This window comes from Sorex fumeus, unplaced genomic scaffold (genome assembly GCF_029834395.1).
Source record: "Sorex fumeus unplaced genomic scaffold, SorFum_2.1 ptg000011l, whole genome shotgun sequence".
In the NCBI taxonomy this organism is placed as follows: Eukaryota; Metazoa; Chordata; class Mammalia; order Eulipotyphla; family Soricidae; genus Sorex; species Sorex fumeus.
The window spans coordinates 7,320,118-7,390,430 of record NW_026606068.1 but is presented as its reverse complement, the minus strand read 5'-3'; the positions used below and the strand labels follow the sequence as shown (position 1 = coordinate 7,390,430).

Here is a 70,313-nt window from a genome sequence, read left to right as displayed (position 1 = left end):
CCCTGGCTGCCTGCACCCTCTCTGTTGTGTCCACGGAGTACTGAACATCACACAGGTCAGCGATGTGTGACGGCCTGAGCTCTCTGCAGGAAAGGCCGCCCACTGAGCCCACGGGATAGCAGTGGGCACATGCGGGGGCTCGGGGGGGACATGGCGAGTCACTCCATTATAACTGATAAGTGAGGATTCAGTGAAATGTTGCTGAGAGGAAACTGGGCACTCGTGTGAAATTTCATTTCGACGTGAAAAAATGAAACCCAAATGCCACCTCAGAGTTAAGTCGGAGATTCCACGGGCAGAGGTGAGGCACCAGGAGCCACTCCACATCAGCTCTGGCGTCGGACCAAGGAGCAGAGTGCCAGGCGCTCTGGGATGGGGGGCACGAAACCCTATTCACCAGCACGCAGAGCTGACAAACAGTGATGTGTCTGGCGGTCACAGCCAAACGTGTTGCTTTACAAAACCAGAGGTGGTCCCAGCCCTCCAGAGCCTGGAATGTGCACCCGGGAACTCTCGGTGACTGGGGAGGGCGTTCTCCTTGGGGGAGATGCTGGAGGGAGGGAATAGCCTGGAATGCCCCCCACAGAGGCACAGTGCTGGTACGCACGTTCAAGAAAAACCCACCATCCTTCCTCAAAAGCAAGAAGAAAAGGAAAAGGAAAGGGCTCTTCGCTCTGGTACAGGCACCAAGAACCATTCAGATAATTATCCACAGTGAGTACTGGAAAAGTGATTCTCCAGCCTTGATTTTTAGACTTTCCAAAGTATACATTCCAGTCTTGCAAACCCACCCCCTCAGCCCCCAAAAGAGGAGATACTAGTAAATATCCCTTGCGTAAATAATTGTCATTAAAATGAGCAACTACACCCTGAGTACAGATTCCAGGAACGCGTGAGGCCCCAGGAAGGAAGACGTAGACCAGGGGACTCAGGAGAAACTCTCCAAAGGCCTTTTTCCCTCTGCCACCTGAGAGGTGGAGTGATCGGGAACCCCCTGAGGAAAAAACATCCCAAACCACCCTCAGCATCCAGAGAAAACAAGACCCAGCTAGTTAAAGCACCCGTGAGCGCGGCGCGAGCCGGAGGCTTTCCTGGTGGCTGGGAATCAAACGCCCGATGCCAAAGCTTCAAAACAAAAATGAGTTGAGTTTCCCGGACTTGGTGCAGTTGAGAAAACACCAGGAAGGTTCTGGAAAGTGCCGTGGATGACTTCACACAGAGCCACTTCCAGGCACAAAGGTGAGGCCTGGGGCGGCCGGGGCGCGGCGGGTCCCACACAGGTGCCCCTCCAGGCTGGGCACCGGCCCTCTGGGAAGGCGGCCTGTCCCGGGGAGGTCCCCCACCCCCACCCCCGCAAACCCCGCTCAGGGGCGCCGCGGAGAAGCCCCGTGCCCTCATCTTTTCATTGTCACTGTCCTGGGCATGGGGACGCGGGCAGAGCCTTTGATGGCAAGTGCCAGGCAGCTGTGTGTGCCCGGCCTGCGGAACAAGCAATAAAAAAGAGCAAAGGCCGGAAGGAGGTTTGCCAACCCCTGGCGACACGGGCCCGGAAGCGTTGGGGCTGAGCTGATGGAGTTTCCGTGTGCAGGTGGCCCCCAGGAGACAAGGGGTGACATGGAACAGCTCTCGTCACCTGCAGCCTCACCACCGCCCCCCAAACCCAGGAGGCAGGAGGGGGACCCCGTCACGGAAGAGACCATCTCTGGGCCCAAAGGCCGCGGGTTCAACCCCTGAACGAAGTCGTCTCACGGCAGAACCCACTTCCAAGAGAGGAAGACAAGGGCAGGCAAGAACAGCTGATTACCCGCAGCTGGGGAGGAAGCAGGGAGCTCCTTGGGGGCTGTGGGTGGGCCCCGAGCTGGTGGGACCCTCGGATTGTTCTCCACCAGAACCCCTACCCGGGGCACCTGATCTTAACTCCTGCCTCTGAGCCTGAGGGAAAGCCCAGATGAAGCCCGGGCATCCCCGGCCTGCGGGTGCAGAAGAGGCTGGACTCTGAGTCTGGCCCAGAAAGAGGCAGCGCCCAGACCTGCCCCCGAGAGCACAGGAGGACTGAGCCAGGCAGGCTGCCAGCGGGGTGGAGAACGCGCTCCTCCGGCTAACGCAGGGGTCTCCCCTCACACAGCTCTCACCCGCCCTGAGCCTGCGCCCAGCCAGGGCACCCAGACCACAGAGGCAAGGCCAGGACAGAAAGGCCAGGGTGGAAAGGCCAGGGCTCACACCAACACCAGGACGGACACTGTTCTCCTGACTTGCCAGTCACTCACATTCACACTCACACCGCGCACACACACCCACTCACACCCACATACACACACACTCACACCTGCACGCACACACACTCATACCCCCATACGCACATTCATATCCACGTACATACACACTCACACCTGTGTACAAACACATACACACACTCATATCCACATATACACACACTCACATCCACACACACACACTCACACCTACGTACACACACTCACACCCGCGTACACACATTCATATCCACGTACACACACTCACACCCATGTACACACACATACACACATCATATCCACATATACACACACTCACATCCATGTACACACACTCCTACCCATGTACACACAGTTACATTCGTGTACACACACATACACATACACATAATCACACCAGTGTACACACATACACACATCTGCGTACACACCCACACACACTCACATCTGCGTACACGCATACGCACACTCATACACACACGCACTCACACATACACTCCCAAAAACAACCACACATGCTCTCACACACCCATACACACAAGCACACAAGCACACATGCCTTACACATGCATACCCACTCCCGAACACACACAACCACACATGCTCTCACACATGCCTACAAACGCAATCACACATGCCTTACACATGCGCACACACACACCCATACACACTCCCAAACACACACAACCGCATATGCTCTCACACATGCATACACACACTCACACATGCACAAAACTACGCATGCCTTCACACACACTCATACACACTCATACACAGACTCACAGACACACTCACTCACATGCAGTCACATTCAAACTCACACACAAACAAGCATACACTTAACACACACACAAACTCAAACACACTCATTCTCTCTCTCTCTCTCGCTCGCTCTCTCTCTCTCTCTCTCTTTCTCTCTCTTGGCTAATCCAGCCCTAGAGAGGGAGAGAAGGAGGAAGGAAGAGAGGAAAGGAGGAAGGGAGGAGGAAAGGATGGAAGGAGGAAAGGAGGGAAGGAAGGGAGGGAGGGAAGGAGGAAGGGAAAGAGGGAAGGAGGGAAGGAGGGAAGGAAGGAAGGAAGGAAGGAGGGAGGGAGGGAGGGAGGGAGGGAGGGAGGGAGGGAGGGAGGGAGGAAAGAGGCCCCCTCCTCAGCAGGCACCAGCCCAGGGCCCACCACTGCCTGCTCTTCCCAGTCCTTGGCAACCATCCCCCAGTCAGGCAAGACAGAAGCAAGTGGGTGATGTCCTGCACAGCCCTATCAGCTTGGTGCCAGGGAGGCCAGCAAGTGCCTGCAGTGCCCCCTACTGGCCACTTTTCTAAGCGGCTCAAGAGCTGCTGAGAGCGTGAGGGCAGGTGGGGGGAGGGGTCCCCACACGCCCTTCTGTGGGCCAGCTCGGGTGAAGGTTGACAGGATGGGAGTCCCCTGGGTGGGCACTCAGCATCGGGAGAACCGTACGATTCGCTACGAATCAGCGATGGCTTTGAGAGAAGTCGTTTCACCAGAAGGACTCTGGGGGTACTGAGTGTGAGGAGATAGGTCTGCAGAGACGGAGGGTCCCATCTCTCCCAGCACTCTCCCGGGAGTGCCTGCCAGAGCCCCACAATAACCGTGGCCAGGGATGAAGATTCGGCTCAAAGGGCTGGAGCGAGCTTCACACGTGGTCAGGGAGAGACGCTGGCAGCTGAGTTATCCCAGTGGGCCCAGAGCTCTGGAGCCTCCTGGGACAGGGGCAGACGGACCCCCGCCCTGCCAAAGGCCCAGTGCACCACACACACTCCCGGGAAACAGCCCAGCTAGGACTGACCTTGGGGAATCACCAGCGGCTGATGGACCCAGTCCACAGCTCCTGGGGCACATGGCCACACACATGACCATGCGACACCTCCAAACCCCCAGAGCTGACAGCCCAGTCGAGCACAGGAAATCAGATGAGAACGTGACGCAGAAATCCACTCCGCTCCGTGAGTGACAACGGTCACCCAGCAGTCTCACCAGCTCCTAGCAGCTCAGTAAATCCTCCAACAACAACTATAGAAAGCGCATTACAAGATATGTGTTGTAACAAGCAACATTAAGTTTATTATTCTGTATCACTTTGTTATATATATATAAATATATATATATATATATAAAGTCTGCAGGGACACCAGTGAGCTGGGACAACGGGGGGAGTGTTTGCCTTGTACGCAGCCAACCTAATTCAACCCCTAGCACCCCACAGGGGGCCCTGAGCCCCCCTAGTAGTGATCCCTGAGCATTGAGCCAGGAAAAAGCCCTGAGCTCAGCCGGGCATAACCCCAGAACCAACCATCAAAACAAAGAAAAAGATCTATAGCTCCCGAGAGACAGTACTCTGGGTAAAGCTTTTGCCTGGCACTCGGCCCAACAAGATTTGATCCCCAGCGTCCCATAGGCTGCCCCGCGCCCCGCCAGGAGGAATCTCTGAACAGAGCCAGAACTAAACCCTGAGCACCGCCAAGTGTAACCCCAAAATAAAGCAAAACAAAATCACTAAGATACACTAACAGTAGTACAGCAGGGAGGACACTTGCCACACACACAGCTGACCCAGGTTCAATCTCCAGCATCCCATCTGTTCCTCTGAGCACTGCCTGAGTGCAGAACTAAGCCTTGAGCACTGACAGTTGTAATTTTTTTTAATTCAATTAAACACTTTGTAGCACTGCACTGTAGAACTATCCTCCCGGGTTGTTCGTCAATTTGCTCCAGCGTGCACCAGTAACGTCTCCACTGTGAGACTTCTTGTTACTGTTTTGGGCACACGAATACCCCACGAGGAGCTTGCCAGGCTCTGCCGCGCGGGCAGGATACTCTCGGTAGCTTGTCGGGCTCTCCGAGAGCGACAGAGGAAGCAAACCCGGGTTGGCCCTGTGCAAGGCAAACACCCTACCTGCTGTGCTTTCATAAGCTTGTAGCAACACTGTATAAATTTCCTCCAGAAACATATACAGAGCGATGCATGAGTCAATAATGATTAATGTGTCCTCTCTTCGGACTGGGAAAACCTTTGCTAAACTGTGGCAAAGAAACGAAGGGGGCCTGAGATAGTGCAGTGAGTAAGACGTTCACCTTGCCCATAGCAGATTGTGGGGTTCAATCCCAGCATCCCACCAGCAGTGATTCCTGAAAGCAGAGCCAGACTCAGTTCCTGAGCATCGCCAGGTGCGGCCCTCCCCCAACACCCCCCCCAAAAAAAATAGATATGAAAATGCCAAAAGCTTGAATTCTCCTATTTAACATATTCACAGGCAATCCTGTACCAGAGATAGATCAGTATTCAATCATTTTTTTTGGAACACCAGCACAATTTGAAAGAAAAACAAAATACTGCACACACACCAGTTGCATCCCACTTTTTAAAGGAATTTAGCATAAAGTTAGCGACAGATATGTGGTGACAAACGTAGTGATGGGTGGATTCGACCATCTGGAGCCGTGGCCTTTAGCTGGACCATCTGGAGCTGTGGCCTTCAGCCACTGGCCCATGGGCCAGACCTGTCCACAGATGTGGAAAGTTGCAAACACCGGTTTCCACTTCAGTGGTTGCTGCGGACCCACACAGAACTCTGCCTCGGTCAGGTGCAACTCCCTGGAACCCCAGACTCGGGGGCCCGGGGCCTCAGAGCCAGGCTGTGAAGCTCCAAGGGGTGCCCAGGGTCCCATTCTACTGGGGAAAAGCGAGAAATGCTGGTTGGGACGCAGAGCTACTGTGTCTGCCTCCACGCTGGCCAGCGGCCCCCATGCAGTCCATGCACCCCGGCCACTCCGCTGCCCCCCCCCCGTCAAAGCCAAAGGTCCAGGGTCGCAGAGCTCTGGGCTACTGCAGGGGTGGCCGCCCTGCCCGGCCCGAAGCCCAGGGCTGGGTGAGGGCGCAGAGTGGGACAGCTAGGGGGCAGCACTGCACTGGACTTCTCCAGGCTGCCCGCGTCCCTGGTCTCCCCTCGCTGGGGACGAACAGCACAGAAAACAGAGGGGGGTGGGGATGACAAATCAAGAAGCGAGTCCCTGTGCGTCCTCCCACAGCGGACAGGAGACCAAGGCAGGGACAGCCACTGGGCAGCTCTCAGCGCTTCCTCCCGAGAACACCACGGCGAGCTAAGCATGGCCCAGGGTCCAGCCTCCCACAGAGCCACGGGGACAAAGCCCAGAAGGTTCCAGGCCTCATCGCTGACACTAACACGGTGACCCGGTGGGAACAGCAGCTAGTCAGCAGGGCCAGGAGACAAACAGCTGCTTGCCCTCAAGGTGACAACGACCTGAGCACCACACAGCAGGGCACTCAGGGATGAACTCTGCCCCAGCCTCGACAGTGTTCCGGGATGAACTATGCCCCAGCACAGCCCAGACGGCCTCAGGGACAGCAGGGGACGGCCTGAAAGACAGGCTGGCAGTCCAAAAGGAGTCCCCGAACTCACTGTGGGACTCTTCCCTGGAATCCAGATTGGCAAACTCTTCCTGGTGGGCTGACGGTGGAGCTTGTGGTCACCCGCACACTCTCGAGGACGGGGGCATCGGTGAGGGGAACGAGAGCGCACCCAGATTCTGCACGCGGAGGACACTGCAACACCCGCGGAGCCGTGCAGTTGGCATGAGCACATAACCCACGGACACTCGGAGACCCAGGCAAGACTCTCCGATGAGGGGCTGGAGCGATAGCACAGCGAGTAGGGCGTTTGCCTTGCACGCAGCCAACATGACCAACACAGGTTCGATTCCCAGCATCCCATATGGTCCCCCGAGCACCGCCAGGAGCAATTCCTGAGTGCATGAGCCAGGAGTAACCCCTGAGCATCGTCGGGTGTGACCCAAAAAGGAAAAAAAAAAAGAGTAAAAAAAAAAAGACTCTCAGATGAGAATTGAAGAATTCCATTCAGATGAATTCAGAAGAATTCTCAATTCAGATGAGAATTGAAGAATTCCATTGTCCAGCTGATATACTTCTTACAGACATCAGATGCAATTAGAATTGCGGGGGGGTGGGGGGGCTGGAGAGACTCAAGTGGGGACAGCAGGGCACCAGCCAGGAGTCCCCTCCGGTCCCCTGAGCCCCTCCAGGAGTGACTCCTGAGTGCAGGATCCAGAGTAGCACTTGAGCATTGCCGGCCCCCAAGAACACACAAACAGAAAGTCGAGGTAAAGTGAGCTCCTCCACTACCTCCATCTGTTTCCAACAAGGACAAAGAGAAGCCATACACTCGAGGTGATGGCATGTCCAACATAGCCAGAGCACAGGGAATGAATGTGAATTGAGAATCTTAGACCCTAGAATTTCCAGCCCAAGTGTTGGGGTTTGGGCAGAAAACCTTCCTTTCTGTTACAGTTGCTTCAGAGGTATCAGTTAACTAAGACAAGACATTCTACAGTGTGCTCAGAGCACAACCCGAGGGCCATCACAAAGGACAGGAGGACGAACCCGTGACAGCCACTTTCACATGATGCCAGCCTGGACCCCGAAGCCTATGGGTGGAAAGGAGGCAGGGGTGCATACGCTGGGCTTCAAGGTGAGCTCCTTCTGCTGCAGCCTGAGCCTGGAAGGTGGAGAGAATGTGTTAGATGTGGGGACACTCCAAGTCTAGCAGAGGCCTGGTCTCACCCAGACACACTGGCACACACTGCCATGCCACACCAGGGTCACTCTCCCTCCCAGGAGCATGCAGCATGTGCCAGGAGTGTGCCAACTGAGAAATGACGCCCAGGGGCCAGGAAGTGGCTGGAAGCAGGGCATGTGCCGGGTATCACAAGCCCTGACCTGGCTCCCCAGCACACAAGCTCCCCAATCCCACGCACCACCAGTGTGACCCTAGTGGGCCCTGAGCTCCTCTAGGTATGGCCCTTATTTAAAAATAACACTGGGGGGGGGGGGGGGTAGAGGAGGACCCTGAGCAATAGCATAGCAGGTAGGGCGTTTGCCTTGCACACAACCGACCCGAGTTCAATCCCTGGCATCCCATATAGTCCCCCAAGCACCGCCAGGAGTAATTTCTGAGTGCAGAGCCAGGAGTAACCCCTGAGCATTGCTGGGAGTGACCCAAAAAGAAAAAAAAATGATGGGGAGGGATACTGGGAACATTGTTGGTGGAGAATGGGCACGGAGGGGTACTGGATCATTGTATGACTGAAACGTGTTCTCGAAAGTTTGTAAGTCTGTAACTGTATCTTAGGGTGATTCATTTTTTTTAAAAAATCAATAAAAATAAATAGATGTTGTAGTGGAGGGGGGCTAAAAGATAATCCTGGGGCACGCAGATATGCCCTTCTTGGATCTGGGGTCTTTGCCGTGTGATTTAGTTCGGGATTTTGAAAAGCAGCGCTTCTCTGGGGTCACCAGAGACTAGGAAGGGGCCCCAGCCCAGAAATGCGGGTGGTGGGCAGCACCTGGCATACCTGGGGCCACGCCTGTCCCCAGAGCTCACAGACCGGTCCCCAGGGACTCCCTCCCAGCCTCTCAGGGCCCTGTGAGCCCTGGTACAAGGGGTCAGGTTTGGAAGCTGTCCCTACCAGGGGAGGCCACATTCAGTCATGTCAGAAGGCAGGTCCAGAATATTCTCCAGATTCTGAAACGAAGAGATAGAACAGCGGGTCTGGCCCTTGCTTTGCACCTGGTCCACTCAGGTGAGACAAAAAAATTTTTAAATTAATTAATTTAATAAATAAATTTAAACATGGGGCCGGAGCGATAGCACAGCAGGGAGGGCATTAGCCTTGCACGCGGCCAACCCAGTTCGATTCCCAGCACCCCATGTGGTCTCCCAAGTTCCGCCAGGAGTAATTCCTGAGTCCAGAGCCAGGAGTAACCCATGATCATCGCCCAGTGTGACCTAAAAAAGCAAAAAATAAATAAATTTAAACATTAAAAAGGCAAAGGTGGCAGAAAACACTCTGGTACAGAGTGGTGTTGGAACATCGTATGCATGGGAGCCCATCATGAACAGTCTAGTAAATCAAGAGTCCTCAGATGAAACCTTAAAATTCAAAAACAAATAACATTAACTGGGAAGTCATTCCGGATCCCGGGATTCTGATGTCCTGATAGCTAGAACAAAGCCATAGAGGTCAGCTCTTAACCAGAGCTGACCAACAGGGGGTGGGGAGGTGGGGGAAAGCTTCTGAAAAAGGGGTGGAGCCGAGGCTGGGACATACTAGGTGAGGGGAAGTTCTGCGCCCCAGCATCTGCAATTTCCCCTGATAAATAGGTGCAAGATGGCTGATTCCCAACTACCAAGCCACATCCCCGGTGGGAAATCAAGGGAGAGTGCACAATGGCAACGCGTGATGGAGCATTTCTCCTGGATGGCAAGTAATCCAACTGGGGAACTCTAGAACGTGAATTTGGGTTCTACTTTTTTTTTTTATTTAAATATAGTCAGTTCAATCACAAGAAGCGTGTGTGCGTGTATAATAAATGTGTGTGTATATATATATAATTTAAAAACAATTCAATTAAAAACAATTTAAATATATAATTTAAAAACAACGGCAGCATTTTCCCGCTAGCTCCAAACTTCCCGGCGACGGCGAGGCGAGCTGGCCCGGTTCGGCCCGGCAGGCCCAGCACAGCTGCTTTGCAGCCCGCAGCGGGGCCAGAAGCCGCTGGGGTCCCGGGCGGAGCAGCAGCGAGGCCCGGGAAATGCAGCACAGCCTACATGCACCCGGCGGCCGCTTTCCGCCAACAGTAGTCGTGGCCGAGTGGTTAAGGCGATGGACTAGAAATCCATTGGGGTCTCCCCGCGCAGGTTCGAATCCTGCCGACTACGGGAAGGCAATCTTTTTTTTCTTTTTTCCCCTGCTCTTGCACTCCACGCCTTTTCCCCTTCTCTGGAAGCCTCTGCGCTCCTGCGCCCGCCGCCTGGGAGCCGGGTGGGGGGCGAGCCCCGGGGACCGACCCCCAGGGGACCCGCGGGCTGCGAGCGTGCAGGGCTGCGGGAACGGGGGTGCGACCGGGATTAAAGTCGGGCCCAGGAGCAGAGGACGCGGGATTCGTCTCGACTCGGGTCGGGGAGGGCGGACGGGCAGCGCGCGCAGCCGCAGCCGGACCGGCCAGTCCCCACCTCGGCCCCCGCGGGCAGCCGGGACTCCCCGGGGACTCGCGCGCGGCCCCGCGGGCTGGGAGCGCTGTGCGCAAGCGCAGGGCGGCCGGGACGGGGCGGGGCGGGGGCGTGGTCTTGGAGAGGGGCGGGGCATATGGGGCGAAGGGCGGGGCGTGTGGGGCGTGGTCTGGGCGAGGGGCGGGGCGTATGGGGAGTGTGGGGCGTGGTCGGAGCGAGGGACGGGTCTGTGGGGCGTGGTCTGGGCGAGGGGCGGGGCGTGTGGGGAGTGTGGGGCGTGGTCGGGGCGAGGGACGGAGCGTGTCGGGCGTGGTCTGGGCGAGGGGCGGGGCGTGTGGGGCGTGGGCGGGGCGAGGGGCGTGGCAGAACGGCGGGAGGGGCGTGGCGTCCCTGGAGGGGGCGGGGACGCGCCTGCGCACGCGCGAGGGCCCGCGCGTTGCCCCGGGTAACCGGGGGCGCCCGCGGGGCGGGGACGTGCCGGTTCGAGATGGCGCAGGACCTGGACGAGCTGCTGGACGAGGTCGAGTCCAAGTTCTGCCGGGCCGAACCGCCGAAATCGGGCTCGGCCGAGCGGCCCACGGGCAGCGGCGCCGACGGCCGGGACCGGAAGCGGGCCGAGACCAAGCCGGAGACCAGGTTCGCGGCGGGTCGGGCGGCCGGGACCCCCCACCCCGCCCCCGACCCCGGCCCCCGGCAGGCCCGGACGCGTCTCCCACTCCCCGGGGTGGGGCGAGGGGTCCGGGGCCCAGAGCTGCCTTTCCGGCCCGCCTTCTGCGTTGCGCTCGTCAGATAACGGGACGGGGGCCTCGACCCCTGCAGCCCCCCAGCGCGCCCCCCAGGGGCCCGGGCTCTGCTGGCCAGGCGGGCGTCTGCAGCGGCCGATTGGGTTGGCTGGGGCGTGGGCGTCGCGATGGGCCCCGAAGCGTCCCGAGGCCTCTGCCCACCCGGCCGGGCCAGACTCACCCCGAATTTCCCGAGGATTGAAAAGATCCGCTCAGGGATAGCACAGCGGGGAGGGCGTTTGCCTTGCACGCGGCCGACCCGGGTTCGATCCCCAGCATCCCATATGGTCCCCTGAGCACCGCCAGGAGTGATTCCTGAGTGCAGAGCCAGGAGTAACCCCTGAGCATCGCCGGGTGTGACCCAAAAAGCAAAAATAAAAAGAACATCCCAGGGGCTGGAGCGATAGCACAGCAGGTAGGGCGTTTGCCTTGCACGCAGCTGACCTGGGTTCGATTCCCAGCACCCCATAGGGTCCCCTGAGCACCGCCAGGGGTAATTTCTGAGTGCAGAGCCAGGAGTAACCCCTGTGCATCGCTGGGTGTGACCCAAAAAGAAAAAAAAAAGTGGTCCCTAAAACTCAAAATAATAAAAGTATTCCTCCCTCCCCCCCCCCCAAAAAAAGAGAAAGTCCTCCCATTAAAGATGGTATAACAGGACTTAAGAAAAAGTCTTGGGGCTGGAGAGATAGCACAGCGGGTAGGGCGTTTGCCTTGCACTCAGCTGACCCGGGTTCGATTCCCAGCATCCCATTTGGTCCCCTGAGCACCGCTAGGAGTAACTCCTGAGTGCAGAGCCAGCCTCTGCATTGCCAGGTGTGACCCAAAAAGAAAAAAAAATTAAAATAAAATAAAAAGATTCACTGCCAGCACATGCATCATTCTTGGAGAGCGACACAGAGAGAGCAGAGCTGTGCCCCCTCCAGCCCCTTGCTTCTTTCCTGCCTCTCTGCGACCCCGCGTCCACCCTCCCAGACTGCCCGTACCCAGCCCACCTTTATTCGAATCGCTGAGTGCCAGAGAGATGGGAGACAGCAGGTAGGGCGATTGCCTTGCGCGGGGCCCACTAGAGTTTTTGATCCCAGCACCCCAGATGATTCCGCGAGCACCACCAGGAGTAATTTCTGAGTGCAGAGCCAGGAGTAACCCCTGAGCATCATCAGGTCTGGCCCCAAAACAAAACCCCTAATACCAGCTACAGGGCCTGTCTTGAATAATGTGTCAGACGTGAGCATGTGGCCAGGAGTGGAGGTTGATATCTGGGAGTTAGAAGCACATGTATTTTTTATTTAGATTGAAAGTTTATGGACAGACCATGCTTGCTGTTTCTAGTGGCATCCCCCAGATCTCTTGTAAGAGTTAAAATAACTGAAATTGTCTTTCTACACAATAATTCCACCTGTTTTCTGTAGCTAAGTGAGGTAAATGCTACTGTTACCCGGTTCCACTCGCCAAACCAAAACTGAGCAAACTAGTCACTTGTCCAAGCTCATATTTCCAAGTGTGCCAATACATTGTAGATCTGGGTTTAAACCTCGGTACCACTTATCTTGCATGTGTGATGCCCAGGGTTCAGTCCCCAGCACTCTATGTCTTTTTTTTTTTTTTTCAAGAATTTGCCTTTTATGGGGCTGGAGAGAGACTATAGCGAGTAGGGTCCTTATCTTGCATGCAAGCCAAGAGTAATTTCTCTGTGCAGAGCCAGAAACTATCCCTGAGTATTGCCAAGTGTAGCCCCCCCCCAAAAAAAAAATAGAAAAAAGTATGTTTGGTTGTTTGGATTTTTTTTTTGTACCTTAAAGATAATTTTCTTATTGCAGAATTATTTACAGTAACTAAAATATGGCAGCAGTGTCATCAAGCAGTTAGCTAAAGGTATGATACATTTATACCGTGAAATATTTTCCACCTATAAAAAGATTAAACTTTGCCACTCATAGCAAGATAGAAGAAGCCCAAAGGAATTCAGTAAATCAGGGACCAACCCGGGTTCGAGCACCAGCAGACGTCCCGTATGGTCTCCTGAGTCCCACCAGGAGTTATTCCTGAGTGCAGAGCCAGAAGTAACCCCTGAGCATCACTGGGTGTAGCTCAAAAACAAACAAAATAATAATAATAATAATAATAATAATAATACCCCACACACACAGTGCTCAAAAGAATAAATGTCCAGAGATGAATTTAAAAACATCCCTGCAGGACAGAACAGAGACACCTACCAAAAGTCTCGGCCTGCAGAGAAGCAGCTTCTGAATCTGCTTCTCATTCTTCAAAGACTGGGGGGTTGAGGAGGAGTGAACTGTGTCATGGCAGCTCCTGGGAGTGGGACAGGTTTTCCCTTTTTTGTTTTTTCCAGGAATAGTCAGTTTTAATATTAGGTCTGAACATTGGAAAAGTGCATATATACAATAAGAAAGATCCTTAAGATAACAAAATTTGATGTTGAGGCTTTTATAAAAACTCAGCCAAATCAGATAAAAATGCTTTTGAAATAAAACATAGCAATAGCACTAAATATATTGTAAAAATTAAAAAAAAGATAAAAATTCTATACCTCAAAATCATTTCTATATCTTTATAGCAAATTTATGAAGATTGTTATACTAATCTGGGCAGAGTCTGGCAAACTCCCCGTGGCGTACCCAATATGCCAAATACCAGTAGCAATGGTGGGTCTCATTCTCCTAAAGAGCCTTGAATATAATCTCAGGGCTAGGATGAAGGAGACGTTACTGGGGCCTGCTCGAGGCAATCGACGAATAACAGGATGGTCGTGATTCGTTATACTAATATGCTATATTACTAGAGTCCTTTTATAAGTATTTGTTTTCTAGTGGGCTCCAAGTCGAATTTTTCTAGCATACATTTATTTCCATTGACCACATAGTCCATAGAATATTCTGTCATTTTGCAATCATCTCCTTCCCACATCATTGGAATAGTAGGTCTTGTCTTATTCTTCTGCTTAACATTTAAAATTCCAGGACACAGGTTTTAAAACTATAACAGCTTTGCTTTGCCGTATTGATTGCTCTGCTCTACTTTCACTTTTAGTGCCTGGGAATTTCACATATTTCTTTCAGTTATTTATTCAAAAATATTTTTAAAAATGTAAACAAAAACTTCTATGAATTTCAGAACAGAGGCATTTTCCAGAATATTTAGGAAGCTGTCTTGGTGAATGAGATTTTACAATAAGACAGGTTTTTTCTTGATGCAGCCGCTTCATTTGGGAAGTAGCACTTTTTTTTTTTGTTTTTCACTGACTATATAACCTTTGACTCCTCTAATAGAAAGTCTGTTTGTTTGTTTTTTGTTGTTGTTGTTTTATTTTGTATTTTCAGATCAACAGAGACATTTCAAAAAGAAGATGATCTTGACAGTCTGATTCACGAAATCTTTGAAGAGCCCGACTTTGGAAAGAAAACCTTTGTAAGTTACGTATTCTCAGGGGGCAGGAATTCTCTCAGATGCCTAAGAATTGTCTGGAACTGAACGCATGCGTATCTAGAGTCCTTTGAACTCTGACACATAATATTCTAAGAAACCGTTCCGCTTAAGAGTCGTAAAGAAATAAAACGTTAGAAACTTTCAGCATGTGTTGTCATTTCTCAGCAGGAAGTTGGACAAGCTGGGAGAACGAATGGCAGCTCGAGATGAAGTTATTGCTAGTATTTATTCGTAGACATAAACTTGTCCAAGAAAACCAGACACACCGTTTCCATTACAGGAATGTGTGCAGTAGCTCAGACACAGTGCTCTTGCTGTCTGCTTACGAGCTGATGAAATAACTTGGCACCCTTCGATTTTTTGATGCCTGTATCGCCAAATCAGCCATACAGAAAGCTCACGAAGTAGCGTTCAATTTTACTTTTTGTTTTGGGCCACACTCAGCAGTGCTCAGGGCCTGCTCTCTGCACGAGAATCACTCCTGATGGTGCTCAGGGGACCCTGTGTGTGCAAGGCCAGAGAACTCGGCCTGTACTGTTACTCTGGCCTCGTAATACTTCACCACGTACATACCACCCATGGTAAATGTCTCATCACTTTGCAATATTTGCTTCTCTGGACTTTTTTTTTTAAGAAATAAAAATTAGAGGCTGGGAGCTAGAATGATAGCACAATGGGTAGGGCGTTTGCCTTGCATGCGGCCGACCCGGGTTCGATTCCCAGCATCCCATATGGTCCCCTGAGCACGGCCAGGAGTAATTCCTGAGTGCAGAGCCAGGAGGAACCCCTGTGCATCGCCAGGTATGACCCAAAAAGCAAAAAAAAAAAAAAGTTAGAGGCTGGAGCAATAGCACAGTGGGTAGGACGATTGCCTTGCACACGGCCAACTCAGGTTCAATTCCCAGCATCCCATATGGTCCCCCGAGCACCGCCAGGTGTAATACCTGAGTGCCTGAATCAGGAGTAACCCCTGTGCATCGCTGGGTGTGACCCAAAAAGCAAAAAAAAGAAAAAGAAATAAAAATTAGATGGGGCCAGAGAAAGAGTTCAGGGGTTAAGGCACTTGCGTTGCATGTCATTGACCCTGGTTCAGTCCCTGCTCCATAAATGGCCCCTGGGAACTCCCAATTATGACTCAGAAACCCAAAAGGTAAACTGAGCCTCTTAAGAATTCTTCAAGGGGCTGGAGCAATAGCACACCGGTTAGGGCGTTTGCCTTTCGTGCGGCCCACCCGGGTTCGATTCCCAGCATCCCATATGGTCCCCTGAGCACCGCCAGGGGTAGTGCAGAGCCAGGAGCAACCCCTGTGAATCGCCAGGTGGATCCAAAAAAAAAAAAAAATTCTTCAAATCCTGCTCTGTCCCCTTCCTCCCCAGCAGTGTCTGGGACCCTCCCACACACCTCACGCCCACCTGCTCCACCGGAGGCGTTTCCTCAGGGAGCAGAGAGGGAGGAGAGTTCCTATCAGCATCAGCGCAGGCCAGCACTTCCCATAAAGGCCATGTCACTTGTCTCAACATCAGAGAGTGGACGGAGTGTGGAGGAGAGTGTGCAGACTTCTGCTTTCGCCTGTTTGGCAGGTGCCAAACAAAATTTGTTAGACTTGAAGAGACCAAATAGGAGTCTGAGATCCAGGGCCAGAGCGACGGTACGTGCGTTGTGTGTGGCCCACCCCGGTTCTATATCCAGAGGGCCCCCTGAGCCCCTGCAGGAGTAATCCCGGAGCTCTGAGCACCCCTAGGTACGCCCCAAAAACCAAAGGGGGAGGGAAATAATTTGGAAGACAAGGGCCACCAAAAAAAAAAAATAAATCTAAGAAAAATAATGCCTAGTCATTTACTTATTTATTTTGGAGGGAGTCTGTCTGTTCTCAGAAAGCCAGGGCCAGAGGTGGGCCCAGTGGCCGGTGATGCTGAGGGAGGTCAGGGGGGATAAACTCAGGGCTTTGCACGTGTTGTCTGTCTCCCCTGAGAGGGTTTTCCTTGAAAGGAGAAAGATTAAAACCGGGCAGAAACTTTCAAGGCATTTAATCCTATCCATATTTCTATCAACAAAACGGAAAATTTAGCAGCTGGAAGTTTCTCTCAGTTCAACATCTGCCACCAGTCGGGGGCCAGTTCCATAGCTAGAGTCCAGCTAAGCTAGACCAGACACAGGGCAGGCGAAGGGATCAGGAGCCCTGAACTCACGGCTCCTCTGGGTCCACTCTGCTCCTTGACTCCCCGTGGTGTCTGCGCAGGACGCATTCTCTCCTCAAGGCGTACTGAAGGAGGGGACATACTTCTCCGCTTTGCCATTTACGATACACCAATGGGCCAGCAGCGGTTCGGTGGCCCTTTGTGAGCGTGGCATGCCGGAAGCCCAGACCCAGGGCCCAACACCACGTACCCACCCAGACAGCGGGGAACAGTCCCGAAGCCACACTGAGGGTGGCCCAGAGCTGTGCTTCTTCTAAGTACAGAGCTCTGGGTTCCCCTGAGGAAGCCGCTTTGTAGGCCCAGGCCTGTCCCCAGCCCTCCTGTCCTGCACTGGGATCCCAGGGTGTCTCCCACCCCGGCAAGGCCAGACAAGACAGCCGCTTCCTCGGGGGCAGCCCAGCTGTTAGGGAAACCCCCGACAAAAGGCTCCATGCATGGGATTGCTTTTTTGATGCACCCAGAGTTCTAACAGAGAAAGGAGCGAAAGAAAAAGTGAGATGAAGTTTTTTTTTTTTTTTTTTTTTTTTTTTGCTTTTTGGGTCACACCCGGCGATGCTCAGGGGTTCCTCCTGGCTCATGCACTCAGGAATTGCTCCTGGCGGTGCTCGGGGGACCATATGGGATGCTGGGAATCGAACCCGTGTCGGGCATGTTGGCTGCGTGCAAAGCAAACGCCCTACCCGCTGTGCTATCGCTCCAGCCCCTGAGATGAAGTTTTAAATCTCCCCACCTGGAAGGTGTGATGGAGGCTCGCCTGTTCACTCACACCCTCTCCGTGCCAGTGGTCCCAGGAGGTGGCTGGGGGTGTGCCGTGGGTAACGTCCCCGTTAACGCCTTCGAACACTTGACGCGCCTGGCTCTTTGGAGGCCTGTTGGTCCGTGCCGTCCATCGATCAAAGTGATTGATCCTGGGATTAGCCAGCGCTGGGCTCGGCAGTGTGTGACTCAGATGAGTTGCCGTTTCCAGCCTTTCCCAGTGGGTCTGAGGGGTTTTCCAATCCCTGCATTGTTTTCCAGGATGACATCTTTTTTTTTTTTTTTTTGGCGTCACACCTGGCGATGCACAGGGGGTTACTCCTGGCTCTGCACTCAGGAGTTACTCCTGGCGGTGCTCGGGGGACCCTATGGGATGCTGGGAACCGAACCCGGGTCTGCCGCGTGCAAGGCAAACGCCCTCCCCGCTGTGCGATCGCTCCAGCCCCTCCAGGATGACATCTTAAACCACAAAGCTTTCCTACCCAGTCATGGGCCCGCATCGCCGGAAGCGTTAGAAAGGCCTCGTTGTGTCTCAGCATGCTGATGGCGGTCCATCCACCCTGGACCGAGAGCACGCTCGTTTGCAAACTCCTCGGAGAGGTCCCACTTCCTCAAAACCTGTATGAGGGTTTTTTTTTTTTTTTTCAGAAACTGGAAAATGATACCATTTTTGTTTTTTTTAGGGCACTGGTGGAGGGATGGGTATTTGATCATTGTATAATTGAAACCCAAGCACAAAAATTTGTAAGTCTACAACTGTACCTCATGGTGTGTCACTAATAAAAATTAAAAAAAAAAAAAGCTAACTCAGAAAAACCCTTGCTGCTTTTCCTGGTACAGTTCTCCAAATATGACCGTTGGCCTTTCATTGTTAACAGAAACTGAAGTCGAAATGTTCAGGTCACACAGCTGTCCCGGACCCCGTCCAAGGCCTCAGTAAACGGTAAGTGCAGTTGCCTGAGTGGGCCCCACACTCGGCTGTGCAGAAGTTGGGAAGTCGGTCACCCTTTAAACCCCAGGCCCTGCCCTCCCGTGTACAGGCACCAGAGTGGCAGGTGGTCACTTCCATGAGTGGTGTTCAGCCCTATGGGCAAATGACCGTGGGCCGTTTCTCAGAAGGAATGTTCTGGTAGACCCTCGCAGTCCCCTTTGTCCCTGCATGCAGTGGCAGGCGCGTTTCTCTGAGGCTGTTTGGACCCCCGTGTCCCTGGATTAGGGCACTGGTGGAGGGATGGGTATTTGATCATTGTATAATTGAAACCCAAGCACGAATATGTGTAAGTCTACAACTGTACCTCATGATGCCTCACTAATAAAAGAGAGGTCACGGTCCAGTCCAGCAGGGCCCCTCAGCTGACCCCCACTCTGAAGCTACGGCCGTGCCCAGGAAAACACCCGGAGCCAAAGAACGCAGACTCAAGCAGCCAACTAACTAACGCTTCTTCCTCTGCTGCAGCTGCAGCCCCGTGTACCTGGGCGGCTCGGGGTCGCCACGCGGGATCGGAACCAGCACCTCCCCCAGGTAAGACCTTTTCCAGATCCTTCCCCTGCCGGGAGATGAAGCTTGAGTTCTGGATACAGCTCCAGTCTGGGAGTAAGATCGTAAGGTCACCGTTCAGGGCTTCCACGAACTTGGAAGGAGAATGCAGGGTTCGGGAGGCGTTTTGTAGACTCAGCAAGTGGACATGAGACAGGCCTTGTCTCAAGCCCAGGAAAACCTCACTCCTCTGTTTTTTTTTTTCTTTTTGGTTCACACCCGGCGATGCTCAGGGGTTACTCCTGGCTCTGCACTCAGGAATCACTCCTGGCGGTGCTCAGGGGACCATATGGGATGCTGGGAATCGAACCCAGGTTGGCCGCGTGCAAGGCAAACGCCCTACCCACTGCGCTATCACCCCAGCCCCCTCTGTTTGTTTTCTAAGCTACTTGCAACACTGGATTATTCCTGAGACTGGCGTTATTATGGTCTGATAGAGTGAATTGTAGTGGGATGATTTCTTAGCTATAGGTTCTTTTTTTTTTTTTTTTTTTTTTTTTTTTGCTTTTTCTCAAAGGACAGTTTTTGTAGGCAGATGTGGTGGTGTGACAGGATTTGAATAAACTGCTAAATTTTAAATTAAAGAGCTGCAAGTAACCGTGACGGTTGAGATTTGACACATACAGAACGTCAGGAGATTCCGAATCATAATTCCCACAACAGCAATAATTCAGCCAGATTGCACATATGTATTAAGGCATTAAAGTTAACACTCTTCTGTCATATAATAAACCACATATGCCTAAGAAGGCAAGTGAGAACAGTGCTGGGAACTGTCATTCTTCATCTTCTGCGTTGTCCATTCAGGATCCAAATGCATCAATGTAGTTGTGTTGGATTTCGTATGTATAAATACATCTTCATACATTGCTAATGGTCTTCAAAGAGAGCATGGAATTGCTTATCTATAAAACCTAGATAGATTTTTCTTTTTTTTTTTTTTTTTTTTGCTTTTTGGGTCACACCTAGCGATGCACAGGGGTTACTTCTGACTCTGCAACTCAGGAATTACTCCTGGCGGCGCTCAGGGGACCATATGGGATGCTGGGAATCGAACCCGGGTCAGCCGCGTGCAAGGCAAGCACCCTACCCGCTGTACTATCTCTCCAGCCCAAACCTAGATAGATTTTAAATGGCTATTGTTATGATTGGCAGTATATTTAGAACTATAATACATTTATTCTCAAAGTAACTTTCAGGCCCAAAAGTCTTTGCAATTTTGAACTTAACGTCTGAAATTTTAGAGGGAGATAAAGGGGTGAAAATCTAATGTGGGTTTCGTATTCTTTTTTGATCACAGGAGCATGAGATGTTTAAACAAATAAAAACAAAACTGAGAACTATACAAAGAGAAGGATGACAATCCCTTTCCTGCCCTTCTGTCCTCAAACCCTGGCCCCCCCCCCAGTTAGAACTCTCAAGTCTGTTTATGTTTGTCACAGGCTTATACACACCCAGCCAAGAATTTTTGTTTATTTTATACAAAAGCAGGAGCCTGGGGCTGGAGCGATAGCACAGCGGGGAGGGCGTTTGCTTTGCACGCAGCCAACATGACCGACCCGGGTTCGATTCCCAGCATCCCATATGGTCCCCCGAGCACCGCCAGGGGCAATTCCTGAGTGCATGAGCCAGGAGTAACCCTGAGCATCGCCGGGTGTGACCCAAAAAGCAAAAAAAAAAAAAAATCAGGAGCCTGGTCTCCAGGTACTGGGCCGCTGTTTCAGGCATCTCTCCCGGTCCCGGGTAAACTGACTGTTCTCTCTCTCGGCTGCCTCGGTTGCGTAGTGGGAATCGGGCGCGTGGTGTTTAGTCTCACCCTTTCCCCTTCCCGCGGCTTCGCAGTCCAAATCCTGGCGCCGGAGAAGCCGGTCACGCGTTGCTTCTCTTTCTCTTGTTGGACTCTCACTCCTGCCCACTGATGCGTCTGACCACGGGGCAAAGATGGTCCTTGCTTCACCTAGTGTCTGACCCCTGGGTGCTCACCGCCCACGCGTGTTCCTCTCCGGGGCACTCACACCTGCTTGTCCTTCTCCGCACAGAGCGTGCGACCACCTGCGCTGCGTGGCCTGTGATTTCCGGGTCGCCAGCTTCGACGACTACGCCTGGGACCGGACCTGTGATTACCTGTTCTTCAGGTAGGGCGCCACCACCCCCTCAGCGGGCTGGGCCTTTCTCCCCCTGCCTCCTCCTCACTCTCTCCACCATGCATGTCGCCTGTGCCGGGGTCCCCTTCCCCAAGAAAGGGAGGGGTGGGGGGAGGGAGGCCACTACCCGCAGCCCCTCCCACTCTCCCTGACACCGCGAGGGGGCGACAGCCAGCACTGAGCCAGGAGTAGCACCCAGGCTGCCAGGTGTGGCCCCAAAGCCCCCCAGAAAAAGTTCTGGGCCAGGAGGTGGCCTGGAGCTGCGGGTCCAGAGAGGTGCAAGGGCCTGGGGGCTGGCCAGTGTGGCAGGAGCGGTCGCCAGGGCGGGGGGGGGGGGCCGCAGGTACTGGAACCCACTCAATTCAGTGGCTTCTGGCCCAGGATGGTAAAACCCATGCCGGTGTTTCACCTCGTCTTGTAGGTGAGGGCAGTTCCCGCTTTGTAATCTCGGTTGGACAAGTTCTAGAGCTTTCTTCTTTTAAAAAAAAAATAATAAACTACTTTATTTAAGCACCATGGTTTACAGGGTTGTTCACAGTGCAGTTGTGAGGGGCTTTCAATGTTCCAACACCAACCCCAGCTCCAGAGTGACCTTCCCTCCCCCACTGTCCCCCTTTTCCAATCACCCCCAAGCCTGCCCCCTTAGCAGGTAACAGTAATTGATTTCATATTGCTTGTTGGTCTGGAGCGATAGCACAGCAGGTAGGGCATTTGCCTTGCATGCAGCTGACCTGGCCGACCCGAGTTTGATTCCTCCGCCCCTCTCGGAGAGCCCGGCAAGCTACCGAGAGGATCTCGCCCGCACGGCAGAGCCTGGCAAGCTCCCCGTGATGTGTTTGATATGCCAGACACAGTAACAACAAAGTCTCACAATGGAGACGTTACTGGGCCCGCTCGAGCAAATCGATGAACAACGGGACGACCGTGCTACAGGGCTACAGTGCTTGTTGCAACTACTTGGCTAAAGGAGTTATCAGAAATGCTTCAGTAAAAGGAAATCTGTGAAAATTGTCCTATTCCCCCCCCGCCCCCCGCCTCTTTCCATCCTTGTGTTTATCACTAGTTGAACCTTCTGTGTTACTGTGTGTTGAGTGGCGTTGGCGTCTGTGTGGTTGGCATCTGTGTGGCTTTCCCATCTAACCTGGTGTGTGCCTGCAGGGAGTTAAGACTTCGGATCTGTGGGATGGGGGAAGGCTGCCCGCCCCCACTCCAGGGAGACCCCCAGAGTCCTCGGCCAGGCCAGGGGGTACCTGACCTGTCTCGCACTTTGGTGTCTGTGCAGGAGCGATGGTGAAGCCGTGAGGTTGGGCCGTTGGCGAGGCTGCCGGGCTTCTGCGGGGAGGGGACTCAGCTGCCCCCCCACCCTCCCACCCCCGCGCCCGAGGGTGCCCCAGAGTGTTCAGCCAGGGAGGACCCGGGTCATTCTGATAACTCCTGTAGCCGTGAATCTCAGCAGCTTTAAAAGAAGTTCTGCGCCCGCTTCGCCCACCCTGCCGTGGCCACGTGCCTGCCACATGCCCCCGGGCAGCATTGCCATTCCCCCCCTCTGAACCACGCACGTCTCCCCAAGATCTCGTCGAGTCCGGCCAGGCGGCGAGTGTCCAGGCTGTCGAAAGAGCCGGCAGCTGAAGCAAGGCTGTTTCCCTGCGTGTTGCCGTTTGGCTTGAACCTGACCGACACATTTCATTTTGTGCAAGATTTTTTCCCCCTTCCTCCCTTCCCCAGCAAAAGTCTTCCGTGACTTTTGCAGGTCAGGATCTGAACTCAGACAGTGCACCTAGAAACTCGGATGTTTTACTCCACTCGAACCTTCTAGATTCACTGCCTTTGGTGTGTGGGGGGGGGGAGGAGCCGGAGGCCGCGCCCAGTGGCCAGCAGAGGGCCACCACCCCCTGCTGTCCCTCAGACAAATAACTAGCACTCACTCTTGCTCACTTTCGGGCGGACTCCTTCCTCTGCTCAGTCATCAGCATGGGCTACTGTCATGACTTCAGAGTCTGACCACCGGGGCATAACTAATCATTTCTGATCAGACGGAACTTTAATAACCGTCTGATCAGAATAGCCCTGTGTCCCCAGGTTCCTGCCCTGTTAAGACAGAGGTTGTGGTTGTGATGTCACTGACATCCGTTTCAGGATGAATGTTTGTTTACTTTGTTGCTGATGATTGACTGGTCGAGGCCGTCGAAATCTTTGGGCGCTCACCACATCGAAGCCAGAGGCGCTGTCCTTCAGGGATGCCTGCCCCGAGCCCTGTCGCAGTCATTTGGCCTCACTGGCCGCGCCTCGCCCGCGCCCTCCCTTTGGCATAACTGGTTTCAAGACAGGGACTGCGCCAGCATGGACAGAAGGTGCTTGGCCGACTCCCTCGGCAGCCCTGGACCTCCACGCGCTCTGGACAGTGGTGCAGGCCCAGGGTCGGCCTGGGTTCTGCATTCAAAGCTCTGTTGTCGGGGCCGGAGCGATAGCACAGCGGGGAGGGCGTTTGCCTTGCACACAGCCAACCCGGGTTCGATTCCCAGCATCCCACACGGTCCCCTGAGCACCGCCAGGCAAAATTCCTGAGTGCACAGCCAGGAGGAACCCCTGAGCATCGCCGGGTGTGAGCATAATATAAAAGCAATAAATAAAACTCTGTTGTCCTGGGCCTGGAGAGAGGACAGGGGGCCGGGCACCGGCCCCTCACGGCTCACCCGCATTCAGCCCCCAGCACCCCCATCGACCCCTGAGCCCTGTGGGTCATGATCCCTGAATGCAGACACACACATTTCTGTCCTCCGGGGCCAGGGTGTGACCCAGCAGCACAGCACGGGCCCCCACAGCCCCCCAAAGTACCCAGACAGCGCAGAGCCGCTGCTCTGTCCGCTGGCTGGGCGGCAGGAGGTGGGCGGGCGGGCGGGCAGCACCTTCTTCGGCACCTTCCTCCCCAGGAACAACATGCCCGACGCCCAGAAGCTCGCAGGCAAGCTGGTGCGCAAGCCGGGGAGCCGCGCCTACGCCTGCCAGTGCCGCTGGAGGAGCGTGGACGCGCCCACCGCCCTGCACAGCGACCCCGAGCTCCGCTGGGTCTGCGGGAAACACTGAGCCCGCCCACTCTCTCCTTGGGCTCTCGCACTCCCACGGTGCCAACGCTCTGTGTGGGCCCCAGCCCGGCAACGCTGCCCACGGCATCACGAGAGGACACGGCGGCTGGCTGCGGGCCCAGGGCACAAGCACCCCGTCTCGGGCAGGGTGGGGGAGAGAGAGAGGGTCCAGTGAGCGTGCGGACGCCCCCTCCAGCCCCCTGTTCCTTGACACTGTGAGGGGGTTATGCGTCGTCTGCATTCACAAAGGTCTCCGAAGGTGGGTCTGAAACTGCCCGGCCTCATCCCACCGCGGGGGTCACAGCGGCTCCTCCTCCTCCTCCACCTCTTCTCCTCCTCTTCCTCCTCCTCCTCCTCCTCCCCCTCCCCCTCTTGCTCCGGTAGCACAAGTGCCACTTGCTCTTCTCGCTGACACCATTCACGTCGTCAGCCTTGTCTTAAGGCACTTTCAAGGGAAGCGCAGAGACCCAGACCAGTCGGGAAGGGCTGATCCCAACCTGCTCCGGCCTTTCTCCCACCGGGAACCTCACGGGGGGTCTCCAGGCAGCCTGTGCTCCTGCGGGAGACCTGTGTGGGTCCTCAGAGGCACCGGCGCCCCCCCCCCCAAAGCCAGAGGACACCTACCCCTGCCCTCCCACCCCCAAGCAGCACGTAGGGGCCCCGTATCTCCTCTCAGTCTGCCCACGCCCACCCCCATGTCCGGCCCCTGGTTCTGAAGTGTGTCCCCAGCACACGTCCAGCCAAAGCAGCAGCCCCCACCAGGCTCCCAGCCACGTCCCAGGCAAGGAAGTAGCCTCGAGAACCCTTCCTCTGCATCCAGCGGGCGTCGGAGCCGGTCAGCGGCTGGTGCCCCAGGTTTGTATTGAGAACATGTTTACAGGCCGGAGGGATGGGCCAGCGTGCTCCTGGCCCGCGCTGACCCCAGCTCCAGCCCCAGCTCCACAAAGGGCCCCCTGCGCCCCTCCGGGAGTGACCCCCCCCCCCCGAACAAAAGCAATATGTTTACAGGCCTCTGAATAAAAATGTTGGACTCGTCAATTCTCTCTGGGGATGAGTGTCTGAAATGAGGGGGACAGGTCGGACTCAACTTGGTGGCCCCCAGAAGTGGTGCCACAGGAAGAGCACAGTCGAAACCCACGGCACGTGGGGCCGCGACCCCTGTGCCTGTGTCGCGTTGGACCAGGCGCCTGCCCTCCTTGGCCTGGCCAGAGTGACTGAGCATCGCCCGGTGGGACCCAAAACCAGGAAGAGAAAATCCTTCCCCTGTGGTTCCTCGTGACCCTCCTGTCACTCGGGCCGCACCGTCTCTTCATCCCTCCAGCCCCTGGACGATGGAGCAGGCACCTCGTGCCGCAGTTTCCCCCTCTGGCAGGCCATGACGGTGTCTGGGAGTGCTCTCTGCTCATCTCGGAGCCGGCAGTGGACAGTGGGGTGCCGGGACCCCGCAGACTCCCCTCTTTGGACTCCTCCCCAAGCCCGCCTGCTTGACCCCCACCGCCCCAGGCCGTGCTCCGGGATGTCTCACGCCGACGTCCTGCTCTGCTGCGGCAGGCCCAGCCGGGAGGTTGCCGGGCAGCTCTGAGCCCGTCTTCCCACGCAAGCCCCACAGGGGACGCGAACGCACAGGTCACAGCTGAGCAGGCCCCGGGACTGCCACCGAGTCACACCCAGGGGACAGCCGGGAGGAAGGACGAGTAGGGAGCAACCCCAGGGCAGGTGCACGGCCTGACTTCCTGCTGGGCTGGGCGGGAGGGGGCGTTGGAGGGGTGCCGGCCCCTAGGGGCACCCCTGCACCAGGCCAGCGTTGAGTCTTGGCTCTGCTGGAAATGGGCCCCCACACCCACCCCCTGTCTTGGTCTTTCTGGAAAAGGGAGACCCCAACACTGTCCCCATCGCGGTGAGGGGGGACCTGCCGCCCCCTACCACCCTCTCCAACCACAGGGATCCTCACTTGCACCCCCAGGGGCCCCCCAGGATGAGCCTGGGGGTGCCCAGCCCTGGCCAATGGCACCATTCGAGACTCCAGGCCAGGGCGGGGGAACATCTCTGTGGTTGGAACTCCCCAAGTGACTGGACCCTCGTGGAGGGACCCTTAGAGCCGGTGGCAGGGGAGGGAGGGGGGTCCCCTCTGTCACCTTTCCGTGTGGCCTCACTGCCTCTGCAGACCCTGGGTGGGCCAGGTGTTCCCCAGGGCTCAGGCCCAGAAAGAGCTGGGACCCTCCCCCACCCCGCCCCCTTCCCACCCCCTCCACCTCTCTCCCTCCCCTCCTTTTCCTCCTCCTCCTCCTCCTCTGCTTCCAGGTGCTCCTGGCCGTCCCTCCGTCCCTCCAGGGCTGACTGCCCAGGCCACAGCTCTGCTGGCTGAGTCCCAGACCCGCTGTGGCTGGTCCTGGGCTCTCCTGACCCAACTTCTGTCCTAGGGCCTTGAAAATACATCGTAGGGGCCGGAGAGACAGTACATACATACGCACGGGCACCTGTATGCAGCTGACCTGCATGGCGTTCCCCACCCCCCATACGATCCCCCAAGCCGGCCAGGAGTGCTCTCGGACCCCAGAGCCAGAGTAAGCCCTCGGCACTGCCTGGTGTGGCCCCAAACAAACCCAGATCGGCCTGAAGTCAGAACCAAAATGTCCCGAGTCAGTTTTCCAGGGCTGAGGTCGGGGTCACGGGCTGCCTGCTCCCTCGGCTCGTGCCCCCGTTCCTGAAGTGTCCACACCCACTGCTGCCCCTTTGGAGAACGGGCATGCACTGGGGGCCGTGTGTGTGTGTGTGTGTGTGTGTGTGTGTGTGTGTCTGCGCACATGGGTGACTGAGCTCCTGGATTCCACATGGGTCCTGTGGAACTTCAGAGCCGTCACAGCAACTCAACTTACTCAACCTGACGTCCGCACTTGCACCCTCCCGGGCACTCAGGAGAGGGGGGTGCCACGAGGTCGGAGTGGGGGTGGGGCAAGGCCACAGAGGGTGCGAGTGGCAAAAACGCGGCCACGCGGCCCGGCCCCAAGCGTCACTGCGACTCGCTGGGTCTGCCTTTGATTGTGCTTTGGATCGCCGAGAGGCTTTTGGGGTGACTGGGTGAGGTGTCAGTGCGGGAGACCCTCCCAAGCAGGTGGCATGGAGAGTGGGGGGCGGCACCCCATAAAGCCTCTGGTGCCTGGGCAGGTGCCTGAGGAGGGGGTGGGGTGGCACCCAGGCTTGGAGGCACAGAGCAGGCAGGGTGCCACCTGCCCGGCCACTCGGAGCTACCCCACGGTGAGGAGGTTCAGAAAGCCTCCACAGAGCCAGCAGGCGAGCACGGGGCTCGGAGCCCAGAGCAGGGGGTGTCCGCAACCCCCCACGCTGCCCACTGACCACGCAGCTAACGAGCTGAGGGGCACAGCCAACCAAGCCAGCACCCCGAGCCACCACGGGGGGAGCTTCCTGGGTCCCCCACAGCCCCGGCAGCAGGGGAACAAACACATCAAAACAAGCATGTGTGTGTGAGTGTGTGTGAGAGTGGGAGTGTGTGGGAGTGCTTGTGTGTATGTATGGGTGTATGTGGGTGCATGTGCAGAGTCTCCTGCCCCGCGCCTGGCTGTCCTCACCAGGGCACCTTGGAGGGGAGCGGGTCGAGTTTTCCTCCGTGCCCCGACCAGGGCTCCGGCAGCCGAAGACCTCCAGAACCAGCCACCACCATGCTGAGACCACTCTCCACACGCACGAAGGTACCAGCAGAGGAACAAAGGCACGCGGGTCTCGGGGCTGAGATCTCCAAGCCTACTTGGATCGGGGCTGAGCATCCTCCACCCAGATCTTCCAAATTCCGGTAGGCAGGGGTCACACCCACCAACTGGCCCCCTGGCGCCGTGTAATCCCATCAACGGCCAAGACCCAGAGACTATAAAACCCAGCTCCCGGAAGCAACATCTTATCATCTCATTCCTACTTTGGACAACCTGGCAGGCTACCGAATGTAACCTGCCCACACAGCAGAGTCTGGCAAACTCCCCGTGGCGTACCCAATGTGCCAAATACCAGTAACAATGACGGGTCTCCTTCTCCTAACTCTGAAAGAGCCTTGAATATGGCACTTTTTAAAAAATCTCAGGGCTAGGACGAAGGAGACGTTACTGGGGCCTGCTCGAGGCAATCGACGAATAACAGGATGGTCGTGATCGTGATTGTGATTATGATGTGGGTGCATGTCGGGGGTATGTACATTTGTGAGTGTTACGTGTGAGTATATGAATGTATTATTACATATGGGAGGATGCGTGCACGTGTGTGTGGGAATGTATCGCTACGTGGGCGGGAATATATGTACGTGTGTGTGTGTGTGTGTGTGTGTGTGTGTGTGTGTGTGTGTGTGCATGCGAGTCCGAGCATGGCTGGCTGGGGTAGCACCAGGTAGCACGCATGTGTGGTGAGAGATACCCGTGTGGTTTCCATCACGGGTTCCACCACAGGCGCGAGTCCCCGGCCCCCGGGGCTGCCGTGGGCAAAAGGACAGGACAGAGCAGGCCCAGCCCGCAGAGTCCGCCGCAAGGGCGAGGCCCAGAGCCTTGGAGAGTTTGTTGTCCAAAATAATTATGGAATAATTATAGGTGAGGAGAGTGGAGAATGGCCGCTTGAAGTCATCCCTCAAACGCCTCTGCAAGATACCAGCCTGCGCTGCCCAGACCTCACAGGCACCGACGCGCCCTCTGGGCAGGCAGATCTCTGCAGCTCCCAGAAGCCCCGTGCCCTTGGGGTGATGCCGTCAGAAGGGCTGGTGGGTCCCTGGAGCACCCCTGCAGCCTCGCCCGCCCAGTGCATGTGACCCAGGCAGCCTGCAGGTGGGGCTGGCTTTCCCGGCACAAGCGCTGACCTGTCCAGTGTCCACGGAGGCCACCAGCCAAGCAGTGGCCTCCGACCCTCCCCCGTGTGTCCAGCCCCCAGCAGCACCCTGAGACCTGATGTCCCCACTCCCCACAGGACCCCCCTTCTGCAGCAGCGGACAGCCTCCCTGCACTGGGCCCCTCCTCATCTCTCCAGGCTGCAGTTCCCTCCCTCTGGCCTCTTCCAAGGATGCAAACCCCTCAGAGACGCTGACCGAGAGATCGCTGAGCCCTGGCGTCCTTCCTTGGAGGCCAGCAGCAGCAGCAAAGCAAGGCGGAAAGGGTCTCCAGCGACCCGGGCACCAGCGGAGGCAACCAAGGACAGTGCCCCGATGGTCTTAGACACACAAATACTCAGTTTTTAAAAATGATCTTGCTCAGAGGCGGGTGGGGGGACACAGCCAAGCAGGAGTGGGAGCCACAGGCAGCTGAGCCCGCTGGCCCGCAGGCCTCCTCGGCCCTCGGACCTCATGGGAGCGGCCTTGTGCTTAGGATGAGATGGCGGGCAGGGCTTGCACCCTGTGGGGTCAGGGCACCTCCCCAAGGACCAAAGACAAAGGGTCAGGCAGGCAGTCTGGGGGGGGGGAAGCACCTGCTTGCGCCCCACTGACACCTTAAGCCGAGAACTATGAGGGTCCCTCCTGCACAGACCCAGGAGCAGGCCCCGAGCACCACTGGGTGAGGCCCAAGACCCCCAAGAATAAGAACGGGGGCACCTGGCCAAGCATCAGGGGCAAGAACTGGCCAGACAGGAGTTGTCACTTTGTTTCGTTTTGGTTTTTTATTTGCTTTTTGAGTCATGCCCGGCGATGCACAGGGGTTACTCCTGGCTCTGCACTCAGGAGTTACTCCTGGCGGTGCTCAGGGGACCATATGGGATGCTGGGAATCGAACCCAGGTCGGCCGTGTGCAAGGCAAACGCCCTACCCGCTGTGCTATCGCACCAGCCCCAGGAGTCTTCATTTTGGAAAGTCACTTCCTAACTCTGGGCCGCCCGGTGACAGAAGCCTCTGCCCCAAACATCCAAATATCCCAAGTAGCCACCCGCAGACGGGGAGGCAGTCACTGCGCGCCGGCCCTGGGGGGTCTGGCGGGATCCAGACTGACAGGCCCCCTTCCCTGGGTCGGGGCTGAGCCGAGGGGCCCGGTGAGGCGCACCCTCTTCCTCGTCCCGGTTCTCAGGAGCACTGGCCCAGGCGCTGGGAGCTGCATCCCGCTTCCATTGGAGCAGGAAGTTCCCGCAGATCACAGATCCCCCAGGGCCAGGGTCAGGCGTGCTCCCAAGAGCTTCCTGTTTTCTCAAGAAATCCTTGGTCGGCCCACAGGGGGCCTGCAGGAACCCCACCCCCACCCTAGCCTGCAGCATCTCCCAGACCAGGCCGTGGGCATGCGCCTCGCTTCCCCCAGTAAAAGTCACAGGAGACTCCTGTTTGGAAGGGCCAGGGCTGGACAGAGCTGGCAGTGGCCCCTCGGGCACCGGGGCCCGCACAGGCCACACAGGACGGGTGGGCAGGGCCAAAGGGAGGAGCTCGGGGCCAGGAGACGCCTCTGGCTGGAGGGCATGATTGGCCACTGGACGGACCCCCAGCACCACCACATCTGGAGTAGCCCCTGGACTCCGCTGGGTGGGGCCTGCAGCCTAAGAACACCCAGAACACCGCCTAGGGAAAGCGGGTCAGGACACGCCCAAAGCCCCGAAGGAGAGTCTGGACCCCAAGTGGAGGCCACTGGCTGCCTCAGGACACTCCCCACCCCCCAACAGAGCACCCCAGAGATCTGACTGATGGGGGAAGGGGTGGGGGGCTCGTGGAGAGTGAAGCAGAAAAGACGCACCCCCAGAGTACAAAGGAAGCAGGTAAAGCAGGGCAGAGCCCCAGCAGGGGTCCTGGCCAAAGACCCGCCCCCAGGGCAGCATCGGTCATCACCTCCTATGTGAGTAATAACCTCGCTGCAAAGGAATCCAGAGTGGAAATGCTTAGAATGCTTCCCGAGCTCAAAGAAACAATGGAACAGCCGGTGGAACACGAGAGGGTCCGAGGGCAGAAATAAGCCAACTACAGAAATGGCAGAAGCGAGGAACTTGGTCGGCGAGAAGAAAGCCTCCCTGGAAGGCCTGGAGTGCCAGCTGCTGAGGACAGAATCAGGAGCTCCAGGACAAGCAGCAGGAAACCTCCAGGCAACAGCCGAAAGGTGGGGGGAAGCCTCAAAATACATGAAGAGCTGGCAGGACGTTCGGGTGAATTCGAGAGGAACAAGATCAGAATCCTCCAGGGCCCAGACGGCCAAGAAGGCAACCCTGAGGAAGAGGCGACAGTCAAAGCCATCATTGCGGCTGGAGAGGTAGCACAGCGGGTAGGGCGCTTGCCTTGCACGCGGCCGACCCGGGTTCGATTCCCAGCATCCCATAGGGTCCCCTGAGCACCGCCAGGAGTAGCTCCTGAGTGCAGAGCCAGGAGGAAGCACTGTGCAACGCCGGGTGTGACCCAAAAAGCAAAACAAAAAAAAAAATGCAATGCAATAAACACTTCACCGAGAATACCTTACCCAGCCAGACTCTCATTCAGATTTGAAGAAATATTGCACAACTTCACGGACAAACAACTCAAGAACTTCATAGACTCGATCGAGCCCATCTTCACAAGAACTAAAGGGGCTACTTTAAGACAAGTGTCCCCAAACATGACAAACTCCTGCAGAGAGATGGCATAAAGCTCCATGACAATAATCTCTCTCGATGTCCATGGGCTAAATGCACCAATTAAAAGACACCGAGTGGCAAGAGGGATCAGAAAATTGAACTCTACTGCCTGCAAGAAACACCTTTGGACACGCAGGGCCGGTGGATAGTGCAGTGGGTAGGGCATTTGCCTTGCACACGGCTGACCCAGGTTCTATCCTGGGCATCCCATATGGTCCCCCAGTCACTGAGAATACCCCCAATCACAGCCATATGTTTGTGCATGTGAGGGCGATTCCTCACCTTGCCACTGTCTGGTTATAAAAGTCCTGCCCAGTTCTACCACCTGTTTCTGCCATAGAAACCTGCCTAGTTCTCAAGAGCCCAGGAGAGCAGGAAGAATCCACTTATAGCTGGAACCGTGCATTTATCACATATGATTCCCTGAGCACTGCAGAGTGCCCCTCCCACCAGGAAAGAAAGGAAGAAAAAAAGAAAAGAAAGAAGGAAGGAAGGAAGGAAGGAAGGAGAGCACAGAGCCAGGAGAAAGAAGGAAGGAAGGAAGGAAGGAAGGAAGGAAGGAAGGAAGGAAGGAAGGAAGGAAGGAAGGAGAGAGGGAGGTTGGGAGGGAGGGAGGGGGGAGGGAGGGAGGAAGGAAGGAAGGAAGGAGGGGAGGGGAGGGAGAGAAAGAGAGGGAGGGAGGGAGAGAGGAAAGAGAGAGAAAGAAAGAAAGAGAGAGAGAGAGAAAGAAAGAAAGAAAGAAAGAAAGAAAGAAAGAAAGAAAGAAAGAAAGAAAGAAAGAGAGAGGTCAGAGCGATAGTACAGGGGGGAGGGGGTTTGCTTTGCATGTGGCCAATCCAGGTTCGATCCTTTGCATTCCAGATGGTCCCCCAATCACTGCCAGGAGTAATTCCTGAGTGCAGAACCAGGAGTAACCCCTAGTAACACTGGGTGTGGCCCCCCAAAAAAAGGAAAAAAAACCACCTTCGGACAATCAGCGCAAACAGACTCAAAGTCAAAGGCCGGAAAACAATTCTTCAAGCAAACAACCCAAAACAACCCACTCCAAAAGGTCGGGCGGCCAAGACCCCTTCGCAGAGACGGGGTGGGAGTGGCCTTGGCCATGCCCTCGATTCAGCTGTCCAGAAGCCACAGCCCTGCTCGAACTTGGCAAGCCCGCGCTGTGCACTGGAGCCGGCAGGCTGTGCTGTCTTCCCTTCCTTCTCACAATCCCTTAATTATAGTGTCCAGGCTTTCCTCATCCCCCCACCACACCCAGCCTGGAGTCACTTCCCTCCACAGGGTCCCAAGAGCTCTCCCAACCCCCGCCAGGCAAGCTCAGGGCTATGGACAACATCTCCAGTTCCGAAGACTTTGAAAAAAGCTAAACTCCTATAATCCCAGAAAACTGTAAAGCAATGGTAAACTCATAATTTTTTTTCAAAAACTATCATTTTTTAACAGGTACATTTTTTTTAAAAAATGAATATAGGAATAGTTAACACTAATATGTCTTAAATTTTATGAAATAGATAAAACCTACAGATACAAAGTTTAGTAAGAGTAAGTAGAGGACAATTAAGAAAATTTTAAGGGAAAAGATGAACAGTCCTACAAAAGTATAGGGTGTGCTGTTTATCCTAAAAAAGAAATATGGCCTTACATTATAAAACATTATAGATAATATTTAATTGTCTGCATTAATAAGTAAAAAAAGTAAAATTCTCTAAAAATTATAGCCGGAGAGCCCGGCAAGCTACCGAGAGTATTCGATATGCCAGACACAGTAACAACAAAGTCTCCAATGGAGACGTTACTGGGCCCGCTCGAGCAAATCGACGATCAACGGGAGGGCCTCTAAAAAAATCACCGAAATAGATATGAACATTCAATATAACTAAAACATTAATTCATTATTTAAAAAGTATAAAACCCCTTAGCTACCTAGGAACAAACAGTTCTTTCTTTTTTTTTTTTAATTTTTATTAGGACTGGAGCGATAGCACAGTGGGTAGGGCGTCTGCCTTGCACGCAGCCAACATGGCCGACCTGAGTTCGATTCCTCCGCCCCTCTCGGAGAGCCCGGCAAGCTACCGAGAGTATTCGATATGCCAGACACAGTAACAACAAAGTCTCCAATGGAGACGTTACTGGGCCCGCTTGAGCAAATTGACGATCAACGAAGGGCCTTTACCTTTACCTTTATTAGTGGAACACCATGAGGTACACTTGTAGATTTACAAATTTTTGTGCTTGGGTTTCGGTTATACAATGATCAAGTACCCATCCCTCCACCAGTGCCCATTTTCCACCACAATGGATAATATCCCTCCCACCCCCATCCCCCCATCCCACCCTGCCTCTGTGGCAGGGCATTCCCTTTTGCTCTCTCTCTCCTTTTGGGCGTTGTGGTCTGCAAAAGAGGCATTGACTGGCAGTCATGTTCAGTCCATAGTCTACTTTCGACATGCATCTCCCCTCCTGGGAGGATCCTCCAAACACCCTTTATTTGGTGCTTAACTTGCCGCACCCAGTGGCCAAGTGCCCTGTCCTTTAGAAGAGAAGCTCCTTTATTTATTTTATTTTTATTTTTTGCTTTCTGGGTCACACCCGGTGATGCACATGGGGTTACTCCTGGCTTTGCACTCAGGAATCACCCCTAGCGGTGCTCAGGGGACCATATGGGATGCTGGGAATCAAACCCGGGTCGGCTGCGTGCAAGGCAAACGCCCCACCCGCTGTGCTATCGCTCCCGCCCTGAAGCTCCTTTAATGCTTTCTTGCGAAATTGGTTTCCAACCTATGAATTCCTTGTTGCCCGTCCATGGAACTTGTATTATCCCTTCAAATCGGAATGCTAATGTAGTTGGACAGGTCGTCTCTGGATTAGGAGCCAGAGAGGTGGCACAGCAAGTAGGGCATTTGCCTTGCACCCCATATGGTCTTCCCGGCCCCACCAGGAGTGATCCCTGAGCACAGAGCCAGGAGTAAGCGCCGAGCACCGCCAGGTGTGTACAAACAAAACAGAGAGTATTCATTTCACTGATTTTTTTTCTATTTCCCTTCATTTTTTTCTGGCTCATTTGATGACCTGCTGTCAATCTTACGGCCTTTTTCCTTCTTAGTCACTGTCACTGTCCTCCTGTTGTTCATCGATTTGCTCGAGCGGGCCCAGTAACGTCTCCATTGGAGACTTTGTTGTTACTGTCTTTGGCATATCGAATACGTCACGGGGAGCTTGCCAGGCTCTGCCGTGCGGGCGAGACACTCTCGGTAGCTTGCCGGGCTCTCCGAGAGGGGCGGAGGAGTCGAACTTGGGTCGGCCGTGTTGGCTGTGTGCAAGGCAAATGCCCTGCTGCTGTGCTATCACTCCAACTGGGGCTCCCACGTGTGTTCCAGTCTTTTGAGCATCTCCTGGGCCCTTGGAAACTGATTTCCCTCAGAGTGTGGAGAAGGAGAGGAGAACTGTTCCACTGGGATAATGACGAGGACAGAAGCAGTGCACCCTAGCTGACACCTTACCATATACCAGTTCCTATGCTAAGAAGTGAATCCTTCAGGGGCCGGGGAGATGGCTCAATGGCTAGAACACATGCCCTGCTTGCAAGAGTCCTTGGTTCCATCCTGGGCACCACCTGAAGCAAGTTCTGAGCACAAAGCCTGGAGTAGTATCTGAGTGATACAGAACGTAACCCTCCCCACCCCCCCAAAAAAAAAGCCCAAATATCTTATTAACTGCCACACTTGCACATTAAAAAAAAAAAATCCTCTGAGTTCTGTCTACATAAAAATCCTGACGCAGTGACCCAAAAGCAGTGACTCCTTCAGGTCAGGCCCTGGTTTGAATCCAGGCTGTCTGATTCCAAACTGGCCTGCCAAGGGGCCTGGGCAGTGGCTCCAGGGGCCAGTGCTCACCAGCCTTGTGTGCAATGGCGGGGAGGGCGCCCCGCACCCCTAGCACCCACCAAACCCTACAGGCTAGTGGAGCATTAGCCTGGGGCATCCCCAGTGGGTAACAGGATTGGGGTTGCAGGTGTGGAAGTGGAGCTAGTGGTGGTGGCAAAAAAAGAGACAAAAACCGCTTAACACAGCTCAGCACAGCCAAGGGGCAGAGGACACCAAAGCCCAGAAGCTTCTGCGAGGGTGTCAGGACCCCCAGAAGCCCAGCTGGGGTTCTGCCTGAGGCCAGCTCCTGCCTCCCAGCCCACCTATTGCTCACGTAGGCCCGAGGGCACCCCCTGGCCTAACTGTGGCTCTCCAGTTCTGTCGAGAAGAGCAGTGGAACCCAGCCCAAGAGTGACCGGTCAGATCTGGCCCCCCAAACCTCGGCCAGAGACTAAGGGCCCCTTGGAAGTGGCTGCCTCGCAGCGGAAACAGGCCTGGCAGGGACCCGAACCCACATCACACTCAGCAGCAGGGGCCAGGTAGGGGCGTTCATGAGTCCCCAACACTCCCTGCCCATCTGGGCAGTGACCCCAGTCCACGAGGTCCCAACCCCAACGCTGATGGACAGGCAGCAGGTGGCAGGCTCTGGGCAGACGTAGTCCTCAGCCGCTGCCTTTTCCCAGCAGAAAGGTGAACTTGGGGTTCTGGCCTCCCCAGATGAGCTTGGGGGGTCCTGGGGCACTGATGCTGGTGATGGTGGCCTGGCTGTGCTGGTCTGATGCTGGGCGCCAGGAATGTGTCCACCCCTGTGGACTCATGGCCCAGCTCCCGAGCCCCCAAGCCCAAGGGGCACCTTCCCCAAAGCCCCTGCCAAGTCTCCAAGTGCAGTCAACTGACGTTTGTCTACTCTGTAGGGGAATGGCGGGTCACCAGATGCCCTGGGAAGGCGTCAGGACAGGTTCCAGAAAACAAGGTGAAAAGCACCTTCTGGGGATGAGTAGAACGGGAGAGAAAAACAACCACCTGGAAGCCAGATCTCCCGGCACCTGGTGAGTCTCCGTTCTGCCTGGGCCTCCCAGCAGAGACGTGATGCGGATGGCTCTGGGGTCCCTGCCTGGGGAGTCTTCGGCCACAACACCCGCTATGAGACCCCCCCCCCCACCAGACCTGACAACACCGCTGAGGGGCGAGGCTCAAAGGAGAGGGTTGGCAGGGCCTGGCTGTGCGGGGCTGCCTGAGTGATTCTCGGGCCCTTCTTGAGGGAAAGCCCACCACAAACACGTCTGTCCCCCAGCCAGCTGAGTCTGAGGGAAGCCACAGGCCACTGTCACAGGAGCCAGGAGTGCCTGACCACCACCAAAACCAGGTGTGGGGGGAGATGGGAGTGTGGGGGGCGGAATCTCCAGGACCCTCCAAAATGCAGCCACCACAACCCCAACGCTCAAGAGATGACCACAGTCCCCCAGATAAGCATGATCCCCCGTTCCCAAGGCCCCTCTGAGTTCCCACCCTCTTCCTCACCCTCGTGGCCCAGAAAAGGGCAGGAAAAAAAGGGAGCGGGGTGCTTGAGCCCCGGCATCCCCTAGGACCCCCGGACCCACTAGGAGTGACCCCTGAGTGCCCTTCCAGGGGTGTGGTCCCAAAGCAAAACGGCAGCAGAGGGCACCTAGCTCAACGGGTAGAGAACAGGCCTGAGCTCCACCCGGCCCTGCAGCAGCCCCTGCGCATGGGATGCTGGAGACCTGAGCCCCCCACACCCGCCGCTGCGCGGGCCCCCAGTACAGGGGACGAGAGGTGGCATCTCTGGCTGGGGGAAGTGGTGGGCGGGCCCGCCCAGGATGCTGAGGAGAGAACGTGATTGGGCGGCGTCTTGGGAATCGACGCGCTCATTGGCGGAGTGGCCACGGGGCGGGGCGTCGCCCAGGAGGCCTCGTTTGCAAAGTGCCCAGCTCAGTGGACATAGCTCAGTCTCCTGCATCTCCCTCTGCGGGCCCGACCAGTCTAGCCTATAGGAAACCAAGAGACAGAGGCGTCGCCTGCTGGGCTTGGCCACGTGCCTGGCTGCCAGGGCCGTCAAGTCAGGAAGGAGGGTCTGGAGTGGACCCAGGGTCCAGTCCACGGACCTCCCAGCGTTCCCAGGGCAGGTGCCTGGGCCAGAAAGCAGGGAGGGGGGCTGTTGGGGGAGTCCAGCCGCCTCTCCCCTGCCCGCTGGGCCCTCCGCCAGCTTCTCTTACAAGGACTCTGGTGGGTTTTTTTTGGGTATTTTTTTTTTTTTTGCTTTTTGGGTCACACCTGGCAATGCACGGGGGTTCCTCCTGGCTCTGCACTCAGGAGTTACTCCTGGCGGTGCTCGGGGGACCCTATGGGATGCTGGGAATCGAACCCGGGTTGACTGCGTGCAAGGCAAACGCCCTACCCGCTGTGCTATCGCTCCAGCCCTGTGGTGTTTTTTGTTTCTGTTTTCTTTTCGGGTCACACCCGGCGATGCACAGGGGTTCCTCCTGGCTCTGCACTCAGGAGTTACTCCTGGCGGTGCTCGGGGGACCCTATGGGATGCTGGGAATCGAACCCGGGTCAACTGCGTGCAAGGCAAACGCCCTACCCTCTGTGCTATCGCTCCAGCCCTGTGGTGTTTTTTGTTTCTGTTTTCTTTTCGGGTCACACCCGGCGATGCACAGGGGTTCCTCCTGGCTCTGCACTCAGGAATTACTCCTGGCGGTGCTCGGGGGACCGTTTGGGATGCTGGGGATCGAACCTGGGTCGGGCCTCGTGCAAGGCTTTTGTGCTACTGCTCCAGCCCCAGGACTCTGTGGTTCTATTGGGCCCACCTGGACCATGAGTTGGGCTGATCGTCCCCGCCCGGGCAGCCTCCGCCACACCTGCCAATGCCATGTGCAATTAGATGAGACAGACACAGGTGCTTAGTTCTCATGACGGAGGCTGGAGTCGGGTGCAGCAGAGTCAGCAGCCGCAGAACCACGCCGGATCCTCCCCAGCCAGCCAGAGCACCTCACTTTATTTATTTATTTATTCTTAACTTTAAACATCGTGGTTTACGAAGTTTCTTGTGACACGGTCCTTGCAGGCATTCGATGTTCCAATACCAAGCCCACTGCCAGAGTGACCTTCCCTCCACCCCATTTCCCCAACCTGCCCCCAAGCCTGGCCCCTTAGTAGGCACCAAATAAAATTTTAAATATTATCTATTGCAACTAAATGGCTTCGTTGATACATGGCTTCGTTGAATCATCAAAAACTACCACAGTCAAAGAAAATGTGTGAAAAAGTGTTTTATCTCACCGTCATAAAGTGTTGCTAGCTGAGCCTTCTGGTTTTTTTTTTTTTTTCTGTTTTGTTTTGTTTTTGTTTTCGACCTTAGTGGGCCTCTGTGTTACTCCCCTGTCTAATTTGGTGTGCTGTGCCTGGGGTGTCAGCGTTGCGGAATTTCGAGGGGTCACGCAGTCACATACGACACCTCACTTGAAAGTGTATGCACTCAGTACAGCAGACAAAGATACCCGAGATCTGTAGAGCCCTCAAAAATCTCAACAGCGGCCAGATTATCTCATCATCAGCAACGATCAGGAGTCACATGTCCTTCTGGGAGCATAACATGACACACACCATAACCATGCCGCCAGACCCTGTTCCCTGTCCCAAGGAACCCAGTCCCTGTAGCTGAAAACTTCCAGAACTCAACCGCCGCCATGGCCAGGGCCACTTTCCACACGCTCAGGCCGAGCCTCACCCATGAGTCAGCCTATTCCTGGACATCTTATACCTCACACCACCCATGCTCCAAGAGTATCGCACAACATTTGATGGGGTTTAAAGAAGCAACCAATCACAGAGGGAAACACACACACACACACACACACATATATGTATATATATATATGTGTATATATATATAGGTTGGAGCGATAGCATTGCGGGTAGGGCATTTGCCTTACACGCAGCCAGCCTGGCTGAGCCGGGTTCGATTCCTCTGCCCCTCTTGGAGAGCCTGGCAAGCTACCGAGAGTATCTCACCCGCACGGCAAAGCCTGGCAAGCTACCCGTGATGTGTTCAATATGCCAAACACAGTAACAACAAGTCTCCCGATGGAGACGTTACTGGGCCCGCTCGAGCAAATCGATGAACAACAGGAGGACCGTGACCGTGACTATGGCCCTCCCGTTGATCGTCGATTTGCTCGAGCGGGCCCAGTAACGTCTCCATTGGAGACTTTGTTGTTACTGTGTCTGGCATATCAAATACTCTCGGTAGCTTGCCGGGCTCTCCGAGAGGGGCAGAGGAATCGAACTCGGGTCGGCCATGTTGGCCGCTTGTAAGGCGAACGCCCAACCCGCTGTGCTATCACTCCAGCCCACTATATATATATATATATATGTATGTATGCACGCAAGGCTCAACCTTCAACAACATGTTACTGATCTCTTATAGAAGGGCTTAATGACCCCTGGGTGAAAACAATTTTCACACTCTTTCCTCTAAGGAAACTTTTTTTGTAGCATTTTCAGCAGTTTTTCATAGCAAACAATACAAAATAAATTATTTCGGTTCTGCTTTGGGGCAGGGGTTGGGGTTCAGGATGGAAACATCCAAAATACGGTGGTGGGAAGGTATAATGGCGGTGGGATTGGTGTTTGAATATTAAATGTGATCAAATATTGTGAACTACTTTATAAAAATTTTTTAAAAATTCTTAAAAAAGAAAATCCCGACAGCAGAAGGATCCAGTGACCCCACCCCAAAGTAGGGCGAGGAAATGAACAAATACTGACCCCAAGAAGACATACAGATGGCCAGCAGGCCAATGACAATCTGCTCATCACCACTCGTGGTTAGGAAACGCAAAATCAAAACAACACTCGATCCCACCTCATGCCAGTGGGGGTGGCGTGTATCCAAACGGGTGGGGACAACCAGCACTAGTGTGAAGAGAAGGAAACCCTCATCACTGTGGGTGGGAATGTCGCCTGGGTCAGCCTCTACAGAGAGCAACATGGAGATCTCTCTGAAAAAGGACTCCCAGATGATGCCAGATACCGCTTCTGGGCTTCTATCCCAAAAACACAAAAATATCAGTTTGAAAGGATATGCAGACCTGTGTTCATCACTATACTTGAATAGCCAAGGGATGGAAACGACCCCAATACCCAGCTACAGATAAATGGATCAAGAAGTGTGATTTAGGGGCTGGAGCAATAGCACAGCGGGGAGGGCGTTTGCCTTGCACGTGGCCGACCCGGGTTCGATTCCCAGCATCCCATATGGTCCCCTGAGCACCGCCAGGGGTGATTCCTGAGTGCAGAGCCAGGAGTGACCCCTGTGCATCACTGGGTGTGACCCAAAAAGCCAAAAAAAAAAAAAAGAAGTGTGATTTATCTGCACAACAGAATACTACGCAGCTCTGAGAAAGGACAAAATCATGCAAATTACTGTAAGATGGACAGAACTAGAGGAAGCCATGCTGAGTGAAAACAGTCGGAAGAAGAGAGATAAATGCAAAATGATCTCTCTTGAATGTGAGACTTAGAGACACACAACAGGCCTGGGGAGATGGTACAGCAGGGAGGGCACTTGCCGTGCATATGACTAACCCGGATTTGGCCCCCGAGCACCAGTGCCTTCACCCCTGCTCTCTCCAGTCCCTCCTCTCAGGTCCAGTGCCCACCCTGGCATTGGCCCGAGTCTGGCGGGGCACCCTCTGAGCAGCAGCCCGGCAATGAGCATGACCCGGACACGCACACTTCACGTGAGGCTCTCTCATGTGTAAGCCCGAGAGCACAGCGTGAGCCCCCAAATTCTGACCTTTGTAACCCCTCTCCTGTGTCCTCTTGTCTCTGCAGGTGAGGACCAGAGGCAAACAAGGCCTTCAGGGGGCCACCGAGCAGTCAAGACAGGGGTTGTGGAGGGGAACTGAAGTCTGGCGGGATTCCACCCCAAGCCCTCCTGCGTCCTCTCAGCAGTGCTGGTCTCTGGGCTCCCTTTGGCCATGGCTTGGAAGCGCCTTTTTGCCACCAAACTCAGCTACTACCAAAAAGCCACTAAATAAGCAGGTTCTCTGGGGACAGGAAACGTCACCCCCCTAACAGCCACGATGGCCAGGCAGGGAGGATCAGGGCCCATCAGCTCACCGGACAGACCGGCTGGGCTCACCACCCACCAGCTGTGTCTCGGGACCAAGGCCTGGCAGCGGGTTTTGGTTTGCTTGGGGGCCACGCTTGGTGGTGCTCAGGGCTCACTCCTGGCCCTGTGCTCAGGAATCATACAGGGTGCGGGGGATCGAACCCAGGCTGGACGTATCCAAAGCACGTGGCCTCCCTGCCCGCTGAGCTACGGCTCCAGCCTGTGGCAGGAGGTTACTGATGCCACTTACTTCTGCAGTGCCCCGGGGAGGCCCGTGTGAATTCCACTCTGCCCAATACACACACCTCACGTTCTTCCCAGGTCCGGAGGAGAAGCCCCCCTCGAACCTCAGCCTCCCAACAAGGTGGGGGGCAGGCGGCCAGGCACCGGGTGGGGGGCCCTGGGCACCCCCTCTCCTGCGGCCTGCGGTGCGGGAAACGGACAGGAAGTGCCAGGAGGAAGCCGAGGGAAGAAGGAGCGACTCCCGTTTCCTGCTGAGTTTCCGGCACAGCCTTTCTGGGGTTCGGCTCAGCCCTGACCCCGGTCAAAGGCATCTCCTCACCCCTCAGTCTCACACAAGCAGCTCCCACGCCCTGGGCCCGGGTGCCGGAAATCCCGGGATGCTGCCGCAGGGAGAGATGTCAGGGAGGGTCTTCAAACCACCCGCACACACCCTCCCCCCGTCCCACCAGCCCACTGGGACTCACGCACAAAGGGTTAAGAACGAGGCCCTACAAAAAAGTATGGTCGAAGTGACATCTGCAATTGCCTGTTTATTGCAGCACTCTTGACAATAGCCAGAATCTGGAAAAAACCTGAGTGCCCGAGAACAGATGACTGGTTGAAGAAATTTTGGTACATCTACACAATGCAGTACTATGTAGCTGTCAGAAAAGACGAAGTCATGAAATTTACATACAAGTGGTACTACATGGAAAGTATCATGTTAAGCGAAATGACTCAGAAAGAAAGGGATAGACATAGAAAGATTGCATTCATCTGGGGAACATAAAGTAACAAAATAGGAGACTAACACCCAAGAATGGCCGAGATTAGTACCAGGAATTTTGCTCCATGGCTTGGAGGCCAGCCACACATACTAGGGGAAAAGGGAGCTCAGATAGAGAAGGGAGTACCAAATAGTGTTGGGAGGATCCTCCCAGGATGGGAGAAGCATGCTGAAAGTAGACTATAGACCAAACATGATTGCCACTCAATGCCTCTTTTGCAAACCACAGCACCCAAAAGGAGAGAGAGAACAAAAGGGAGTGCCCTGCCACAGAGGCAGGGGGGGATGGGGGAGATGGGGGGTGGGAGGGATACTGGGATCCGTGGTGGTGGGAAATGGGCACTGGTGGAGGGATGGGTGTTTGATCATTGTATAATTGAAACCCAAGCACAAAAATGTGTAAGTCTGAAACTGTACCTCATGATGTCTCACTATCAAAAAAAATTTTAATAAAAAAAAAAAGAATGAGGCCCTAGCCACAGAGGTCAGACAAACTCGGAGTGGCCAGAGCAGCCTCGGTCCAGGCTGCAGCCTCGTCCTTAACTGCCCTCAGCCCACAGGGTCAGGTGAGAGGCAGGCGGCAAAGTGCTCGCCAGGCAGGCTGGCACATCGGAGTGGCCCGTAGGGTCAGGGAGAGGCACAGCAGCGTGGGAAGGAGCTACGCGGGGGCTGGCAGGCAAACAGATCCCGATGGCGCTCCCTGCCTGTAGGACCCCCGAGACCTTTGTCCCACACGCAAATTAGGAGAAATAAATGCACATGCACTGTGTTTAGCTTGTGCTGCTGCAGCCCCGGAAACGCAGCGAGCAGTGATGTGTCTGAGCAGCTCATTTCCTTTACCAGAAACTGCCGGTGGACAGAACGGTCGTCCATCTGACCTCGAGGCATCCTGGCTGCTTTAGCCAGCTCCCAGGAGTGCGATGGGTGGGCCGGAGACCTCAGGGGACGATGCAGAGCAGTTCCGGGGCAGGCACCTGGTGCAGTGAGATGGAGCCCAGGGAGCAGGGCAGAGTCCAGGCAGTGGGAGAGAGGGCGTCCTCCCAGTTCCCAGCAGTGATGGGGGCATCGGTGTGGGGAAAGGCTCCAGGCTGGGGGTCAAGGGTGATATTGGGCGAAGAGGAGACACCCGGCAAGCTCAGGAATGGAACTGACCGGGGAGGGTGTGAGAGAGCAAGGTCGTGTCCTTGAATAGGGTGCCCCCAAGGGGGGTATCGGAGCTAAGCCTGGTGTGGAGGGAAACTTCCCCCCACAGCCCGAGGCGGATCCAAATGCCTTGGAGCAAGTAGGCCCGGGAGGGGTCTGTCCATGGCCCACTCTTGGAGACCAGCTTGGCCCCAGGCTAATTGGAGGGTGAAATAAACGCAGATTCCTGGGTAAGAATGAAATGAGGGTCCCAAGGCCCCCCAAATAGCAGCCCCCGAGAACTTGCTAGAGATGCTAATTCCCAGGTCACCCCAGACCGGCAGAATCAGGGAATCGAGCCAGGCCCAAAAGCCACGTCCCAGCCTCCCAAGGGGTCCCCATGGTTCAGCCCAAGCTCACGTGAGCCCACAATGAGAAAAGAAATGAAAGTCCAAGGAATTCTGTGCCCAGGGTGCAGGTGCTTCCTCCCACACTGCTCTGAGAGCTAAGGGATGGCCCTCCTGTTTCCAGAAGGATCCACCCCCTCCATCCGGATACCCGGTGACACCCAGCAATGCTTAGCATTTACTCCTAGCTCTGCTCTCAGGGAACTCTCCTGGAGGTGCTTTGGGGACCATATGGGGTGCTGGGGACTAGACCCGCTCGGCCCACACAAGGCAAGCACCTTCCGGAGTCTTAAGTGCGTGCTACGTCTCTGCCCCTGATAGTTCTGCTGGGCAAAGGCAGAACCTGGGACTTTGGGCCTTTCCTGGGCGGTGCAGGTCAAGTGCTCTACTGCTCAGCCACCGCCTTGGGGCCAGAAGCTGCATTCAGCAACAAGGACACCTCAGACAACCCCCTGGGACTTTGGGCCTTTCCTGGGCGGTGCAGGAATCAAAGGAATCAAACTCGAACTCACACATGCAAGGTCAAGTGCTCTACTGCTCAGCCACCGCCCTGGGGCCAGAAGCTGCATTCAGCAACAAGGACACCTCAGACAACCCCATAATCACCATTTATAATGTGTGATCCACAAGATAGCATGGGGCCAGAGATAGGACGAGAGGTCAGGTGCTCACCGTGCATGTGGCTGACCCGGGTTTGAATCCTCAGCACCACATGGGGTCCGGAGAACCACCAGGGATCCCTCCTGAGCACTGCCGAGTTACGGTCCCCAAAGTGATAAAACTAGCCTGAAAAAGCAAGGTAAGACAATGCTGGGGCAGTGACTGTTCCAGCAGTGGGCGAGAGTCCAAGTGCTCCGTCAAAATGCAGACTAACAGTTCACAGAAAGTCGCTCAGGAACGGTGAGTCTGAGTCACTGGGGCCATTTGTCTTGCATGAGGCCAACCTGGGTTCAAGCCCCAGCAGCCCATAGGGTCCCCGAGCCCACCAGGAGTAATTCCTGAGTGCAAAGGCAGCACCACCAGGTGTGGCCCAAAAAATCAAAAAAAATCTAACTCTGGTGCCCAAGTGTTCTACAGGGGGTAGACTTGCACACGGCCAACCTCGGTTTGATTCTTGTCACCCATGAGGTTCCCTGAGCTCCATGGGAGATCCTTGAGCCCAGAGCTGGGAATAATCCCTGAGCAGCACAGGGCGTGACCCCAAAACCAAAAAAAGAGATATAAATCTTTTACCTGTTTCTGTATCTTGTTAGACAAGTTTTTTTTTTTTTTTTTTGCTTTTTGGGTCACTCCTGGCTTTGCACTCAGGAGACCATATGGGATGCTGGGAATCGAACCTGGGTTGGCCGCGTGCAAGGCAAACGCCCTCCCCGCTGTGCTATCGCTCCAGCCCCTAGACGAGTCTTGTCCTTCCCTCACTCTCTAGTATTAGTCGGCTAGCAAACCAGATTGAGTCTATGAAGGTGACAATACAATAAACTGCCTCTCAGCATACAGAAGGCGGTTTGGGGTCTGAGCCCCAGCTCAAGAAAGGCTCAGGGCGAAAGGGCTCTTTTACAAGACTGGAAACACCATTTCAGAACTTCTCCTGTGGCAGGAGAGGGCGGCTCCCTGCGTGCATGGGGGCAAGGCCACCCCCAGATAAACAAGCCAGCTGTATAGGCTTCGCAGTTCCACCCAGCGTGTGAGGACCTTGTGGTGGTAGAGACTGAACTTGGCTGTGTGCCCAGCGGGCACGCACCCCACCCCTTTATCTCCTTGGCCTCTGCACCATGAATCAGGTTCACGGGCAAACGGTTTCCAACCCTAATTCCAGAGGTATATCAAGGCTCCGTCCACCCTGTGCCAATAACCAAGTCTTCACTCTACTCTGCATTAAGGAGGAAGAACATGGGAGGAACTCATTAGGATCTCAGTTTGGATTCTTGGATAGGACAAAACCAACATTAAAAAAAAAGATAATAGGGGCTGGAGGGATAGCACAGCGGGTAGGGCTTTGGCCTTGCTTGCAGCCAACAAGGCCGACCCAGGTTCGATTCCCAGCATCCCATATGGTCCCCTGAGAACCGCCAGGAGTCATTCCTGAGTGCAGAGCCAGGAGGAACCCCTGAGCATCGCCGGGTGTGACCCAAAAAAAGCAAAAAAAAAAAAAAAAAATAGCGCCGGAGAGGGGAACTGACAGGCTGGGCCTGTGCTTTGCATGAAGTGGGGCAGGTTTCAGGGCTGGCCCTGCATAAACCCCCATGCTTGGCTGGGTTCGGCGCCCCACCCCAAAAAAGAACGAAACTAAGTCCTTATAACGGGTCAACAGGAAGAATGCAAATCGTAAGAATGTGTAGGGGGGATAAGCAACTTTCTAGCCACTGTGGCCATGTCATGCCCTGACCCAAAGGCATGCATGCTGGCAGTGGGAGGCACCCCGCTCCTCCCCTCGGCCCGTGGAGTCCCTGCTTCCTTTATGCCAAGCTTTGTTCGTACATTGAATCTGACGGAGGTTTATAAAACCACTTGCAAGAGGAGACAGCACTCAGGAAACGACCCTGGACTCTCTCACATGCAGTGAGCGCCTGCGCGCCCCCAGCCCAGGGCACCAGCTGGGCACACAGGGGCACGCAGGGCTGTGAAATGAGGCAGAGCGTGCATCCGTCCGGGTGGCCGGGGGCATCTCCACGTCAACCACGCGCAGAACAGAAGGGAAGTTGTCAAGTAGGCTTTATTGTGAGAGGAGGCCCCGAGAGGCCGACAGAGAAGACAGCCTGCGTCCCTCTGGTTCCAGGACCGCTGAGGTCCCCCTGTCACCCCTGTTCAGAGACGATGGCTGATTCTCTCTGGGCCCAGAGCACCTGGAATCAGAAGTCCGGCGAAATGCTCAAACCGCCAAAGCGCCTGGGGTGCCTTTCTCTCCCAGTTCCTATCCAGAGCACTGGAGCTCAGAGGCTTTCAGAGCCTGACAGCGAGCTCGGTGCCTGAGCCAAGGAACTGGCTGTGACAAGTTACCGGACCCACCACTGACGGCAGAAGCAGGCAGGAGCAATGCCTCCAAATTTAAAACAGAGAGAATTGAAAATCTGAGACCGATGCTTCAAAGACTATCGTTATCTGCAGCATGAGTGGTGCAAAATACATCAAGTTTTTTATGATGGCTACCTCAAAAGCAAGCAAAGAGTAAAAAATACCCACTTCTCAAAAGCAATCCAGATCGACTCCAAAGTTCACAATTCAGAAAGAGCCACTGCGACTCTATTTCCATAAATTGCAAAATGATTTCAGAAATAGATTCGATATATAATTCTTTACAAAAATAGAAATGTTGTTTGGGACATTAAAAAACCATAAAATATAATACTTTATTCGTAAATTCAACATCATTTCGCAAGGAAATAGACAAATACTCCACAGATACGAATCTAGTTCCACCCACGGGTCTGGTCTTTGCCATCTGCATAACCATTTCTTGCAAATCTTCAGCCTAAGCAAATCTTGTGCTCTGTAGTAAGATTTAAGAGACTGTTTCATTGGAAGGATTTGATAAGATTTTTCATTCTAGAAATAAAGTTAAAGATGAATTTATTCCTACAAATAAGTCTTACAAAAGGTAGAAACTAATGCAATATGACAACTCTATATCTGATCAATAAGAATGACAACCTATTATTCATCGAAAATGTTGACAATTACAATTTCGTATCTATAAAACATAAAAATATAATCACAACTATTTTATGGAAAAATATTCTTAGAGAACGGAGAACTTCTAAATTTAGGGTTTTTTTGCAGCTGACAGAAGTATTTTCGAAGTACCACCCATTCAGAAACGCTCATTTTTATCACTTCAGAGAGCACCAGTGTATTTTTAGAAGAAACCAAAAAGTAAGAAAGTAGGGCTCATCGTTTCATAGAACAGTGCTATTGGGATAAGGCACCACTTGGTTTACAAAGTATTTCCAGATCCTGTGTTTTTGTTACTGGTGTCTTGACCATTAGCTAGGATGGTAAGAAAAAAAAGAAAAAGAAAAGAAAGCTGATAATACAATTAACTCGCCACGTACTGTCATTTCCCCGTTCTTTTTTGCTTTGAGTTTTCCCATCTGGCGGGACAGATCATGAACGACTACATGGGTCGCGGTCTGTAAAACACGCATCTTTCCCTGACCTTCCCCCAAATCATCTGGGGCAACAGGAGGAGAAAAAGAAACCAAACATTCATCCCAACGCAGCTGCACTGGTCTGTCCCCAGAGAACACGGGGGCTGGCGGGGAAGACGGAGCGATCGTTTCCTAGCGAAGAGATTGAGGCACGTCGGTTAAAGGTTTCTCAGGCGGACTCATGGCTAGAGCGGAACGGGGAGCTCAGAGTCTGGCAGCCCGAAGCCGGTTTCTCAGAGCCGGACCCGACAGATGCGCCCAAGCACGCCCTCAGTCGCTGCTGTCGTCGTCGTCGTCGTCGTCGGACGCGTCGTTCAGCGGCGACTTCAGCGACTGGCTGTAGGAGTCCGACCTGGCGGGCTGGCCCAGGCCCGAGTCCCCGGCGGACAGCAGGTCGTAGCAGAAGTCACAGATGCGCACGGGCTTGGAGGACTGGCTGGGCAGCAGGAAGCGCTTCTCGGAGCAGGCCCCGCAGACCACGAAGCCGCACTTGCGGCAGTGGTGGCGGCGGTTGACGGGCGTGAACTTGGCCTTCTGGCAACGCATGCACACCGTGGCCTCCGAGTCGGGCACCCAGACCGCGGCGTGCTCGTGGCTGGGGGTCTTGCCGCTCTTGGAGAGCAGGTCGGTGACGCACTTGTTGATGTGGTTCATCCACTCGGACTTCTCGGTGGCGGTGGCAGCGTACACGGCGAAGGACTTGGTGGGGGTCTTGATGACCCAGCCGTTCCGCAGGTCCCCCTCGTCCTTGATGGAGTCGATGGTGACGTTCTCCAGGGGGATGATGTGCTGCTTGTTGTACTTCTTCTTCTGGATGACAATGTTGCCGTACACGAGAATGTCATTGAATAAGAAAAACTGCCTGGCTTTGGGCTTCTTCCGGCACAGCTTCGTCAGGACGCCCTCTCCGATGAGAACCCGCCCGGGGATGGTCAAGGGCTGACCAGCGGCGCCAAAACAGTTCTCCACGATGTTTATACGTCTGGTGTTGGCTTCACTATTAGCCAAGCGATCCACCATCTTTTGTTAGTAGCCTAAGGCAAGAAGAAAGAAAAACAGTGAGTCTACAGAAATCACACATTTATGTTAGATTCCGAAATCTAAATGTAATCCAGCAAATTCTTTATTTTACCCAAGGACAACACATTCCAAACTGTTCCTTCAGGGGTGATTCCCACACGGACCAAGAGGAATAATCTCTCCCAACGTTCACATGCCTCAGAAACGCACCAACCCTCAGCTCACAGCACTGCTGCGGTTCAGAAGGCATCACTAAAGTATCTTTACTGACATAAAAGAACTGGACAACGAAAACAAGTTATCTTTGCAAAACAGTACAGCCAGTTCCATGACACGTAACCTCCGAGGGATTCTGAACAAGGGGCCAAAGATTAGAGACTAACGGGAAAGAGCGTCCTCCCAGAAGACAGCTGCTGCCCGTGCCATCACGAGTGTTGCTCTGTGTGCCCGAATCCGCTTAGGCCCGAAGTCAATCTTCAGGCAAGATCTGGCAGATGCAAATCTGACCCTGAGCCTCAAGATGGGCAGTGTGGGGTGTGGGTGTGGCCCTGCCAGCCGGCTCGCCTTGGTGCCGCCTCTGACACTCCCGCTGACCCTTCCCAAGCTCAGGTCTTCTCCCAGGGCGGTGGGAGTCATTAACCAGCCTCGGCAGGACGGCTTCCGCCAGCTCCAGCAGACAGAAACCCTCTAAGCTCTCCCCACCCGAGTCCCCCGAACGCAGTGGACCTTCAGCTCCTCTTACCCAGGGGCTGGGTCAGCCCCCTCCGTAACGCCCCCAGAGCCCAGAGCTGAGCAGGGCTCAACAACTGTAGTGCACGTTCTGCACGCGGGAGCCCTGGGGTCAGTCCCTGGGGTAGAGCTGAGCACCCCTGAGTGTGGCCCCAGGCCAGCCGAGGAGCCCTGCCTTCACTCCAGTTCAGACCTCCTGAGCGTCCGGCTGCTTTCTCCAAGCCCTGCTGGGGGCTGCTCCCAGGTACAGGGTCACTCCTTTTGGCACTCAGAGGACCGTGCACCATGGCGTGAACCTGGGGCTTCACATGCAAAACCACTGCAGCTTTTTGAACCGTTTCCCCAGATCCTTAAAGAGGAGCATTTACAGCTGCGATGGGGCCAGAGAGCTAGGACTGGGCCAGGGCACTTGCCCTGCACCTGGCAATCCCAGTCCAAATCCTCAGACCACATATGGCGACCCCCCCCCCCCCACACACACACACCACCAAATCACTCTGGAGCAGAGTCAGGGCCAGTCCTGAACTTACCAATTTTTCCCTAGTAGGGAGGTACTGCAAGGGCTATGGCGTATGTCTGCCTGTGCCCGACCTTAGTTAGACCCCCCTACAGGGAGGTCACCACCTCCCAGGCCCCCATATCACCACCTTGGGCCCTGGCATCCAGTCACCTGGCCCAGCTGGTCAAGAATCACCAGCAGGACCTTCAGACTCTGAGCCCTGCATGGGAGGTGCCCAATAAGTGTGTAAGAAATGAAAGGGTCCAACACAGACAGTACAATCTAGCCACGTTCAGTTCCTCAACGGACACTCTCTGAAGACTCTGATGCAAACAGAACAGTGGCCGGCACCGCCCAGAAGTGGCCGATCTGAATGCTGCCATGGGGACCACTGGAGAAACGGAGGTGGAAACAGTGCAGCACTGAGATAAAATCATATTTCTTGGAGCCAAAGTGCTAGTACAGTGTCAGGGCAACTGACTTGCACGTGGCTGACCTAGTTCAATCCTCTGACATTCCCATACGGTCCCCCAAGAACCACCAGGAGTGTGAACACAGAGCCAGGTGTGAGCCCCCCAAAAACACCACGTTTTCTATCTAAGATGCCACAGATTGCAAGACCCACTGGTTTCCTTTCCCTTTCATTTGACGATGGAACCAGATCCTATACGCAAGGCAAGTGTGGACTGCCGGAAACTTCCTTACAGCCCAGGACACATTATCTATGTGCCAAGAAAAAAAAATGCCACCAACTCAGTCATGGGATACTATGATGACAGGGACAACTAGGAGTCAATGTACACATACACACACACAGAAATGAGCAAACTACATGCCACACCAACAATGCCACTTGCAGGTTGAGGACTGCAGCTACGCTTCAAGATTCCTCACCCTTTGCAATACAGCCAGATTCACAGTGTGTGTCTGCTCGGCACCCATTGGGGCCCCCAGAACCCAGGCTTGCATGCTCTGTGCTCTCAATCTTCACATCCAAGCTGAGGGAGTCGGGAGGAAGGGAGCCACACGCAGGAAGTCATGTCAGGAGCTTGCACCCATCAACTGGAGCAACTCAGACCAAAGTGGTACCAGATATCGCAGGCCCGAGGGTTGGGGCCAGGGGAGAAGCGTCTAGGCACAAAGACGGCAAAGGTCCTGAAGCAGGATAAGGCAGGCTGACAGGAAACTTAAAGGCATCTACTCCCACTTCATCCACTGCAGTGTCCCCAGGAAGGGGACAGTCAAATGGGCCAGGGGTTGGCAGCGAGTTCTCAGGAAGGAAGAAAGTCAAGGTGGGATCAAAACAAATTACTCTGCCTCAAGCCCCAGGGAACCGAAACCGAGCACGCCCAGACCGGCCGCGTGGACAGACACTGAGGCAGGGCGGGGCAGCCAGGCTCCAGCTCTGGGAACAGGCCTATAAATCCTTGGCGGCGGCCAGAAGGGCGCTTCCCCTCTGGAGGCCTGGCCTGTGTGGTGCCTTCAGTTTTCGGGGAGCCCTAGCTCTCTCTCTAGCCCCCAGCCCCGCGGAGAAGCCCACACTCTCTCTGGACGGCACTGCTCTCGGCCCGCTCCCTTCCTCGTCATCTCGAAAACGGTCCCCTCCACTGTGCGTCTCCTGGAATTCCTTTCTGCTTTTCAGGGAGGGAAGCATCTAACAGCACTTGTTGACATGTTGAGCTGGCAGAGAAATGGAAGCAGAGTAGAGGCAATCGCGGGAGAAGCAAAGAAGCTGGGACCCAGTCTGCACTGGACCCGCGAGGCTGGAGAGGCACCTGGCCTGCCAGATGCCCGCAGTCCCCAGGTGTGTTGCCTGGGAACCTGCGTTGCCGGGGTGACTCCCGGACCCAGGTGCCCGTGTTACCCAACTCCCTGTGTTATCCAGGAGCAATACCCGAGTGCTGTGTTACCAGGTTCCCGCGGACAGGCACACCCTTCCAGCCTAGTTTAGGCAAGCACAGACAAAAAGGCTTCCCCGGCTGTTCCACCCCAGAACTACTTCCTAGGCCCTGCTAAGCAGTGGGCAGGGGCACCTTCACGTGTACTGACCCTGCTGGGGCAAGAAAGTAGTGCCCTTGGGGATGGAGCGATAGCACGGCGGGGAGGGCGTTTGCCTTGCTCGAGGCCTACCGGGGTTCGATCCCCAACAGCCCATATAGTCCCCTGAGCACCGCCAGGAGTAATTCCTGAGTGCAGAGCCAGGAGTGATCCCTGTGCATTGCTGGGTGCGACTCAAAAAAGCAAAAAAAGAAAAAAAAAAAAGCTGTGCCCATGTCAGGCCTTCACTGCAAGCCCCAGCACTGGCCAGAGATAAGATTAACTGGAGCAGATGACCCAAAAGGTCAGGTCATCACCATCAACGCAGAATGTCCTTTTAAGAGTGCGTGGCCTGGGGGCTGGAGAGATAGCACAGTGGGGAGGGCGTTTGCCTTGCACGCGGCCGACCCCCGGGTTTGATTCCCAGCATCCCGTATGCTCCCCTGAGCACCGCCAGGAGTAACTCCTGAGTGCATGAGCCGGGAGTAACCCCTGAGCATCGCCGGGTGTGACCCAAAAAGCAAAAAAAAAAAAAAAAAGAGTGCGTGGCCTTCCCAGTCTAGCGACATCTCGTACCTTATGCCACTGATATGCCAGGAGTAGCACGCCACATTTGATGGGGTGTAAGGCAGAAGACAACCAATCCTGATGTAAAAAAAATTAATTATATATATGTATATATATATATATGCACACAAAGGCTCAAACTCTAATAACATCTTAATGCTCTCTTATACAGGGGCTTAATGGTTCCAAAATGAGATGCGACAATTTTCTCACACTTCCCTCTAAGGAAACCTTTTTGGATCATTTTAGTCAATTATTCATAAGGAGTAATAAAAAATAAATTATTTAGCATCTGCCTGTGGGGCAGGCTTGGGTGGTGGTAGGATAATTCCAAACAGTGGTGGCAGGAAGGTATAACAGTGATGGCATTGGTGTTGAAAATATTGAATATAATCAAGTATCGTTAACAATTTTATGAAAATAAAATTTAAAATATATATATTAAAAAAAAAAGTCCTGTTAGTGTGGTTCCCTTTGAGTGTTGGGAAAAAAATGAAGCCTGGATCTCTCTTCCAACAATCCCTCTCCGTTTAAGGCTGATGCCACAAAGGAGAAGTGGGCCACTGCTCATTAGGAGTGGGCAAGGTCAGGAGCTCTGCCACCAGGCTTACAGACACGCAAGCAATTCTTTTGGGGGGCTGTTACCAACTGTGCCCAGGGCTTACTCCTGCTCTGCACTCAGGGACCAGTCCCGGCAGATGCCAAGGACCACATGGGGTGCCACGGATTAAACCCAGACCACGGATCCCTCTCTCCCCTGTCCCATACAATTCCTGAATGACAACAGTTTCTAAGAGTTTCACTTGTTTGAATGACAGCGCCGTCCACCTGATATTTCCTTAAGGGTCTGCCTGCTGCACTACCCCTGCTCATCTGGAAACATTTTCTGTACGTGGGGACAAGAAAGAAGGAAGCCTCGAGAAAAAAAAAAACTGCAGGAATGAATATAGAAGTGCCCCGGGAAAGGGTGGTCGAAGGGGAGACCCAGCTCTCTTGGCTGGACTGCTGCGCAGAGCCACACAGGTCCGGGGGACACTGGCAGGACCCCACACTGGCCGGGGCAGCAGAGCCTTTCCTCCCCCACAGCAGGAAGCCCATCCTCGCGCCAAGCAAGCCCAGGTCTGGGAAGAAGGGTGCTGAAGCTCTGTGCTCGCGGGGCGGGGAGGGGAGCCTGGGAGGGGGGCGCAGAGAACGCCCAGAAACGCCCGGACATAGACAAGGACAAAGAGTGCGCCCACCCGCGGGCAGCAAGTGGGCCTCTGGCTGGCAGAGACCTGAGTGCCACCGCAGCGGCCCGTTTTCAGGCCACACTCCGAGAGGGAAGCCCGTCCAAGGCTCCTGCAGCCCTTCTGAAAGGGCATCACGATTTTACCCATCTTGTCCGGCACGGGCCACTTTTCCCTCACAAATCCCAGCCACTGGCTAGACGAGAGAAGGCATTTCATTCCGGCCACTCCCCTCACGGCTTTTCTGTCCACACTCTGGGAATCAGAGGGACACCAGCTACCAGGCTCACGGGGCAGGGCACACACCAGTCCCTGCAGAGGATGACTCGGGCAGGGAGGACAGAGAAAGGGCTCCGGGGGCCGGGAGGACTTCCCACAATCCTCGGGCTTCACTGCCTGGGCGGAGTCTGGGGGTCCCCAGCACCACTGTCCACCCGGGCAACGAGACAGCCAAGCACCTTCTCATCCGCAAGCCAGCCCCACTGGCTCAGTATCCAGCACCCTGCAAGCACCCCTCCCTCCAACAGAAAAGGAAAAGGCCCCCGTGACTAGAAGGGTCAGTCCACAGCCACGCCCTGGGCCTCGGGAACGAGAGCCGCTCTGCCGCTGGGCCCCTCCTGCCCCTTCGGGTTTTTCATTTTGCTTCTGAGTCACACCAAGAGATGCTCAGGGCTTACCCCCGGTTCTGAGCCCAGGGAATCGCGCCTGGCTGCTTCGGGGGACCACGTGGGATGCCAACTCTGGGTCGGCCACAGGCAAGGGAAGTGCCCCACCCACTGTACTGTCGCTCCAGCAGCCCCTGGCCACCTTCTAAGGGGCCTATTCATTAGCGCAGCTCGACAGCCCTCTACGCTGGGAGTGTGCTGTGGCAGAAGGCTAGCAACCCTCCCCTTCGCCTGTCCTGAGTCGGGTCTCCTGCCATCCTGGTCATGGGACTGACCACAAGGACCCTGAAACAAAACAAATGCCAGCCAGGAGATAGTGCAGTGGGTAGGGCACTTGCCTTGCACATGGCCAACCCAGGTTCGATCCCCGGGACCATATATGGTCCCTAAGCCTGGCCAGGAGAGAGCCCTGAGCCCTGCCAGGCACGGCCCCCCAACGGAGGGGAGTGGGGGGAGGGGAAGGGAGCAATGTCATCTTTCTATCGCGTGAGCTCTTCCTGGCCCCCCCGTTCGTTGTGATCACAGGGCTGGCAACGGGGCACAGACTGCAGTCCTGGGGAAACAGTGATCTTCAGCCTGGTTGGGCATGCTGACACTTCAGAGTTTGGGGCAGGCTGGGCTGGGGCCATCCAGGCCGATACACGGTGGTGGGGGGTGGGGGAGGAGGGAGGGACCGGTTGGTGCTGGGGAGCAGATCCAGAGCCTGAATCATACTCCGCCAGCCCTCTGGGTCTCTGCCCAGGCCCTCCATTTTCATCCTGGGAGACACCTGCTCACTCCCGAGTGCCGAGTCTGCGGCTCAGGAGAGGCGTCATCCAAAGGCACAGTCACGGCTCAGCCAACGCTCCAGAACTGGCGCGAGCGCGGACGCTTCTCTTCACTCATCGCATTCGGCCAGTGGGTCTATCCGCCACACTCCCCAGGGTCCCCGAAGCACTGCCAGGAGTAAGCCCTAAGCACAGGGCAATGGCTCCCAATCAAACAGCAACAACAAATACAAAAAAAAAAAAAAAAAAAAAAGGAAAAGGAAAAACTTAACTTTCCGATACAGCAAACGGAAGCTTAAAGCAAACGAAATGACACAGTGAGTTTCTTGAATCAGCTTTCGAATCTTCTTGAAAAAAAGATGCACTGTGTTGGGCAATGTAATTATAAAACTGAACAGTGGTGCAAGAGGGATGCTTTATTGCATCACACTCGGCCTCTGGGCAGTTACATCACCCCCCCCCATCCTAACTATGAAACGCCAGAGTTTCAGACACAAGGAGAGCAAGACCATCAAGAGCCCGTCCTGGCCCACATCTAGTCACGTCCAGGAAGCCCGCATGGGATTCAAGCGGGAATGAGTTTCAATGATTTTACAGCGAGTTCCTATTTGTTGTGAAGATCTTTTGAAAGTGGTAAGTCCCCAAATCCTATGACAAATCATCTAACCGGTAGAAACAGAAACAACAAACAAAAGCCAAAAGGAAGAACAGGGCTCTTGTGGCAAATATGAAAGGGTTAAGAAAAGTTCCCTACAATCCCCACCCCAAATACTCTCATTCCATTGCTCGAGCTATGTGAAGTTTTGTCTGGGGTCCCCAAGTGATTCTAATGTACAGGTAGGGTTTTGGAACCATTTTTTCAATTACAATAGATTGAAAGAATAAACAAAACCCACTGAACTTCCGATGACTCTTATTACACTCGGGGAAAACCGAACATCGTTACACTTTTCATAGTTCCTACCCAAGCTGACTATTTCTCTTCCCAACTTTGCAAATCTTTTATGGGCTGGTAATTTTGTACGTATCATTTCACAAGATCCTTCTATTTCTGAAGTGCGTTCCCAGGTACCTCATACTTTTTGTTGCTATTTTTTATTTAATCTCTTTTCTACAGGATAAATTTTCCAATTTAGAAGCACGTGTATTTTCTAATTTGTTGTTGCCGCTGTTAAGAAAACTACCAGTATCTCTTGTCTTCTTTTCCAACAAATGGGGTCTGATAGTACTGATCACAGTGAAAGTAAAGCCCCTCAAAAAAATTCTGTTATGAAGTTAGTTTCTTTCTTTCTTTTTTTTTTTTTGCTTTTTCGGTCACACCCAGCGATGCTCAGGGGTTACTCCTAGCTCATGCACTCAGGAATTACTCCTGGTGGTGCTCGAGGGACCATACGGGATGCTGGGAATCAAACCCGTGTCGGGCATGTTGGCTGCGTGCAAGGCAAACGCCCTACCCGCTGTGCTATCGCTCCAGCCCCTGAATTAGTTTCTTACACCAACTTTTAAAAAACTTAATCCAAAGTGTCCAGTTCCCTCCTTCACAAGAACAGACAAGAACTACATTTAATCTTCTCGAACTCTCCCTCGTCCTGTGGTGACATCTTGTTTCTGAAAAACCTGGTCTCCGGTAGAATGTCTACCACCTGTTAAAATGTAATACTAGAAAAGGCAAAAACTCTTTTTCACAAAGAGAGAAAATACAGTTTGCAATTACGAGAAGCCCAACTGTCATAGAATACTATGGCCCAGTTCATCTTGCTGTAAGTCAACACTCCTTATCTCCTCCTTGCCAATAAGCGTCAGATGAAAGCCATCTCATATCTTACAGGCCCTGTGACACCTGGTGTCAGTGGGCATCAGAGCCCGGTGCAGGCACTGGGCAAACCTCTGAGCTCGCAGCCAAGCCCCTGGACTCTAATCTCAGCACAGAGGCTGGGCTGAGATATCACACGGATTACTTAAGTGCTCTCCAAAAAGAAGGAAGAGGAAAAAGAAGCAGCAGCCCAACACCATGAGTAAAACCATCAGTCCATCGCCTTTCTGCCTGAAAATAACAAACTCTGCCGACGGATGGGCAATATTTCTGGTTTACCGCGAGTCTTTACTTGCTTAGGAATTCATTCTCCAACAAGCTTTGGTCGTCACATCAATTAAGATTTCTGAATTCTGATTACTGCTCTGGTGAAAGTCCAGAAACTGGACTGGGGAAGGGAAGACAGGAAACGGAAGGGGAGAGGTGAGGCCAACACCAGCCAGCCCTGCCCTCTCCCCAGAACTGCCAACCCCACAGGGTCCCAGTGTGGGTCTCACTTTCCCAAGGCGCAGGGAAGACCTTCAGTCAAGTACCAGCATCAAGTGAAGAAGGTTTTGGGCTGGAGCGACATTTGCACTGCACACGGCCGACCTCGGTTCGATTCCAGGCATCCTATATGGTCTCCAGAGCACCACCAGGGAGTGATTCTTGAGTGCAGAGCCCAAGGCAAGTGCTGAGCATCACCAGGTACGCGCCACCCAAATAAGAATGAAGAACGCCTTGAACATCGAACACTTTTAGAGTTCTGGTAACGCTTACTTGTCCTACCAATAAGATAAAAGATTTTTCAAACCAGCTTCACAGTATCTATCAGTGATATTAGCAGTGACCACGAAAACAGGTTTCTTTAGACAAGGGGAAAAACACAACCATCTTTCATAGTTTAACTTGAACCCCATGTAAAGTCAGAATGAGAAGAACTGAAACTTCCAACTTTAGCATGACATGGAGAGAGAAGACAGAACATTTGGGGGTGTGGGTGGAACAGTATGGGGGGAACAGTGCCAGGGACAAAACCCGGGGACTAGGACAAGCAAGACAAGTGCCCCGGAGTTGACTTCTTACCATACCCCTCAAGACCAAAGAGACCTTCAGTTCACTCAAATGATCCTACAGCCTGAGCCAAAAAGGAGAAGCAGCCAAGGCTGATCTCAACATCCGCACATGGGCTCCTACATCCACATTTTACTACGTAAGAATCTCCAGGCTCTGCCTGCAGGAGGCCCACATGACACAGTGCCCCGAGCACTACCAGGAGGGCCCCTGCGCACTGAACTAGGAGCCACCCTCAGCACTACCGGGAAAAAGAAGTAAGTATATCAATAAAATGTCAACTCTATTAAGTGAACATTACCTTCTCACAAAGAACGAAACAGCCCTAGACTAGGCTACGCGATCTTCCCCTGGCTTCACAGCAACTTTTGGTGGCAAGTTTTCTCCAGTGCATTCTGCTGCCTTTCAATACAAACACTCGACAATTCTCTCACTCATGTGGGTCTTATGCACTCAGAGAAAGTCAGTGATAAAACACTGCTTTTAACTAAGCGTATGGTAATGAGTTTCAAACACACGGTGACTCCAAATACTGAAACAACTTGGCCAGGACAGACGTAGAGGTCAGAAGGTGCAGCTTAAACAGGTGAGGTTTGACAGACGACTCTAACAGCGTCTAGATGAAAACAACCGATCCTCAGTCATCAGTTGAGAATTTCAGAAAAGTAATCTGAAAAGCCGGAAGCATTTCAGGGAGAATGACAGCAGGTATTAGAGTAGGAGAGAAGGAAGGAAAGGAATAGATTGCATCTTTCTTCTTTCAATCAGGGCACCCAGCATTGCTCTGTGCTGCCAGGCGTGATGGTGTGACTGAGGGTCACCGAATGGCAGGAACGTTGGGTCACAAATGCCAGAACTGCTGGAAAACTCCAGGTCTTCAAACATCAGGCAGGTGTCTGACTACTAGAGCCATCTCCCTGACTGCTAGGGATCCCGGGTTTTAAACAGCCTTCTCACCAGTCTTTAGCACTTAAACCTTATTCTGTAAGGCCAGACTAGTACTCTTTTAATTACAGTCATGACCAAAAGGCTCTTGATTTTAAAAAATAAATTTAGGGGCTGGAGCGATAGCACAGCGGGTAGGGCGTTTGCAGGCAGCAACTCGGGTTTGATTAACAGAATTAAATACTTATCCTGGTATTAAAAGTTCTTCAGTCAAGTCCCACCCTGTCCTCCTCCTCCTCCTCCTCTAAGTTCTCTCTTTGCTCAGGTCACAGGAGCTGACTATTTACTCCCAAAGCTCATACCCAGCTTCCTCGTCCCCCTCCTGGCTGGGTTGGACCTCCTTTACCGATCTGAGATCTTCCAGGGGCCGATGGCACACAGGCTCTGCATGCAGGAGCACTGGGTGATCCCCACCACCCCCACCCACTGCCAGGCCCCAAGCCCAGAGCTGAAGTCAGTCTCCCAGCACCACCAGCTGGGACCTGAGGAAACAAAAACCAAACCGAAAGTTCTTTCCAGTCCTTCAACACACAGGTACTGCCGGAGCCTCGGGCATCGGCGGTGCACCTTGAAGTCCTTTCAACAACCTATGGCATCTGACATTCCAGAAAATTCCACGAGCAGCTATCTGCTGACTTCCAACAGATTTCAGGCTCCTGACAACAAAAGGACCAGCTCCTCCAGCACAGCACCCACACACACCCTCAGTGGGCACTGGGCTGAAATCAAAGTGACAGCAGCTTCTCCACCTGAACGTGGCCAAGACCAAAGAAAAAATCCACTCCACACATCAACCGGTTCTCTAAACCTACAGATTTTAAATTCATAAGGACACATCCTGGCCCATTTATATATATATATATAAAATATATATATATACACGCCTAATTATGAATCCCAAGTACTGGGCATGGCAGATCCTAATTTTTAAAAATCCCAACCGCATCAATGATGAAAATGATGCATTCTCTCACCAAAAAAGCACAGCTGTTTAGTTAGCAAATCAAAAACGGATGTGTGTGCATATTTCTGTCCACAAAACTCAGATCAAAAACTGCATAATTTGAGAAATTATTTGCATCAGGCAGCTGTGCAGTACTGACAGCTGTAGGGAATCGCTGTATAGTCTCTGAAAAATAGAGCTGGTGAGGCTGAAATACCACTGCAGGCTTGGCCCACCTGCCACCTCACGACCGAGGTGTCGGAGAACGCTCAAGCAGTAACAGCATGCCCACGACATTCAAGGCCTTCTGCCCTGGGTTAGGGGACGAGGAAGAGGAAGAGGCAAACACTGGAAAGAAGGCTGGTGTCCAGGGTCCAGGATGTGGCCCAGTGGCATGGCTTCGAAAGTTGGCGCCACAAACACGGTAAAGAAGCCAGTAAGCAGAGCAACGCAGAGCCTGGCACGCACGGAAACCTGAACACTTGAGACCAGACGTACATGTGAAATTTCGAAAGGAAAGAAGGAGGAGGCACGAAGTTCCGCGAGTTGAAATGTGTTCTTGTTTTAAGAAGCACGTATGGCACGGGGGCAGAGGCCAGGAGCTATTCAGCAGAAAATTCCTGAGAGTTCTTTCGGAAGCTTCTGGGAGGAGGGGCCTGAGTGGATCTGGAGTTTTCGAAGATCACCGTGGAAACTACGGAAGTAAAATCAAGGAGGGAGAGGCTGGAGCAGGAGTCCCCAAAGAGAGGAACGAGGAGTCCTGGTTGAGGCCGGGACAGGAAGCAGACGGTGGCAGGACAGGCGGAACCAGGAAGGGTGTGCCAGCATCAATCCCAGTTTTAGCCTGGGGTCGGGAGCCAGTGCCAGGGTCAGGGCGCAGGCCTAGCAGGGACCAGACGGCTCCGACCCGCACCACACCGCCTCCAGGCCCTCGTCCAATCCCAAGGGGCAGTCCATGCAGGGCCCAGACGACTGCCAACACTAGCAGCATGGCACCCTCAACCTTCATGTCCAACAGCCGGCCTGGTCAGCAGAGAACTTACACCGGTGCCCGTCCCTGCCCCCCAAAAAACACGATGGGTCCCGTAAACTGGGAGGCAATTTTCAATGAATCTAAAGCAGCAGATGTTCACCGACCACTTGCCGCATACTCAATCTTGAAAGGCGGAGGTATTGTGAGGGGGCCGAGTGCAAGTGCTGGGTGCTGGAGGCTGGGCTTGGCACCAAATGGTCTCTGGGCACCCCAGGGGCAACCCACAAGCAGAGGCAGGAACTGCCTCCAAGCACCACTGGGTAGGGCCCGCGAACAACGAGAGATGTTCAAAGCTAACAATCCTTGTTAAGGAGAAAATCAGCCACATCCCCAAGTGAAATACCCAAGCGTGTACCTTCCTATACTCCATGGCAGAATGTGTTTCCAGAGAGAGGAGCAGGGAACAGCTGATGAAGAAGGAAACAGAGCAAGGAAGGGCAGGGCTCTCCCACAAGCTATGAACAGAGCAGTGTCATGACCGCCCAGCCTAAAGGGACAGGAGAAAGCGATGCCTTTGATTACAGAAACAAGTGTCAAGGCCTAGGGACGACGATGCTTGGTCTGGGGGTAATTTTGGTCAGAGGGGAATGTCAAGAAAGAATGTCTACGAGGAGAAACTCACCTGGGCCTCACCACAAAGGTGGCAGGTCAGATTTTTGGGGGGAGAGGGAGAGAAAAAGGGGTTGTGGATGCCCCAGGCTGGAGTTCGGGAAGCTGGGTCAGGAAAGGAGAGGAAGAGCGAACACCAGACTCAAGAGGAAGGGAGCACTCGACTGCAGAGCTCAAGCCACACGCTGTGGCCACTCCAGTGACACATGGGCTGTCAGAGCCCGGCCGGAGGGGTGGTGCCGGCGGCATCCCCCAGCACGCTCCGAGCCAGCTCCCCTGCCCCGAGACAAACGTGCGAAACACAACAGCAGGGCCAGGGTGACTAGAAAGATGCAGGTGCTGTCCCCAAGCCTGAGGTGTGCCGTGAAGGGTAACAGCCGGGGCAGCTGGGGGCCATGGGCACGGCGGGAGGGGAGAAACGCGCCAGTAGGCTCAGAAGGGGGACACCGCACAGAAGCAGGGGCAGGGGCTCCGGGGCTTCGGGAGGGAGACGATGTCGGTCTGTCCTACGTGGAGAACCCCGGGGTGTCAACAAGACAGACGTTGGTCGGTCACACAAACACAAACGCTAGAACGTGAGGCTAAAAAGGAGTTCCCGAGCGGAGGCCGAGACGTGGGCAGAGGCTCCAACTGGGGCAACCCCGAGCCACGCGGCAGGAGGCCAAGAGCAGAGGGCAGAGAAGCCAGAGCACCGGTCCGCGTGCCCGAGCAGGTCTCACGAGCTTCAGAGGCTCGGGCCCTGACCGCACCCACGGGCCACTAAGCAGACACACAACTACAGTAATGCCAGGGCTTAAAGGTGATGCGTAAGAACAAGAAACTTCGGTCGGGGCACAAGTCTGCTCCGGACCCTGGAACTGTCAACCACAGACATTTACACTGAGATGTCAGTCACCGGGAGGTGGCTCCTGAGCCCAGAGCCAGGACCAAGCCCTGAGCACCAGCAGGCGAGGCTCAGAAACAAGGTCTTCCTTCGGCGTCAAGTCTAACCGTGAAAAGGCCACCTACATGTCTAGCCAAATTCTAGGCGAAAAGCGGAAAAATTAAATACACGGAAAGGACATAAGACATTTCACCAGATGAAGGATTTCCACTCTAACACTGGAAAGCAGGGAAGACACTAAAAATACTTACAATGCACGGCAAAAGGATGCCTATAAGTAAGGGAAAAAAGCTAGTAAACTATACATAGCGATTTCTGAAGAATAAATGGAAACGACTAATAAATAGGAAAACATGGCTTTCGGGGGCTGGAAAGACTACAGGGATAAGGCGCTTGCCTTTCATGGAGCAAACCCGGGTTCGATCCCTAAAACCGCCTACGGACTTGAGCACAGTCAGGCGTGCACCCACCCGGCCCCTCACCGCAAAAAGAAAAACAAGGTTTTCAGCAGTGACCAAGTAAAAATCACAACGGTGCGGCAAGACTGACAGAACAGCAGGCAGGGCGCTTGCCTTGCACACAACCTACTCAAGTTCGATCCCCGGGACACCCGATGGTTCCCCAAGCCTGCCAGGAGTGAGCCTCAAGGCAGAGCCAGGAGCAAGTCCTCGGCAGCAGCGGTTCTGGTCCCGAAATCCCCCAAAAAGACAATGGTGCAGCCAAGACTTAGGCGAGACGGCAGACAGGTACTGAAACAACTGCTCTAAAGATAATTTTGGCAGTAAAAGTGCTCTGTGAGGCTCACACAGCAAGTTTATTTCCAAAAACATATGCAAAAAATCAGATGAGTGTACAAAGCCATTTTCATCAAGTTCACTACAGCTTTGTCTATAATGTTGAGAAACCAGAAAAACCTGGTTATGACATTCAAATACTCCTTTAAATCCACTTGTGCGAGAACACATTAACAATATTCAACGTAAAAAAGAGTGAAAGAGGGCAGCTGACAATCGCTCTACAGAGCACAAGTGATGTGCCTTTGCGTGTGCTTCCCTGCTCATAAAACACATCCTTCCCGGCTAAGCCTCATCCCTGACCCTTAGACCTTCAAAGTCCAGAAGGATACACAAGACCTTTGCTAGATCTCTCTGAGTATCACTCTATGATAGTGCCGGATCCTTTTACTCCAAGCACATTCTCTCACAGACCAAAAAAAAAAAAAGCTTCTAATCACAAAATGCAATGAAGGGTCTGTAGAGAAATTTGACTATCATAAGCAAACACAAGTTGAAAGAACAATAAAGACATAATAAACAAGAATCCCCAAAACCGCATTTTTCTTCAATCACCGTTTAACTGAAGCAAGGATAGCGAACTCAGGATAGTCCCACTTCTGGGAAGGTGGGAAGAGTGGGCTGCGGAATGCAGGAACACCGAGAGCTGGCGAGAGCCGGAGAAAGCCGTCAGCAGGTGGGGAAGGACCCAAGGCTCCAGGAAATGCTGCTTCAAGACACCACTGTGACCTCTTCCGAGGCAGCAGGGACAGACGCAGCCAAAAGGTCCTGATGCTACTTCCACACCGAGGACAAGGCTTCATGGAGGTGGGGAGAGGGGACTCGGGGTCACCGAGAGCACAGTTCCACCAGCACCCAGAGACTTAAGCCTGAAAGAGGAAGGAGCCCCCGCGCCTGGGAGGGCTGGAGGTGACAGAGGACAAAAAGCTGGCCTGTCTGGTCTTCTGGGAAACGGAGCCGCACCGTGTGGAGTTCAGGAGGGAGCACGCTGCAGCCGGTGGCAGCCCTGGAGCCGGGGGTCTTCCTGGAGGAGAGGTCAGGCCGGCTCTGAGTCCCTTCACCCAGGCCAACGTGCCCCGCGCTCTCTGTTTTATAATACCCCGAGATGAAGAGACCAAGGAGAGGGGAGAGGGGGGGTGAGTGCATCGCGCCAACACATCTCAGCCCTGACTGCACACATGATCACAGTGCTTTAAAAAAGCAGCTGGAGTGCTCTCCACACACTCACCTGGAAAACCCAGGTATGCGGGACTTTGTGCCTGAGAACTCTGGGTTCAAAGGGAGCAGGACTGGAGATCCACGACCCAGGTCCCTACCTCCAGCAACTCAGCAGTCCCGCCCAGGAGCCGCCTCTGGCTGGCCCTCGGCCACCCTCCAGACTGCATGTCCTTCTCTCCTGGAAGGGAGCATGACATGACACTCGCCATAACCATGCTGCCGGACCCCACGCCAGGCTGTCCCACGGAGCCCCAGCAGCCGTTTAAACCCTCCAGAACTCAACCGCCACCATGCTCGGGCCGAGCCTCACCCACGAGTGAACCTATTTCTGGACATCTCATGCCTCACCCCACCCCTACTCCAAGAGTATACCACACCGCATGTGATGAAGTTCAAAGTAGGAGACAACCAATTTGAGAGGGAAATTTTTTTTAACAGAGATAAATACAAAAGCACACAAAGCTCAAACTTTGACATGATAGTGATCTCTCGTAGGAGAGCTTAATGGCCCCCAGGTGAAATACAACAATCTTCACCCTCTTTCCTCTAAAGGATACTGTTTTGTGCCATTCTCAGCAGTTTTTTAGGACGAACAATACAAAATGTATTATTTCGGTTCTGCTTTGGGGCAGGGATTGGGGTGAGGGATGGAAACACCCAGAAATACGGTGGTGGGAAGGGGTCATGGTGGTGATCTTGGTCCCAAAATATGGTGGTGGGAAGGGGTCATGGTGGTGGTCTTGGTGGTGGAATATTAAATGTAACTAAATCTCGTGAACTACTTTATAAAAATTAAAAAATGAAAAAAGCAGCCGGAGAGCAGGCAAAACTACCCGTGCCTCGTCCCAAACCTGCATTTCCTGGGGATGCTGGCCTTCGGTCATTAAGAAACTCCTTGGGGGCTTCGCATACACAGCCGAGGCCAAGCTGAAGCAGGCAGCTCTAAGGGTCGTGAGCCTCCTTGGTGCACACAGGGCCATGCTGCTCACCCGTGACCTGACTCTTGGCGAGGCAGGAGTCCGGCGTCCACCTCAACCCAAGCCCGGTGACACAGAGAGCCGAAATGAAAGCAATGCTCGAGACACAGCTGCTAGGGCAGGAACAAGGACGAGGTCCGTCGGCCTGCTCAGCCTCTCCGGCCACCACCTGAACGCATTCCACCTTCCTCTCGGGGCTCCGCCGCCAGCACACCCAGTCCGGTCAAGTGTGACGGATGAACTGAACGGGAGTTACTTAGAGGAGGGCAGGGAACTGAGCTCCAAGTCTACGGCAGTTTCCTTTCAAAATCACAGCACCCCTTCCCCTAGGCTCTGCAGGGGGGTTCTGGGGAGGGTTTTACACTGGGAAGCCACGAGAATAGGGCTGAGAAGCGCAAGGCTTGGTATAAAGCGGTTTCTCAGAGATGACACAGTAACAAGTCTCATGATGGAGACGTTACTGGGCCCGCTCGAGCAAATCGATGAACAACGGGAGGACCGTGGATCTGATCACAACAAAAGCGAGCTCTCCACTCCGGCATCCTACAAAAGCCACTAAGACCATCCTGACAAAACAAGGGAGACCGAAAACGAACACACCTGACCGGCCTCCAGATTCTTCAAGCGTCAATCCAACTTCCATCCAGTGCAAATAAATGCAAGTCACGCCTCAACACTGCACCATCCTTTCACTGACCCACACTGGTGCTGGGACTGTGCGCCAGGCTCTCATCCACTCGGAAATCTCACGAACATTCAAGTTCTGGATCCCCGGCCCAAACTCACCAAGCTATTAGGTTCTACAAGTAAAAAAGGGGACAGTGGGGCTGGAGCGACAGCACAGCGGGGAGGGCGTTTGCCTTGCACGCAGCCAACATGACCGACACAGGTTCGATTCCCAGAACCCCATATGGTCCCCCGAGCACTGCCAGGAGGGATTCCTGAGTGCATGAGCCAGGAGTAGCCCCTGAGCACCGCCGGGTGTGACCCAAAAAGCCAAAAAAAATAAATAAGTAAAAAAAAAGGGGGACAGTGAGGGTTACAGAAGATTTTTATTCCTCTGCACGAGGACCCCTCCACTCCATATAAAATGAAGGAAATACAGTTACGAAAAGCAAGTGGGTATTCACCCAGGCAGACCCTTGGAGGCTCTGCTACGCCCTGGGGGACACCACGCTGAAGCCTTTGGTGGCAGACTCCAAGGCCACCTCTGCCACCAAAGCAGTGCCAGCTCCGGGCACTGTTCGCTCAGAGAGAGGCAAACTTCTTGGGGACAGAGAGAGGGTGGAGGAAGGAGAACCAGGCAGATAAACTTCCAAAAGTACGGGTTGGAGCATTTTCCACTTTTTGGGGGGGGGATGGAGAGCCATGCAGCATTGGGGAGCAAACGAGGCCGACAGTTCTGGAGCTGCTCTGCTCGCCTGGAGAGAGAATTTTTGAAAGGGAAAACTTGACTCGGTACCTTTCACAGTGAGCTCTGGGGCTGGAGTGGAAACATACGGGGTTGGGTGGGCGCCTGCCTTGCACAAGTGGACCAGGTTCGATCCCCCAACCACCACCAGGAGTGATCCCTGAGCATACGCCCTGAGCACCACCACCCTCCCCCCCAAAACAAATTTTTTTTCTTCAATTTAAAAACTTCCAACGTGGGCTGGAGAGATAGCACAGCAGGTAGGGCGTTTGCCTTGCACGCGGCCGACCCGGGTTCGATTCCCAGCATCCCATATGGTCCCCTGAGCACCGCCAGGAGTAACTCCTGAGTGCAGAGCCAGGAGTAACCCCTGTGCATGGCCAGGTGTGACCCAAAAAGCAAAAGAAAAAAAAAAAGAATAAAAACTTCCAACGAACTCTCTAGGCAGTCAGTACTTGCAAGGAGAGGCTGAATTAAAACGGGAATGAGCAGAGCCCAGGAACCAGGCAGACCAGAGACTGCTCCCAGGGGAAGCCGAGGAGGCTTGGGGTGCAGGATTCCATGAAGTTAATGAGTCACCAGGGGAGGCTTCAGCCAGAAACACAAACCTGCACCGTGGCACTTACTTGCCAAGAAAGTAAAACAGAAAGGGTCACGTCTCAACGAAGGTCTTTCTTTTGGGGGTGGGCTGGGGAGTGGCTGGGGGTGGTGGGGAGGAGGCACCTGGCCGGTGGTGCTCAGGGACCACTCCTGGGGGTCTCAGGGGGCCGCCACACCATACACCAAACACGTGCAGGCAAACGCCCTGCCCGCCTTGCTACTTACTATCCAACCTGTTCCTTTTTTTTTTAACCCTATACCAGTTGGAGTTTTTTATTTTACTGAAGCTTCTGTTTTAACTCTTAAAGGGGAAAAAAAAGCAGGAGCTGGAGCCAGGAGAGAACCTGGGGAGGGCGCTGACCAGACGGGCCGTCCCCCCCCCCCCCAGCTCCACCAAGTGTGAACCCCGCCGGGGTGTGGCCAGAAAAACAAAATAGGGCAAAGCCGGGGGTGCTGGAGCAATGATAATGGCACAGCGGGGAGGGCATTTGCCTCGCAGGCAGCCGACCTGGGTTCGAATCCCAGCATCCCCCAGGGTCCCCCCCCAGCACCGCCAGGAGCTGATTCCTGAGTGCAGGGACCAGGAGCAACTCCTGTGCATCGCTGGGTGCGACCCCCAAAACAGCAAAGAAATAAATAAAGACGTAAATGAATAAAAAATAGAGCAGAGCCACAAGCACGCCCGTCGCTCCCAGCCCTGGCCCAGCCCTGGCCGCGAGCGCGGTTCGATTGATTGATCGATTGACTAATCGCGGCGATTCCAGGCGGTTTCCAAGAAGTAACTCAACACCTTCCCCCTCCCCCCTTACACACACACACACACACACACACACACACACACACACCCCAAGCAACCCTGGGGCGAACCGGGTTGGGCGGGGAGTTCAACACCGAGAGGTACACGCACACACACCCCCAAGCACACACACACACACACACACACACACACACACCCCCAAGCACACACACACGCCCCAAGGCGGGGAGTTCAACACAGAAAGGTACACACACACACCACACACACACCCAAGCGCACACACACACACACACACACACACACACCTAAGGCGGGGAGTTCAACACCGAGAGGGACACACATACACACACCCCCAAGCACACCCCCAAGGACACACACAGTCACACACACCCCCCAAGCACCCCCGGGGGTGCCGGGGCGGGGTGGGGGCGGGGCGGCCGGTCCGAAGGTGCCGAAGGACGAAACCCACCACAGCCGCCGACACGAAGTTTGCCGGACGCGCCGGGGGCCAGGCGGGGACCCCGGGGGCGCCGGGGCTGGAGGGGGCGACCCCGGCCCGGGGGGGGGGGCGCCGCCGCGCCCCGACCCCGGCCCCGGCCCCCGCGGCCTCCCGGGCGGCCCCGCCGCGACTCGCGACTCGCGGCCCCCAACATGGCGCCGCCGCCGCCCGCGACGCCCACGGACGCCCAGGACGCCCCGCGCGCCGCCCGCGCCCGCCGACCCCGGCGCCCCCGTCGGGCCCCGCGCGCCGCCGCCCCTTACCCCGCCGGGCGCCGCGTCCCGTCGCCGCACTCCCGGCCTCCCTCGGGGCGCGCGGCCCCGAGCGACGCGCCCGACGCCCGCCCGCCCGCCCGCCCGCAGGTGACTCCCGCCCCGGCCGCGCCCCTGCGCGCGCACGCCGCCTCCCCCGCCGGGCGCGCGCGCGGCGCGAGCCCCGCCCACGCCCCGCCCACGCGAGGAGGAGGCCACGCCCCCTCGCGCCGCCCGCTCCCAGCGCGCCACGGCCGCGCCCCCGCCGCCTCCCTCCCCTCGCCGGGCGCGCGCGCGCGGGCACGAGCCCCGCCTTCAGCCCGCCCACGCCCCGCCCGCGCGGAGGAGGAGGCCACGCCCCCTCGCGCCGGCCGCGCCCCCGCCGCCGCCTCCTACCCTCGCCGGGCACAAGCCCCGCCCACGCCCCGCCTACGGGGCGGGGCCAGCGCCGAGGCCTCGCCCCCTCGCGCCCGCCGCTCGCAGGTGGCGAGGGGTGCCCGTGCGGAGGGGCT

At 54.7% G+C, this 70,313-nt stretch overlaps 2 protein-coding genes and 1 non-coding gene across 3 annotated transcripts; 2 read left to right on the top strand and 1 right to left on the bottom strand.

Annotated features, from left to right (window-relative positions):
- The first annotated feature begins 9,945 nt into the window (after positions 1–9,945).
- Positions 9,946–10,027, top strand: TRNAS-AGA (transfer RNA serine (anticodon AGA)). Its single transcript has one exon. It is a non-coding gene; the product is annotated as a tRNA-Ser (tRNA).
- Positions 10,028–10,750: 723 nt separating this feature from the next.
- Positions 10,751–24,267, top strand: CFAP418 (cilia and flagella associated protein 418). The gene is made up of 6 exons (XM_056110932.1): positions 10,751–10,954; positions 14,442–14,529; positions 18,381–18,445; positions 18,959–19,024; positions 21,079–21,174; positions 24,114–24,267. The coding sequence occupies exons 1-6, from the start codon at positions 10,806–10,808 to the stop codon at positions 24,265–24,267; spliced, it is 618 nt and encodes a 205-aa protein (XP_055966907.1). The 5' UTR covers positions 10,751–10,805.
- A 23,421-nt stretch (positions 24,268–47,688) lies between these two features.
- PLEKHF2 (pleckstrin homology and FYVE domain containing 2) lies at positions 47,689–69,893 on the bottom strand. The gene is made up of 2 exons (XM_056110899.1): positions 69,814–69,893; positions 47,689–49,539 (listed from the first exon to the last, which is right to left on the bottom strand). Exon 2 carries the CDS (start codon positions 49,523–49,525, stop codon positions 48,776–48,778), a length of 750 nt encoding a protein of 249 aa, XP_055966874.1. The 5' UTR covers positions 49,526–49,539; positions 69,814–69,893; the 3' UTR covers positions 47,689–48,775.
- Positions 69,894–70,313: the final 420 nt, after the last annotated feature.

What these genes read in the sequence shown, in the direction of transcription:
- CFAP418 (XM_056110932.1), top strand. Translation starts at nt 10,806, where the DNA reads ATGGCGCAGGACCTGGACGAGCTGCTGGACGAGGTCGAGTCCAAGTTC. An exon ending in GAGACCAAGCCGGAGACCAG is followed by an intron (nt 10,955 to 14,441) that starts GTTCGCGGCGGG and finishes TTGTATTTTCAG; the next exon opens with ATCAACAGAGACATTTCAAA. An exon ending in GGAACCAGCACCTCCCCCAG is followed by an intron (nt 19,025 to 21,078) that starts GTAAGACCTTTT and finishes TTCTCCGCACAG; the next exon opens with AGCGTGCGACCACCTGCGCT.
- PLEKHF2 (XM_056110899.1), bottom strand. Translation starts at nt 49,525, where the DNA reads ATGGTGGATCGCTTGGCTAATAGTGAAGCCAACACCAGACGTATAAAC.